Raw genomic sequence first — 72,089 nt, 5'->3', positions numbered from 1 at the left:
ATGGAGTCTGGTAATGAGTTCTACGCTTCGACAACTCGGTTACTGAAGTCATATTTTGTACAGTCAAGTTTGGAGCGCTTAATATTAAGTTTAAATATGTTGTGTTCTCTTGTGTTGTTGTGGTTGAAGCTGAAGTACTCGCCAATAGGCAGGACGTTGCAGCATATGATCTTGTGAGCAATACTTAGATCTTGTTTAAGGCGTCTTAGTTCTAAGCTTTCTAGGCCCATGATTGAAAGTCTAGTCTCGTAGGGTATTCTATTTCAAGGGGAGGAGTGAAGGGCTCTTCTGGTGAAGTATCTTTGGACATTTTCAAGGGTGTTAATGTCTGAGATGCGATATGGGTTCCAAACAGATGAGCTGTCAGGAAAAAAAAACTATCCTGCAACCTGCAGCACCTCCACTGCAAAAATATATGGACAACTCATCTAGATCAAAGGAAATCCATAGATGCAATTTATATCGACTTCTGCAAAGCCTTTGATTCAGTGGTCCACGACAAACTACTCCTAAAACTCAAATCCTATGGCATCTCAGGATCCCTCCATAGCTGGATTACAGCATTCCTGTCAAACAGACAACGTGGTCAAAATTGGAAGCACCATATCCACCCCCGTCCCAGTTAAAAGCGGTGTTCCCCAAGGTAGGGTACTGGGTGTGTGTGATTTTTGCATAGGTTTACTAAAAGTGTATTTATTTATTTATTTATTCAATTTTTATGCCGCCCCCCTCCTTACACTCAGGGCGGCTTACAACATGTCAGCAATAGCACTTTTGGACAGAGCCAGCCTATTGCCCCCCACAATCCGGGTCCTCATTTTACCCACCTCGAAAGGATGGAAGGCTGAGTCAACCTTGAGCCGGTGGTGAGATTTGAACCGCTGACTTGCAGATTTATCAGTCAGCTTTAGTGGCCTGCAGTATTGCACTCTACTCACTGCTCCATCTTGGCTCATGGTTTAAATTGAATAGGGGACAAAAATGCTTTTCAAGTGAGTATTTTAAAAGCACGTTTTCACAGCAGGTTTCATCCTTGGCAAGCGATGCGCCAATACACATTCCCACTGCTCCCCCCCCGCCTCGCTTTCTTTTCTACCAGTGCTCCAGATTTAATTTAATCGGGATGAGTCACCCGTCAATCTCTGCGGAAATTAATCATTAAGAGTTATTACGGGTAGGTTTACAAAGCTTCGAGCTCGTAGACTTTATTGGTTCAACTCTGCCAGGGTCTACGAAGAGAGCATTCCTCTTAAATTGGAAGAGCCATCCGAGGTAACGCAGGATTTCAGATGCGCTGGGGCGGCCCGCTGCGTTTGGTGTTTTGAAACGTCCGATCCGTGTTTCTGAAAGCGCTGAGATAGAAGCAAAGCTTGGATTCACAGCCACAAAGTGATCGGAGAGGGGTGGCATACAAATCCAATAAGGCCAGAATATCTCCGGGACCGCCTTCTGCCGCACGAATCCCAGCGGCCGATTAGGTCTCACAGAGTTGGCCTTCTCCGGGTCCCGTCAACTAAACAATGCCGTTTGACGGGGACCAGGGGAAGAGCCTTCTCTGTGGCGGCCCCGACCCTCTGGAACCAGCTCCCCCCAGAGATTAGAACTGCCCCCACCCTCCTCGCCTTTCGTAAACTCCTTAAAACCCACCTATGCCATCAAGCATGAGGGAACTGAAACATCTCCCCCGGGCCTATACAGTTATGTATGGTATGCTTGTATGTATGTTTGCTTTTAATAATGGGGTTTTTAGTGTTTTTTAAATTATTAGATTTGTTATATATTGTTTATTATTGCTGTGAGCCGCCCCGAGTCTACGGAGAGGGGCGGCATACAAATCTAATAAATACAAATAGTACATGAAAAAATTGATAAAGTGTATACAGTGTTCCCTTGACTTTCGCGGGTCCGACATTTGCGAAAAATTCGTGCTGGTCCGTGTGGGCGCCATCTTTTTTTAAAAAAATTGTTTGCTAACTTTTTTATTTGGGTGGCTTTTCTTCTTCTGTTGCTTAAAAAAGGGTCCTCCCACCCACCCCTGTTTATTATTATTATTATTATTATCATCATCATCATTATTATTATTTAATAGGAAAGTGAACCCAAGAACAAACATTAATTAAAAAAATACTTCGCTGGTTTTTTTATATGCCACGTTTTTCCCCGCCTGATGATGTCATAAGTCATTGCCAAACTTTCATCCGCCTTTAATTTTTTTTTTAATAAACCTTAATAAATAAATAGGGTGAGTAATAATCTAAATGGCTGCTAAGGGAGTGGGAAATTGTAATTTAGGTGTTTCAAGTATTAAGGGAAGGCTTATGATGCTGTTCATAGCCCAAAATAGTGTATTTACTTCTGTATCTCTACTTCGCGGAAATTTGACTTTCGCGGGCGGTCTTGGAACGCATCCCCCGCGAAAATCAAGGGAACATTATACCATATTTTTCGGAGTATAAGACGCACCAGAGTATAAGACACACCTTAGTTTTTGGCGGAGGAAAATAGGGAAAAGAATCTGCTTACCAGATATTCCTCTGGCTAGTGTCCTTAGCCAGATGTTATTCGGAGAGAATAACAATGAAAGAGCTTGCAAGCCAGTAAGAGCTGGGAACATCACTAGCACCTGGAAAGAAACATTCGGCGCAAGTAAAGCAATGGAAAAAACCCTGCAAAGACTTAGGGCTTGGAAAATATTCTTTGCAGAGAGTAACAATGAAGGAGCTTGCAAGCTGGGAAGAGCTGGGAACATAGTACCTGGTTAGGGCTGGAAAGAAACTTATTCAAAGCAAGTTAGAGCAATGAAAAAAACCCTGCAAAGACTTAGGGCTTAGAAAATATTCTTCGAAGAGAGAAAGGAAGAAAAAAGGTGCATCTTATACTCCGAAAAAAACAGTCTTTCATATTGCTTGTATTGACAGCAGCGAGGATTTTACCGTGTTTCCCCAAAAGTAAGACCCTGTCTTATATTTTTTGAACCCTGAAATAAGCGCTTGGACTTATTGCCATGCACTCAAAAGTCGATTGGGCTTATTATCAGGGAATGTCTAGTTTTGGGGAAAACGGTATGTGCGCAGCATTGGAAAAATGAAGAAATACCACTAGATGAAGAGATAATGAAGAAGATATTGGACTGGGCAGACATGGACAGACTTAATGTTGTAGATGAAACAGAAAGAAGATACAGAATACTATCAAACATGGAATTTATTTTATCAAATTTATTTATTTATTCATTCATTCATTCATTTATTTAGTCCAATACATAATACATATTGAAGAGAATAGACATAAAGTATTATATATAAAGAAAAGATATAAAAAGATATATGAAAGGAAGAAAAGATATATGATGTATGAGATAAGGAGAGACAATTGGACAGGGGACGAAAGGCAGGCTAGTGCACTTATGTACGCCCCTTACTGACCTCTTATGAACCTGGAGAGGTCAATTGTGGAGAGTCTAAGGGAGAAATGTTGGGGGTTAGGGGTTGACACTACTGAGTCCAGTAATGAGTTCCACGCTTCGACAACTCGATTGCTAAAGTCATATTTTTTACAGTCAAGCTTGGAGCCATTAATATTAAGTTTGAATTTGTTGCGTGCTCTTGTGTTGTTGCGGTTGAAGCTGAAGTAGTCATTGACAGGCAGGACGTTGCAGCATATGATTTTGTGGGCAATACTTAGATAAAATTTATTTTATCGATAGCTGGGAGAAAAAAGGGGGTAAAGATTTAGGAATATAATTTGCATTGTTACGCAAACAAAATTATCCAAACACCACAATGTTTATGAACCACTAATTAAATGTAATAGTAGAAAAGCAAATGAAATTTTATTTTAAACTTTATTTTCTGGCCCAAGGAGATCCATCCGGATGAGTGATAAGTGAGAATTTCCATCCAACAATCCTGAGTCACAATGAAATCTTTGTTCCACTCAGCAGTTGAAGGCGTCCTGTGATCGTCTGCTTAAGGTCACGGCCACACGCACCGCAAAGTCCTTTTTCTGTGTGTGAGAGAGACGTTTGCCGTGCCCGATTCCTTCTGCAGGATTGGCAGCAGTAGTGGGTGGCTACCAGAACGGCAAAGGATGCCGCACCGATAGCAAAAGTCGTCCAGGCTGCCGTTCTTCGTTCTGTCTCCCAAGGTCCTTCCCACCTGCCTTTACAGAAGATAAAAGGACCCTCCTTCTATCCACTGGTGGGTTCACCTTGCCTTCACTACTGGTTCGCATCACGAGATTTCCTCATGCAATTTGGCTTCCACGCATGCTCAGTAACAGGAATTGGCCCGAAACACAGCTGAGGGGCTGATCAGCAGTGGTTCGGGCAAAGGAATAAAGGTCCTTATAAAAATTCAACGGAGCCTGGGGCCGTTCACCGCATGAGATACCATCTAGATCCAGCCATGAGAGATATGTATGGTTTTTACTGGGGTTTTGTAATTATTTTTTAAATTGCTGTTTTAAAATATTGCTTTTGTTTGTAGTAAGCCGCCCAGAGCCCTTGAAAAGTTGGGCGGCATATTTATAATAATAATAATAATAATAATAATAATAATAATAATAATAATAATAGCAATAATAGCAATAATAATAATAGCAATAATAATCATAATAGCAATAATAATCATAATAGCAATAATAATCATAATAGCAATAATAATCATAATAACAACAATAACAATTAATAACAACAATAATAACAACAATAACAATTAAGAATAACAATAACAACAATAATAACAATAATAACAACAAATAATAATAATAATAGAAACATTGTTGTTGTTGTTATTATTGTTATTATTATTATTTAGTAGACTTGTATGCCGCCCCTCTCCGTAGACTCGGGGCGGCTCACAACAACAATAAAACAATGTATAACAAATCTAATAATTAAAAGTCACTTAAAACCCCTTATTAAAAAGCAGAATATACAAACAAACATAGAAGATTGACGGCAGAAAAAAACCTCACGGTCCATCTAGTCTGCCCTTATACTATTTCCTGTATTTTATCTTAGGATGGATATATGTTTATCCCAGGCATGTTTAAATTCAGTTCCTGTGGATTTACCAACCATGTCTGCTGGAAGTTTGTTCCAAGCATCTACTACTCTTTCGGTCAAATAATATTTTCTCACGTTGCTTCTGATTGTTCCCCCAGCTAACCTCGGATTGTTCCCCCTTGTTGTTGGGTTCACTTTCCTATTTAATAATAATAATAATAATAATAATAATAATAATAATAATAAAACCAGGGGTGGGTGGGAGGACCCTTTTTCAAGCAACAGAAGAAGAAAAGCCACCCAAATGAAAAAATTAGCAAACAATTTTTTTAAAAAAATGACCGACCGAATCGCATCTGTGGTGCCATCATGAGATCATTAGCTGGTCACTACCGTTTGGGTGATCCGGTCCGAACTGGGAGGAACCCACCCCTGCTTCTATCTCATATTCAGGGAGATGATTATTATTTGCAAAAAGCCCATCATTCTGGACAAGTTCATCTTTTGAAAGCAGCCCCCATAAAGCTCTTTTTTCCTTCCCAACTCCCCCCCTTTCAAATGGGGCCTTTTATGTCCAGCTGTTCGGCTTTTGCGGCGTAAACCATGACGATTCCAATTTGGGAATAAGTGATGCCTTAGCTCAACAGTTGGGAAGGAAATGAATCATTCTTCTGTTTCCCATGTAAAAGCCGGTGAGCCAACCTCTGATGGGGCTGGATGGCTCCTCCACCCCCTGCCCCAGGCGTGGGCTACTGCCTGGATGGGGTGGGAATGCAGTGGGGTAGCGAAAATGGAGCTCCACCCCAGAGCACCCAATTTGCACCTAAAGATGTTGAAAGAAAACGCAGGGTGTCCTGCATGAGCCATGGCCACAGAGTGGTAGTAAAAGGTTTGGTAGCCCTTCACTGCTTCCTCCATCCCACTTCTCTTTTTTTTTTCCAGCAAAAAATTAAAAATCTTTCTTTCAACATTCTGCAGAGCACAAGTCACCAAACAGTGGTCGGTGGACCACAGGTGGTCTGTGAGAAAATTGTGGTGGTCCTTGGGAGGGAGGGAGAGAGAAAGGAAAGAAGGAAGGAAGGAAGCAAGGAAGGGAAGGAAGCAAGGAAGGAAGGAACAGAAGGAAAGGAAGGAAGCAAGGAAGGAAAGGAAGGAAAGGAAGGAAAGGAAGGAAGCAAAGAAGGAAGGGAAGGAAGCAAGGAAGGAAGGAGGGAAGGAAGGAAGGAAGCAAAGAAGGAAGGAAGGAAGGAAGGGAAGGAAGCAAGGAAAGGAAGGAAGGAAGGAAAGAAGGAAGGAAGGAAAGGAAGGAAGCAAAGAAGGAAGGAAGGAAGCAAAGAAGGAAGGAAGGAAGGAAAGGAAGGAAGCAAGGAAGGAAAGCAAGGAAGCAAGGAAGGAAGGGAAGGAAGGAAGGAATGCACAGAAGCCAAATCTTGCCCCAACATGCATATGCGCCCGCCAGTCACCTACCAATGTGCTGTCCACCCCCACCCCCCGGTCCAGGTAAGAACCCAATACTGAGCTGTATGCTTTTTTCTAAGCCAGGTGAGCCAACAGGATACATAGAATAGGGAGACAGCTGCCTCCCCCAACAGCCATACTGGAGGGGTTTTGTACAGCAATCTGACAGATGGTCTTGCAATTCACACTCCTGTCAATGAGCCAACTTTGCATATTAATCATTCCAACTTTCCCACAGGGATGAAAACGTGGGAGGCCGCCTTCCCCCAACTGAGCAGGCGAGGCCAATTTCCATCTCTACGAGAGAAGAGCTTCAAAAGTCTGTGTGCAATTTTCTTCTTCTTCTTCTTCTTCTTCTTCTTCTTCTTCTTCTTCTTCTTCTTCTTCTTCTTCTTCTTCTCCTCCTCCTCCTCCTCCTCCTCCTCCCCCTTTCTTCTTCTTCTTCTTCTCCTCCTCCTCCTCCTTTCTTCTTCTTCTTCTTCTTCTTCTTCTTCTGTCTTCTTCTTCTCCTTCTCCTCCTCCTGTCTTCTTCTTCTTCTTCTTCTTCTTCTTCTCCTGTCTTCTTCTTCTTCTTCCTCTTCCTCTTCTCCTCCTGTCTTCTTCTTCTTCTTCTTCTTCTTCTTCTTCTTCTTCTTCTTCTTCTTCTTCTTCTTCTTTTTATGTTTTGGATCAAACCAATAGCAATAGCACTTGGATGTATCTAACCGCTTTGTAGTGCCTTTACTCAGTTGGCTTTCACAGAGCCAGCATTTTCCACTCAAGAATTTGGGTCCTTGTTTGACCAACCTTGGAAGGATGGAAGGCTAAGTCAATGGCAATAGCACTTATATACCTCTTCACAGGGCTTTACAGGGCTTAAGCTGAGTCAGCCTCTTGCCCGCAAGAATCTGGCTTCTCATTTTACCAACCTCAGAAGGATAGGCTGAGTTAATGCCAATAGTAAGAGCACTTACACTTGTATATTGCTTCTCAGTGCTTGACAGCCCTCTGTTTTACAGAGTCAGCCTCTTGCCCCCAACAATCTGGGTCCTCATTTGAACCATCTCGGAAGGATAGAAGGCTGAGTCAACCTTGAAGCTGGTGAGAATTGAACTGCTGGCAGTGGGCAGAGTTGGCCTGCAATGATGCAATGTAACCACTGGGAGGGAGGGAAGGAAGGAAAGAAAGAAGGAAGGAAGGAAGGAATGAGAGGGAGAGAAAGAAGGGGAGGGAGGGAGGTTAGGAAGGAAGGAAAGAAGGAAGGAAGGAAGGAAGGAATGAGAGGGAGAGAAAGAAGGGGAGGGAGGGAGGTTAGCAAGGGAGGGAGGAAGGGAGGGAGGAAGGAAGGAATAGCACTTAGACTTATATACCACTTTATAGTGCTTCAGCCCTCTCTGAGCAGTTTTACAGAGTCAGCCTCTTGCCCCCAACAATCTGGGTCCTCATTTGAACCATCTCGGAAGGATAGAAGGCTGAGTCAACCTTGAAGCTGGTGAGAATTGAACTGGTGGCAGTGGGCAGAGTTGGCCTGCAATGATGCAATGTAACCACTGGGAGGGAAGGAAGGAAGGAAAGAAAGAAGGAAGGAAGGAAGGAATGAGAGGGAGAGAAAGAAGGGGAGGGAGGGAGGTTAGGAAGGAAGGAAAGAAGGAAGGAAGGAAGGAAGGAAGGAATGAGAGGGAGAGAAAGAAGGGGAGGGAGGGAGGTTAGGAAGGAAGGAAAGAAGGAAGGAAGGAATGAGAGGGAGAGAAAGAAGGGGAGGGAGGTTAGGAAGGAAGGAAGGAAGGAGAGGGAGAGAAAGAAGGGGAGGGAGGGAGGTTAGGAAGGAAGGAAAGAAGGAAGGAAGGAATGAGAGGGAGAGAAAGAAGGGGAGGGAGGTTAGGAAGGAAGGAAGGAAGGAGAGGGAGAGAAAGAAGGGGAGAGAGGGAGGTTAGGGAGGGAGGGAGGGAGGGAGGAAGGAATAGCACTTAGACTTATATACCACTTTATAGTGCTTCAGCCCTCTCTGAGCAGTTTTACAGAGTCAGCCTCTTGCCCCCAATAATCTGGGTCCTCATTTTACCAGCCTCAGGACAGAAAGCTGAGTCAACCTTGAATCTGGTGAGAATTGAACTGCTGGCAGTGAGCAGAGTTAGCCTGCAATACTGCATTGTAACCACTGCAAGGGAGGGGGGAGGAAGGAAGGAAGGAATGGCACTTAGACTTATATACCACTTTATAGTGCTTGACAGCCCTCTCCAAGCAGTTTATAGAGTCAGTCTCTTGCCCAACAATCTGGGTCCTCATTTTACCAGCCTTGGAAGGACGGAAGGCTGAGTTAACCTTGATCCGCTCAGAATCGAACTCCTGGAGTAAGCAGTGGGATAGCCTGCATTCTAATCATTGTGCTACTACTGTTCTTCCAGGGAGAGCCGGGGGTTGGACTAGAAGACCTCCAAGGTCCCTTCCAAGTCTGTTCTCCTGTTACTGTGGCTTTTGTTCGTCTGGTCTCTCCATGTGATTTTTTTTTCCCTGATGGGATTTTGAATACCTGGAGACCTCCAACTTCAAGAGCTCCTTGTGTTTTAATTTTAGCAGCCCATGCTCGCTCTCCTGTGTGAATCATCAAACGATTGATCAGATCCTGACATATACTACTCTTGTTAAGAAAAAAGGCAGCTGAATCCGGTGGTTTATACTGGGAATGCGGGAAAATTAGCTCCAGAGAGTTCAAAACCCAAATAGATTTTGTTCTCTCGTTCTACTTGCATTGATGAAGTATTGTATTGGCAGTTCTGTGTTAGCAAAAGCTTCAGAAGAAAAGGATTTAGGGGTCGTGATTTCTGACAGTCTCAAAATGGGTGAACAGTGCAGTCAGGCGGTAGGAAAAGCAAGTAGGATGCTTGGCTGCATAGCTAGAGGTATAACAAGCAGGAAGAGGGAGATTGTGATCCCCTTATATAGAGCGCTGGTGAGACCACATTTGGAGTACTGTGTTCAGTTCTGGAGACCTCACCTCCAAAAAGATATGGACAAAATTGAACGGGTCCAAAAACGGGCTACAAGAATGGTGGAAGGTCTTAAGTATAAAACGTATCAGGAAAGACTTCATGAACTCAATCTGTATAGTCTGGAGGACAGAAGGAAAAGGGGGGACATGATCGAAACATTTAAATATGTTAAAGGGTTAAATAGGGTTCAGGAGGGAAGTGTTTTTAATAGGAAAATGTTTTTAATAGGAACAAGAACAAGGGGACACAATCTGAAGTTAGTTGGGGGAAAGATCAAAGGCAACATGAGAAAATATTATTTTACTGAAAGAGTAGTAGATCCTTGGAACAAACTTCCAGCAGACGTGGTTGGTAAATCCACAGTAACCGAATTTAAACATGCCTGGGATAAACATATATCCATTGTAAGATAAAATACAGGAAATAGTATAAAGGCAGACTAGATGGACCATGAGGTCTTTTTCTGCCATCAGTCTTCTATGTTTCTATGTTTCTTTTCTATTCTTTCTTAGATATATTTTACTATGAGTATCTCCTCTATAACCTTTATCATGTATTTTACTATGTGTATATAGATATATAGGCACTAAAACCCTCATTGTGTGTATTGGACAAAATGAATGAATGAATGAATGAATGAATGAATGAATGAATGAATGAATGAATGAATGAATGTTCTCCCTCCCTATCCCATTTTTGTATTGTGGTAACCCTGAAGCCTCCAAAATGGCTCCAGCCTGGTTTGCTTCAGAGTTGACATTTAGCTTTTCAAGCATCCCAGCCTAACCGGAACTGGCTTCTACAGAGGGGAAATGCTTAGCAGAAGTCACTTTGCTTGGGCGCCTTCAAAGGAGAGGACCTGACTTCAACTGCATCTAGAAGTTCCTGCATTTTCTCCACCAGATGTCCATCTTCTACTGTTTAGATCCAAATGTCTCATACTTGTTTCCTGGAGATCGCCTCTTTTATCCAGAGACGCATTCTCACCTAGCAGTTCCAAACACAACATTGCCTCTCTTCAATTCTCAAATAGATGGCAGTATCTCACTGGTCTTTGCTTAATCTTAGGAAGCTGAGAGTTGGTCTTGGTTAGACAGGGACCACCTGGAAATAGGAAAATGATAATAGGCTTGACCTGGTAGTCCCTAAACATCTCTCAGAAGGTGGCCTTAGCAAACCTTCTTATGACACTGCAAGAAAAATGAATTCTGGTGACAAAAGATGAGTTTGAAAAAACAATTGCTGCCAACCTGCCTTCCACAGAGGACCTGTATACTGCACGAGTCAAAAAGAGGGCAGAGAAAATATTTACTGACCCTTCACATCCTGGACATAAACTATTTCAACTCCTACCCTCAAAATATCGCTACAGAGCACTGCACACCAAGACAATGACTCACAAGAACAGTTTCCCCCCCGAACGCCATCACTCTACTAAACAAATAATAATAATAATAATAATAATAATAATAATAATAATAATAATTTATTAGATTTGTATGCCATCACTCTCCGAAGACTCCGAAGACTTAAATAATTCCGTCAACACTGTCAAACTTTTTACTAAATCTGCACTACTATATCTACTAGTTTTTTCTCATCATTCCTATCATCCTTTTCCTCCCACTTAGGACTGTATGACATAGAAACATAGAAGACTGATGGCAGAAAAAGATTTCACGATCCATCTAGTCTGCTCTTATACTATTTTCTGTATTTTATCTCAGGATGGATATATGTTTATCCCAGGCATTTTTAAATTCAGTTACTGTGGATTTACCAACAATGTCTGCTGGAGGTTTGTTCCAAGGATCTACTACTCTTTCAGTAAAATAATATTTTCTCACGTTGCTTTTGATCTTTCCCCCAACTAACTTCAGATTGGGTCCCCTTGTTCTTATGTTCACTTTCCTATTAAAAACACTTCCCTCCTGGACCTTATTTAACCCTTTAACATATTTAAATGTTTCGATCATGTCCCCCCTTTTCCTTCTGTCCTCCAGACTATACAGATTGAGTTCATTAAGTCTTTCCTGATACGTTTTATGCTGAAGACCTTCCACCATTCTTGTAGCCCGTCTTTGGACCGGTTCAATTTTGTCAATATCTTTTTGTAGGTGAGGTCTCCAGAACTGAACACAGTATTCCAAATGGGGTCTCACCAGCGCTCTATATAGTGGGATCACAATCTCCCTCTTCCTGCTTGTTATACCTCTAGCTATGCAGCCAAGCATCCTACTTGCTTTCCCTACCGCCTGACTGCACTGTTCACCCATTTTGAGACTGTCAGAAATCACTACCCATAAATCCTTTTCTTCTGAAATTTTTGCTACGGTAACACAGAACTGCCAATACAAAACTTCTTGCTTGTATCCTAAGATTTTTATTAATATTAATTGTTTCTTCATTGCTTATTTGACCCCTATGAGAATCATTAAGTGTTGTACCACATGATTCTTGACAAATCTATAGTTTCTTTTATGTACACTGAGAGCAGATGCACCAATACAAATTGCTTGTGTGACCAATCACACTTGGCCAATAAAGAATTCTATTCTATTTTTTACCTGGGAGTTATTTTATATTATTATTTTATTTTAATTTTTCAGGCTGTAACAGAGACAGGGGAGAATGGTACTTTCAGATTTGCAATGCTGTTTTTATTTCATTTATTTTTATTTGTCAAGTACGTATTGGTAGTATACATAGATATAACACTGCTTATATATGTGACATGGGTTCTAATAAAAGGAAAACATTAGGATAGGGGACGGAAGGCACGCTGGCGCACTTATGCACACCCCTTACTGACCCCTTAGGAATCGGGTAAGGTCAACAGTGGATAGTGTAAGGGTAAAGTTTTTAGGGTTAGGTGATGATACTACAGAGTCCAGTAGTCAGTTCCCGCATTAACTCCTCAGTTGCTAAAGTTGTATTTTCTACAGTCAAATTTGGAGCAGTTTACTTTGAGTTTGTATCGGTTGTGTGCTTGTGTATTGTTGTGGTTGAAGCTGAAGTAGTCAGGCTGTTGTTGGCTTTGCTGGGCTAACCAAATCGGAATCTGATAAGAGGAGAGCCAGTTTGGTTCAGTGGTTGAAGCCCCAGTCTAGAAAACAGGAGATTGCCCCATCTTAAATATGAAAGCCAGCTGGGTGACTTTTGGCCAATCGCCAGGAGACAGTGAGTTCTAGTCCCGCCTTAGCCATGAAAGCCAGTTGGGTGACCAATCACTGAGAGACTGTGAGTTCTAGTTCCACCTTAGCCATGAAGTCAACTGGGTGACCAATCCCTGAGAGACTGTGAGTTCTAGTCCCACCTTAGCCAGGAAGCCAGCTGGGTGACCAATCACTGAGAGACTGTGAGTTCTAGTCCCACCTTAGCCAGGAAGCCAGCTGGGTGACCAATCACTGAGAGACTGAGTTCTAGTCCCACCTTAGCCATGAAGTCAGCTGGGTGACCAATCACTGAGAGACTGAGTTCTAGTCCCGCCTTAGCCATGAAAGTCAGCTGGGTGCTTTGAGCCAATCCCTTTGAGCCAATCCCAATCTGGGTGCTTTGAGCCAATCCCAATCTCAGCCCAATTCACCTCACAGAATTGTTATGAGGAAAATTGGAGGAGGAAAGTGTGATAGATAAACAACAACAACAGAGTTGGAAGGGATCTTGGAGGTCTTCTAGTCCAACCCCCTGTTAGGCAGGAAACCTTACACCACTTCAGACAGATGGATATCCAATAACTTCTTAAAAACCTCCAGTGATGGAGCATTCACAACTTCTGGAGGCCAGCTGTTCCACTGATTAATTGTTCTGACTGTCAGGAAATTTCTCCTTAGTTCTGAGTTGCTTCTCTCCTTGTTTGTTTCCACCCATTGCTTCTTGTTCTACCCTCAGGTGCTTTGGAGAATAGCTTGACTCCCTCTTCTTTGTGGCAACCCCTGAGATATTGGAAGACTGCTCTCATGTCTCCCCTGGTCCTTCTTTTCATTAAACTAGCCATGGCCAGTTCCTGCAACCGTTCTTCATATGTTTTAGCCTCTAGTCCCCAAATCATCTTGGTTTAGTTTAGTTTAGTTTAGTTTATTTAGATTTGTATGCCGCCCCTCTCCGAAGACTCGGGGCGGCTAACAACAATAAAAAACAATGTAAGAAATCTAATATTAAAAAGTAATCTTAAAAAACCCAATTTAAGAGACCAATCATACCAACAAACATACCATGTGTAAATTCTATAAGCCTAGGGGGAAGGGAGAAAAATTTTTCAATTCCCCCATGCCTGACAACAGAGGTGGGTTTTAAGGAGCTTGCGAAAGGCAAGGAGGGTGGGGGCAACTCTGATATCTGGGGGGAGCTGGTTCCAGAGGGTCGGGGCCGCCACAGAGAAGGCTCTACTCTGCACTCTTTCTAGAGTCTCAACATCTTTTTTGTGTCGTGGCGACCAAAACTGAATGCTGGATTCCAAGTGTGGCCTTACCAAGGCCTTATAAAGTGGTATTAAAGTGGTATTAAGTTTGCCATTTTGAGTTATTTGTAAAAAGAGAAAAATAAAAAAGAGGGATATATATATATATGTGTGTGTTTGTGTGCGCGTGTGTGACTTGACAGCTAGATGAGCTAATTCTATTTTAATTAATTAAATTAATTCTAATTTACTTTAAAGTTACATTGAGTGCGCCTTGCAGGTCTAAAATATAATCCCCCCCTTCCAACACTTTCCAGTCTCCTTTACAGCCTAAGAAACGAGGGAGGATCTCTTCTAAGCCTTTGCCCTGTCCTTTATCCAGCTGAGGGCTGTGCTGTCTCTTATTGACCATACCCTTGGCAGTATCTTTTCATCCAGGTTTAGAAAGTCTTCTCCACATGCCATTATCACAATTCAAAGTGTTGGTCATGACCTTTAAAGCCCTACATGGCATTGGACCAGAGTACCTCCGGAACCGCCTGCTACCGCACGAATCCCAGCAACCGATAAGGTCCCACAGAGTTGGCCTTCTCCGGGTCCCGTCGACTAAACAATGTCGTTTGGTGGGCCCCAGGGGAAGAGCCTTCTCTGTGGCGGCCCCGCCCCTCTGGAACCAACTCCCCCTGGAGATTAGAACTGCCCCCACACTTCCTGTCTTTCGTAAACTACTGAAGACTCACTTATACCGCCAGATATGGGGGAGTTGAGACACCTTTCCCCCAGGCTTTTTTATATTTTGTTTTATGTTTGGTATGAATGTGCTGTTTGGTTTTTTAAATAATGATAGGATTTTATATGTTTTTAATATTAGATTTGTTCCACTGCTATATCGTTTTTATTGCTGTTGTGAGCCGCCCCGAGTCTTCGGAGAGGGGCGACATACAAATCTAATAAATAAATAAAATAATAAATAAATTATAGCTGGCCCTGAGATGGACTATCACATATCAGTAGATTTTTTTTTTCAAACCTCTGCAAGTCTTCTGTTACAACAGTGTTTCCCAACCTTGGCAACTTGAAGATATTTGGACTTCAACTCCCAGAATTCCCCAGCCAGCGAATGAAGTCCAGATGTCTTCAAGTTGCCACGGTTGGGAAACACTGTGTTACAAATCCATTACTTTACGGTGTGCAGCTAAACAAGTTGCTCGACAAACACCGCTTCCCTCTGCAACAGATTCCAGCTCTGAGTCCCCTCAGCCTGCTTTGATGTGTCGTAATTGAACACCGAGCGAATCCTCTCCCAATTTCTCTTGCTTGTTGCGTTGACCTTCCTACAGATTGCTCTTTAGCAACTGCTCCATCTGCCAATCGACAGATTGATGCTTCCGCTTCAGGAGATGCTTCCTCCAGATACCATCCCGGGAGATTAAACTAATTTACAAAAAATTAAAAGTAGAAGAAGGAAAAAGAAAGAAAGATGCATTACACCAAGAGGAAAAAAAATAGTTTTTAAAAAAGGGAACGGATTTCATTTGGTAGTGTAAAAATAGGCTAACCAAAAAAGGTTGAGCAGAAAAGAACGGGAATGCAATAAAATGACTTATTAAAGGAAATTGATCTAGTTTCCAGCAAGGGATGCAGGAAAAGAGCGTGAAGTCAAATCCATAGTCAAAAGAAGCCCCCCTGATTCGTATGATGCCGTCTTAATCTTAATTTTGGAGGACGATGCGTGAGAACAAGCCAGCAAGAGAAGACGTGACTAAACTTCTTTCTTGAACAAACCAACCACGTTTGCAATGAGGGCTGGAAATAAAAAGGGAGAGGAAACGATGATGAGGCCATGATGGGGACCAAAAGAAACTCAGGCGGAGCTGGTGAATACGCCCAGGTAAGTTTTAAATGTCTCTGGGGGAACAAAAGATGCTCCAAGCATCAAAGGATACAGGTAGAAGTCATGAGACTTCTACTATAGTACCAGAAGAAACAATTGTAAATTGTTATTGTGCATAAACTATAGAAGACTCCTGGAATATTTAAAACATACTTGATCTTGTTGTTGTTTAGTGCAGTAGAATAGTAACAACTCTGAGAAATAACATTTGCAGAAATTATGAAGTTTACGAATGTCAGGTTGGTTAAAGAATCTGTCAATTACCGTAAGTGGTGGGAAGGAGACACAAGAATGGAGCACTGACATTTTAGCCCTGGTTTGGGTTGGAAATGATAGGCAGGAGGGCTTGAAGGGGCTTAGGGAAACATCAATCATTAGATTCTGTCATCTGTCCGTCAAGCCTACAACGGGAGGGACTGTTCCTTTTGAGACAGCTGGAATTTTCTCAGCGGCTCGACAGATTGAACGCCTGGCTTGTCAATCTCAGGGGGCTAGCCAAGTATATGTATTTCCATGCTGGTAAAGAGGGGGAATCTGGTGTAAATCTGCAGGGATCCGGGAGTAGATTGGCAGCTGCTGAAGCCAACTAGCAGGGTGGCCAGTCCCCTGGCCTCGGGTTTACACCCCAAGGAGTGTGATTGTCCAGCAACTGTTCCCTCCTTGCAAAAAAGAATAGGAACAGCCCAATAACTAAAGTTTTTTTCTTTGGGGAAAAAAAATCAACACTCCTTTCCTCTTATAACTGTCTTTTAATGCAAAGATTGGAAAGACCCTAGCACAACAGGCCCAGAAATATTTTTTACTTTTCCGTAGCAGTGACTTGAATGGAGAGTCCTCTTTTTTTTTTGTTCCCCCTGTGGGGGGATTGCGAGGAGGCACCCCAGAAATATTGTTGATGGGTGCCATTGCTTCTGAGCGCATGGGAGAGGATGCAAAGGCAGAGGAATGAGCATGCTCATTCCTGCAAGCAGCACTTGGCCAAGCCAGAACTGTGTGTCTTATCCCTCCACAATTTCTCTCGTTCCTCCTCTTCCTCCTCCTCCTCTTCCTCCTCCTCTTTGGGCTCCTCTCTCTCTAGATGTCTGCTGCATTTGAAGGTGCCGGAATTGTGAGTACTGACTTGGCAATGCAAATGTAGAGCTTCAAATGTATTCATTTATTTTTGGCAATCCTGGGGAATGCCTTTTTAGTTTCACTTTCTCATTGGCTATATGTTTAAAATTCATGTCCTTTTCTCTCCTGTCTTTAACTCTCTTTCTCTCTGTTTATGCTCAGAGGTCCCTGGGTAACAGCCTATAAAGCAATTTTGGATGCTCCGTATTGGAGAATCTAGTTAACGCCTTTTCTTTTAGCAGCCCAGAATTGAAAAACCCGATGCTATTTTCCACTAAGGAAAAAGCTGACAGGCGCGATATTTGCATACAGATGGTTCGGCATCCTGCTAGCTAAATCCTTGGGTTCGCACGTTGCTTTACACCAGGGTTCACAGATTTTGGTTTAATGGGTTGTGTGAACCCACCGATTGGTGGATTTATTAAGCAAGGTGCAGGGAACTCAGCCGTCTTTTATATATTTGGTCGAATGGGTCATCGGGGAAAGCACGTGTCCGCTAAATCCAAAAGTCCGCTAAATCTCAAATTATAGTAGTTCTCGACGTACGACCACGGCTGAGCCCAAAATTTCTGCTGCTAAAAATAAGGTGTTTGTTAAGTGTCTCATTTTGCAAACTTTTGCCACGGTTGTTAAGTGAATCTGGCTTCCCACATGGACTTTGCTAATCAGAATCCAGTTGGGTAGATTGCAAAGGGTGGCTCTGGAATACTGGAACTATCTTAAATACATTTTATTTATTTATTATGTTTATATGGCACCCAATTCCCGAAGGACTCCAGTTGCTAGGCGCCCAAATTTTGATCACATGAGGATGCCTGGACGGTCTTAACTGTAAGGAATTTTTTCAGGGCAAATGTAACTTCAAACAATTGTTAAATGAATCGCTGTAAGGCAAGGACTACCCCTAGGTCTGTATTTCACTTATTAAATTTATATGCCACCTTACCAATTCCTATTGATTTTTTTTTAGCATAAAATCCTTTATGTAAAGGTGGGGAGAGGAAAGCACATCTTTCAATGCAAAATCGCAGAATTGTGATTGACAATAAATGACACTGTGGGTGCCACAACATAGAGAAGGAAAAATAACTAAATTTCTACCACAAGGTTAAAAAAATAAAAACCCACTCGTAATTTCTCCTACCTGGTTTAATGAACCAAACCACCCTAACACATTAGAGCATTGTTTCTTTACCTTAGCATCTTTAAGATGCAGTTAGTTGGGGGAAAGATCAAAAGCAACATGAGAAAATATTATTTTACTGAAAGAGTAGTAGATCCTTGGAACAAACTTCCAGCAGACGTGGTTGATAAATCCACAGTAACTGAATTTAAACATGCCTGGGATAAACATATATCCATCCTAAGATAAAATACAGAAAATAGTATAAGGGCAGACTAGATGGATCATGAGGTCTTTTTCTGCCGTCAGTCTTCTTTGTTTCTATGTTTCTATGCATGGAATTCAACTCCCAGAATTCCTCAGTCAGCATTAGTGGATTTCAACTCCCAGAATGCCCCAGTCAGTATTTGGAGATTGAAACTCCCAGACTTCCCCAGCCAGCATTTGTGGACTTCAACTCCCAGAATTCCCCAGTCAATATTTGTGGATTGAAAATCCCAGACTTCCCCAGCTAGCATTTGTGGACTTCAACTCCCAGAATTCCCCAGTCAATACTTGGGGATTTAAATTCCCAGAATTCCCCTGCCAGCATGTTGAAGTCCACACATCTTAAAGATGCCAAGATTGAGCAACACCGCATTAGAGCATAAGCCATGGTTTATATCTAGATTTATACCAGCCACCAAACCAAGAATCCTGGTTTAGGTGCTGTGCAAACTAAGTTAGCAACTGACAACATTCGGATTCCATCTTCTCAAGCAGATCCAACCAGCTGGTGAACGGATGGATTCCAATACATCTGAAAGGCAGCAGATTGGAGAAGGTGGCTCTTAATTTGTCAAGGATATCCATGTCCCACGTCTTCCTGCCGATTCTTGCTCATAATTAAACCACCTTTGCTCTGCTTTGTGGAAAAATATGTTACGGTATATTTTCTAAGAATATTGTCAGCGCCCTGCATTGTGCAACAGGAAAAGTGATTATTTTTTAAAAATATACATATACAGTGGTACCTCGACCTACAAACGCCTCTACTTACAAACTTTTCTAGATAAGAACAGGATGTTCAAGATATTTTTTGCCTTTTCTCAAGAACCAGTTTCCACTTACAAACCCAAGCGTCTGAAACTGTAACTGGAAAAGGCAGGGAGAAGCCTCTGTGGGGCCTCTCTGGGAATCTCCTGGGAGGAAACAGGGCTGGAAAAGGCAGGGAGAAGCCTCCGTGGGGCCTCTCTAGGAATCTCCTGAGAGGAAACAGGGCTGGAAAAGGTGGGGAGAAGCCTCCGTGGGGCCTCTCTAGGAATCTCCTGGGAGGAAACAGGGCCTCCACCCTCCCTGTGGTTTCCCCAATCGCACACATTATTAGCTTTTACATTGATTACTATGGGAAAAATTGCTTCTTCTTACAAACTTTTCTACTTAAGAACCTGATCACCGAACGAATTAAGTTCGTAAGTAGAGGCACCACTGTACTTATATTATGCTGAAGCAATGCAAGAGAGCAAAGTCCAACTTAGAGCAGGAAGAATTGTGTTGATTCAACTAGTGCAAGACTGTGCAGATTCGGTCGGTGCAGGGGTAGGCAAAGTTGGCTCTTCTATGACATGAGGACTTCAACTCCCAGAATTCCTGAGCTAGCATGATTGCTCAGGAATTCTGGGAGTTGGAGTCCACAAGTCATAGAAGAGCCAACTTTGCTTACCCCCGGGTTAGTGTAAAACCTGAGAAAGATACAGGAGGCTCACATTGCAAATCCCTTAAAAGAAACATGTCAAATCAGGATGGGACATAACACCTGCCCAACTAATTCATGTCTTCCAATCCCTAGTTTATCTTCAGCATAAGCAACCTGCCCTGAGGTTTCTTATCTCTCTTTTGTCAAACTATTCAGTAAGGCTGCACTACTGTTACTAATTAGTCTTCTCAACATTCCTATCACCCATTTCGTCCCACTTATGAATATGACTATAACTTTGTTGCTTGTATCCTTATGGTTTATATTAATATTATTATTTTTTTCCGTACGCCATCACTCTACTAAACAAATAATTCCCTCAACACTGTCAGACTTTCTACTAAATCTGCACTTCTATTCTACTAGTTGTTCTCATCATTCCTATCACCCATTTCCTCCCATGTTGACTGTATGACTGTAATGTGTTGCTTATATCGTAAGATTTTTATTAATATTGCTTCTTCTTTGCTTATTTGACCCCTATGACAATCATTAAGTGTCATACCACATGATTCTTGACAAATGTATATTTTATTTTATGATCGCTGAGAGCATATGCACCAAGACAAATTCCTTGTGTGTCCAATCACACGACCAATAAAATTCTATTCTATTCTATTCTATTCTATTCTATTGATTGTTTCTTGATTGCTTGTTTGTACCCTCTTCTATTCTATTCTCTCTTATGACTATAACCATGTTGCTTGTATCCTTAGGATTTATATTAATATTGTTTCCTGATTGCTTATATGCACCCTATGACAAACATTAAGTTTTTTACCTCACGATTCTTGACAAACGTATCTTGTCTTTTTATGTACACTGAGAGCATCTGCACCAAAGACAAACTCCTTGCGTGTCCAATCACACTTGGCTGATAAAAGATTTCTATTCTGTTGTATTGATATTTTAGTGGTTTCTCAACCTTGGCAGCTGGAAGAGGGATGGACTTCAACTCCCAGAATTCCCCAGCTAGGGGAGTTATTCTTAATATAAATATTTATTTATTTATTCATCCAATCATCCATTATTCATTCTATCTATCTATCTATCTATCTATCTATCTATCTATCTATCTATCCATCTCTCTCTCTCTCTTGTCTGTCTATCCATATCTATCTATCTATCTATCTATCTATCTACCAACCTCTCTACCTCTCTACCTACCTACCTATCTATCTCTACCTACCTACCTACCTACCTGTCCGTCCGTCTATCCGTCCATCCATCCATCATTATATGTATGTACGTACGTACGTACGTACGTATGTATGTATGTATGTATTATCTGTCCATTCATTTATTTTATTTGTTTGTTTATCCATCCAACTATCCATCCATTAGTTTGTTTGTTTGTTTGTTTGTTTGTTTGTTTGTTTGTTTGTTTGATTGATTGATTGGTTTTTATGCAGCCCTATTCCTCAGACTCAAAGCTTTGCCTTGCTGGCTGAGGAATTCTGGGAGTCGAAAGTCCACAAAGTCTTCAAAAGTTGCCAAGGTTGCAGAGACCCCTGCTCTAAGGTTCTTCCGAGCGCCCCCTGCAGGCCGGTTCGCAGACAGTGGCGCCCGCGGGCGGCTCGCGGCCGCCCCCCCGGAGGCCAAAGGTGGAACAACCACCCTCTTAAAAAGCCCAGCCCCTGACTTGCTTAGGCGGGCGGGTCCTTTCCCCGTGGTAGCTGATTTAAAACTCTCGGAGGCTGGGAAGAAGACACCCCTCCCTGCGGCATTTCCCCGCGGCCAGTGGCTTTGCTCTTGGCCAACCGTGATCCCCCCCCGACCTGAGCTGGTCAAGAGGGGAGGGGCGAATGACCCAAAGGGTCGGAGGAGTGGAGGGGCAGCTGTGATGCAAAGAGAGGCCAGCGAGCCCGGACCAGGCTGGTCCTCCTTTTCCAAGCAGCCCAGCCTGCCGGCTCTTCCCTTCCCTTTCCCTGTTGACCAGCTGAGCCCGCGGAGCCGCCCCTCCCGCCAGTTCAACGGGCTGGTCATGCCGTCAGTCCTCATTGAGCAAGCCGAGCACGTCGGACGGAGTCCTATTGTCGAGGGCAGCAGCAGACGCCATGCTTAGCCTGCCAAGGGGGCTCAAGTGAAGCGCCCGAGGAAGATGGCGTATATACAGGTAGGGCTGAGAAGCCGGTGGGGGGGGGGGAGAGAAGGAAAGGAGAGGAGTGGGGGGTTCCAGAGATTTCACACACACCCCGGGCTGCCTTTGCTGGAAAGAGAAGAAAGAAAGGAGGGAAGGAAGGAAGGTGACTTGGGGTTGTTTCTCCCCACCCCCCGGCGGCATCCCCCAGCTTTGCAAAGAAAGAGAATCCCCCTCCCCCCGCAGGAAACTTGAGAGTGAGCAGGCTGGAGTTTCGGAGCTGCTCCGGAGTTTCTTCCGACTGGGAGGAAAATGCAACCTGTAGCATGAATAGATGGAGTTTCTCACACCTCGCACCTCTTGGCTCGGGGTGGGGGACGTGGGGTGGGGGTAGGTCTCTTTCCTTCCTTTCTTTTTTCCCTCCCTTCCTCCTGCTAAAATCCTTCCTTCCTTCCTCCTGCTAAATTCCTTCCCTCCCTCCTCTCCTCTCCCCCTCTCCTCCCCTCCTTCCTCTTGCTAAATTCCTCCCTTCCTCCCTTCTTTCCTACTGCTAAATTCCCTCCTTCCCTCCCTCCCTCTCTCCTTCCCTCCTCTCGTCCTCTCCTCCCTTCCTCCCTCTTGCTAAATTCCTTCCTTCTTTCTTTCCTTCCTTCCTCCTTTCCTTCCTTCCTTCCCTTTCAGCTGGCTTTTCGCTTTCTTCTCGCCTCTTTAGGCAGGATTCCCACGACCTTCGCAGTTTCGGAGCACCAGAGCGCGGCGGGCAAAGCGGGCGCTTGTTGGGCAGGCAGCTGTCTGTCTGGGAAGGGGCTTGCCCTGAAACGAGGCTAGCATAAAAAACAGGCATGAAGGAAGGAAGAAGGGGGGGGGCTTGGGGGGGGGAAGTCTCGCCCATCTGGCATCAGATGGCATGTAAAATGCCCGGCAGTGGCTGCTGACCTTTCCTAAGCAGATGGGAGTGGGCTTGCGGATGTGATATTGTGGGAAAGGGTTGGCACGCACGTTGGGTGAAGCCGGCAAATGGAGGGAGGGAGAGGAAGGAAGAGAGAGAGGGGGGGGGACTAGGGCGATGGAAAATGCAAAGAGCGAATTTTGTACCCAGAGGCCAGCCGCTTAGCTGGGTTAATACCTTTCTTTCCCTAAAACTGTTGTTGTTGTTGTTTTGTTGTTATTATTATTATTATTATTATTATTATTATTATTATTATTATTATTATCATTATTATCATTATTATTATTATTATTATTTTCCCTTCCTGGGTAGACCTGATCTGGTTTCATTTAGATCCCTCTGGCTCCCTTCCTCTCTTTGCTTGAATGTAGCTTTTGGTTAAAAGACCCTGAAGGTGGTTGATTAAAAATCATATTAAAGAGTCTACAGAGAGGGGCGGCATACAAATCTAAATAATAATAATAATAATAATAATAATAATAATAATAATAATAATAATAATATAAGGTGGCCAGCAATCATTCTAAAGCTTGAAGGAGCTGGAATAATAGAAAGAGAATGCAGAGGTTAATAGATAGATAGATAGATAGATAGATAGATAGATAGATAGATAGATAGATAGATAGATAGATAGATAGATAGGACTTTTATGCCGCCCTTCTCTGAGGATTCGGGCCGGCTCACAGCATATAATAAAAACAATGCATAACATTTCAGGTCCAATTAATTAAATATGAAATCTAAAACTGAAAAAGCATAAAAAAACAAGTCATTCCCATTCAACCAGCTTTTTCTCAGGCCATTCTTTGGCCAGGGGGCAAAGATCTAAGGGCTCCAAGCCTGGGGTCGTGAGTCTTGAGACTCTTGCAGAAGGCGAGGAGGGTGGGGGCAGTGCGAATCTCCTGGGGGAGCTGATTCCAGAGGGCCGGGGCCTCCACAGAGAAGGCTTTTCCCCTAGGCCTCGCCAAGCGACATTGTCTAGTTGACAGGACCTGGAGATGGCCGATTCTGTGGGACCTAACCGGTCGCTGGGAGGCGTTTCCAAATCTGAAGAAGAAAAAAAGAAAGTCCAACCTGCTTCATGTCCCATGCTTGTTGCTCTTGAGAAAACTTTTAAGACGTGATGGATTCCAGTTCCCATTATCCCCGTCTAAGACAGTGGGGGAGAGGGCTACCAACTTGCCTCCTCGGCACCTTCACGGGTCCTTAAAGGCATTGTCTGTTTTATATGCTTCCCCCTGCATCGTAAAGCATGGGTTCCTCTTTTTTTAAAGTTGTCCTCACAACAATCCTGCAAGGTAAACCAGGCTGAGAGAAGAGAGACATAAAGGCAGAAACCATGTGCAAAAATAGATGATGAGGCTGGTTGTCTTTGTTGGGTAGAGGGAGTTTTGCGCACATGGAAGTTAACCCACCAATTAGCCACAATTAACCACTATACTTAATTGAAGTCTTCACAGCAGTAGGCTTTCTCGTAAAAAATATATTTGGCTTCTCTTTTATCAAACTGCTTCTCTAAATAAACTATCATACAATACTTTCATATAACTCTTATAGAATAGGATAGAATAGAATAGAATAGAATTTTTATTGGCCAAGTGTGATTGAACACACAAGGAATTTGTCTTGGTGCATATGCTCTCAGCGTACATAAAATAAAATATACATTTGTCAAGAATCATGTGGTACGACACTTAATGATTGTCATAGGGGTCAAATAAGCAATGAAGAAGCAATATTAATAAAAACCTTAGGATATAAGCAACAGTTACAGTCATACAGTAATATAACTCTTATAATATCCACCACTGCAACCACTAAGCACTAACCACTAAACTACAAACCACTCTATACCAGTGTTTTTCAACCAGTGTGCCGGGGCACACTAGTGTGCCGCGAGACATGGTCAGGTGTGCCATGAAGCTCAGCAAGAGAGAGAGAGAAAGAAAGCAAGAGAGAGAGAGAGAGAGAGAGAAAGAAAGGCAGGAAAGGAGGGAGAGATAGAAAGAGCAAAAAAGAGAGGAAGGAAGGGAGAAAGAAAGAGGGATGGAGAGAGGAAGGAAGAGAGAGAAAGAGGGAGATAAATAGAGCGAAAGAGAGGAAGAGAGAGAGAGAATTTTTTTGTCCAAACTTTTTTTAGCCCCCCCACTCCCGCCCCGCTCAATGTGCCCCATGATTTTGCAAATGTAAAAAATGTGCCGCAGCTCAAAAAAGGTTGAAAATCACTGCTCTATACTATAACAAAGCACTCTCCATAACAAACCACACCCATGCATGGGTGTTCCTCCTTATATAAGTTACAGCCAATCAGGTTGCAGCAGAATTAGCAAACCCATGATTATATGGTGATTATGGCTTACATCAGCCTCTCCCATGGTTACAAACCATTTACTTGCGTTGTGATATTACCTTCAGAAGTGAACTTATTTCTGACAGTCCCTTTCTAGGGGTTCAGGCAAGATTTCTGAACTCTTGTGTAAGTGTGGTAAAGGACGGTATAAGGGCGCACAATATATGAACCATAAACTATTTGCAGTCTTGCCTTGGTATAGTACAATTAGCCCCCAATAGGAGTCAACCTCTTCTCAAAAGCACCTGAGGGTAGAACAAGAAACAATGTGTGGAAACTAAAGAAGGAGAGAAGCAACTTAGAACTAAGGAGAAATTTCCTGACTGTCAGAAGGGTTGAGCAGTGAAACAACTTGCCACCAGAAGTTGTGAATGCTCGAACACTGGAAGTTTTTAAGAAGATGTTAGATAACCATCTGTCTGAAGTAGTGTAGGGTTTCCTGCTTAAGCAGGGGGTTGGACTAGAAGACCTCCAAGGTCCCTTCCAACTCTGTTGTTGTTGTTGTTGTTGTTGTTGTTTTGTTGTTGTTTTGTTGTTGTTGTTGTTATTGTTATTATTATTACAACCATTCCTTTTTTGCAGTGGTTCTCAACATTTCTAATGCTGCAACCCCTTAATAAAAGTTCCTTGTGTTGTGGTGACCCCCAACCATAAGTCTAGCGCCCATTCTCCCAACAGAGCTTTAAGCTGATTGGCAGGAAGGTCAGAGGGACTCCCCCACTGTAAACGCCTGATTGGTCGGATTGTAAAAATGTTTTTCCAAGGTGCTAGAATAGAAGCTTTAGTTCCTAACACCATGGGAAATTTGTCTTTTTCCATGGTCTTAGGCAACCCCTGTGAAATGGTCGTTCGACCCCCCAAAGGGGTCCCGACCCCCAGGTTGAGAACCACTGCTTTAGTGACTGAAGTTATAAAAAATAACTTAGGATGGGTTTTTCACATTTATAATGGATGCAGCCATCCCCATGGCCACTTGACCCAAATTTCAAAATTCAGATACTTGGCAACTGACTTGTACTTGTGACAGTTGCGTTGTCCCAGGGTCAACTTCTGACAATCAAAGTCAGTGGGGAAGCCAGATTGACTTAACAACTCCTGTGACTGGCTTACCTCCCTCTACATGGGGCTACCTTTGAAGAGCGTTTGGAAACTTCAAATCATGCAAAATGCAGCTGCGTGAGCCGTCGTGGACCTCCCCAGATATACCCATGTCTCTCCAACACTCCGCAGATTGCATTAGTTGCCGATTGGTTTCCGGACACAATTGAAAGTGTTGATAATGACCTATAAAGCCCTACATGGCATTGGACCAGATTACTTATGGGACCGTCATCTGCCGTATTTATTTATTTTATTTATTGGATTTGTATGCCGCCCCTCTCCACAGAGTCGGAGCGGCTAACAGCAATAATAAAACAGCATATAATAATAATCCAATACTAAAAGCAGTTGAAAACCCATTATTTATAAAAAACCAAATCCCAGCGGCTGGTTAGGTCTCACAGAGTTGGCCTTCTCCAGGTCCCATCAACCAGACAGTGTCGCTTGGCAGGGCCTAGGGGAAGAGGCTCCTCTGTGGGGGCCCCAGCCCTCAGGAATCAGCTCCCCCTGGAGATTCACACTGCCCCCACCCTCCTCGCCTTCTGTAAGAGTCTTAAGACTCACTTATGTCGCCAGGCTTGGGAGGATTAGATCTAGACCCCCTGGCCAATAATTATGATGTATGGCTGCCATTGATTGATTTTACTATACAGTGGTACCTCTACCTAAGAACGCCTCTACTTAAGAACTTTTCTAGATAAGAACTGAGTGTTCAAGATTTTTTTGCCTCTTCTCAAGAACCATTTTCCACTTACAAACCCCAGCTTCCAAAGCTGCAACAAGAAAAAGCAGGGAGAAGCCTCCGTGGGGGCCCTCTAGGAATCTTCTGGTAGGAAAAAGGGCCGGAAAAGGTGAGGAGAAGCCTCTGTGGGGCCTCTCTAAGAATCTTATGGGAGAAAACAGGGCCAGAAAAGGCGTGGAGAAGCCTCCGTGGGACCTCTAGGAATCTCCTGAGAGGAAACATGGCCGCCACCCTCCCTGTGGTTTCCCCAATCCGCACACATTATTTGCTTTTACATTGATTCCTATGGGAAAAATTGCTTCTACTTACAAACTTTTCTACTTAAGAACCTGGTCACGGAATGAATTAAGTTCGTAAGTAGAGGTACCACTGTATTTTGGGGTTTTAGGTTACGTAGTTTTTAAAATTAATTAGATTTGTTTTGTATTCACTGTTTTGTATTGTATCCTCCGAGTCTTCGGAGAGCGGCGGCATACAAATCTAATAAATAAATAAACTGCCACAGTTTTCTTAGCGACTGTGGCAAGAAAAAAGAATGTAAAAGGATGGCCAAACTCACTTAATGATCATCGCGCTTAGCGACAGAAATGGAGGGCCGAAACTGTGGCCGTCAGCCCAAAGGCTATCTGTAGTCAAACTTCTCAAGGCTCGTTCTCGGGGGAAGCTCCCCAAGTGACTCATGCAAAAACCTTTCAAAAAAACCCTTCCAGACTGACATTTGAGTCTTGTTTTGAATGCGGTGCGATCTCGGAACGTGGCAACATGAATTTCATGGCATTTTTCAGAGCATAGAACTATAGAAACGTAGAAGATTGAAGGCAGAAAAAGACCTCGTGGTCCATCTAGTCTGCCTTCATACTATTTCCTGTATTTTATCTTAGGATGGATATATGTTTATCCCAGGCATGTTTAAATTCAGTGACTGTGGATTTACTAACCGCCTCTGCTGGAAGTTTGTTCCAAGCATCTACTTTCAGTAAAATAATATTTTCTGACGTTGCTTCTAACCCTTTAACATATTTAAACGTTTCGATCATGCCATGAATATTAACACCTGACACACCCGAATGATGCTCAACTGGTATGTATGTTATTGTTAGATTGGATTTAGGGTTTTATAAGGGGGCATTTTAGTTTGGGTTTATAATGGGGTTTTATAACTATTATTAATATTTGACTTCTTTTTTATTATTGTAGTATTGTATTGTTTGTATTGTTGTAAGCCGCCCTGAGTCCTTGAGGATGGGGCGGTATAGAAGTCGAATAAATTAAATTAAATTTTTACCCCAAGGAGACTGCAAATTTAAATTGAAGGCCGACGAAGCAATAAAAGTATCAATGGAGGAATACTAACATTTATTATTATTATTATTGTTGTTATTATTGTTATTATTGTTATTATTATTTATTAGATTTGTATGCCGCCCCTCTCCGTAGACTCGGGGCGGCTCACAACAATAACAAGAACAATGTAAAAAACAAATCTAATAATTTAAAAAACACTAAAAAACCCATTATTAAAAGTAAACACACACACAAACATTCCATGTATAAACTGTATAGGCCCGGGGGAGATGTGTCAGTTTCCCCATGCCTGACGACAGACATGGGTCTTAAGAACTTTACGAAAGGCAAGGAGGATGGGGGCAACTCTGATATCTGGGGGGAGTTGGTTCCAAAGGGTCGGGGCCGCCACAGAGAAGGCTCTTCCCCTGGGTCCCACCAAACGACATTGTTTAGTTGACGGGACCCGGAGAAGGCCAACTCTGTGGGACCTAACTGGTCGCTGGGAGATATATATAAATTAAGGGAGACTAGGATGGTACCATTTCGGCCTTGTTCTGGCCTCATCAGCTAGCCACACCCTTACTGGGATTTGATCTGGCAGCCTCTGCCTTGTAAGGCAGAGAATTAACAGTTGAGCCACCAGACCTTGATCCCTTCAGCTCTGTACCAGGGAGGGGCTATATATGTTTTTTATGTCGGATCACCCTGGTATATTGAAGGAACGTCACAGCTCCTTTTTGCCTCTAGGCCCAACCCAGGACCATTTCAAGGCAGTTAATTTATTCATAGCCGACAACTATATTCTGTGTGTATCAAATAAAGATATATATATTTATTTTTGTTTTTGTTTTTATATATATTTTTTAATTTTTTTAATTTTTTTGAATCTTTTATGCCGCCCTTCTCCTTAGACTCAGGGCGGCTTACAACAAGTTAGCAATAGCACTTTTTAACAGAGCCAGCCTATTGCCCCCACAATCCGGGTCCTCATTTGACCCACCTCGGAAGGATGGAAGGCTGAGTCAACCTTGACTTAGGATACGGTGGGCAAAACCTCCCTTCAAACAGCTGATGTGAAATCCTGGTTTATACAGTCCTGGAGAATTGTCCGCAGTGGCTTGTCAACCCTGTTTGCAAATGTCCGTGGTTGGGTCAATACGTGCTGCAAGTGCACAACAAGAGTGTTATCAAAACACACTCCAGGCTCGGTCTTTTGTTTGTGCAAGCTTGAGCAGCTCAAAGAGTTTTGCCCGCGGGGACCTTTATGATGCCACCAAGTTTGAGAACAGCTGCGGTGTTTTTCTGAAAATGTAATGATCAAAAGGAAATGATGTCTTTAGGCCTTGCCCCCTCTTAACCTCAACGGAATCGTTGACTTTGTTTATGGAAGAGGCAAAAGGTGTGTCCTCCTCAAAGGAGAATGTTTGTAGCTCCGTGTTGAAATGGTGCTGTCGGAGCTTGGTGGTTTCTTGTAGATGTTTCATTACCCTACTAAGTAGCATAATCAGGGCTAGAAGGGAAATGGGGAAAGAGGTTGATTGTGGGGTCCACTTTTGGTGACTGTCTGACAAGAGAAGCACGGGTGGGTTGCTGCCGATTCGGATCAGTTCTTTAGAAGCGATAGTGGAAATTTGCTGCCGCTTGTCCTCCAGTTGCCGCAAATTGCTAAAAAACCAGCCCTCTGCGCATGCACAAAGGCTTCTGCACATACACAGAGGGTCGTGAAGGGATGGAGGCATGCACCTGAGCGAAGTAAGCGAACATGCGCACCCAAAACATGCAGTTCTGTTGCGATGCAAACCAGTAGAGAAGGTACCACGTTTTTCGGAGTATGAGACGCACCAGAGTATAAGACGCATGTTAGTTTTGGGGAGAGGAAAATAGAGGGGGAAAAAATCTGTCTATCAAGTATTCATCTGGCTAGCGTCCTTAGTCTGGTCAGCTTCAGCACATTGTTTTATCTCCTGGGTTAGGGCTGAAAAAAACATTCTTCAGAGGGAGTGGCCATGAAAACAAGCCTGCAAAGACTTAGGGTTGGAAAAAAACATTCTTCAGAGGGAGTAGCAATGAAAACAAGCCTGCAAAGACTTAGGGTTGGAAAAAACATTCTTCGGAGGGAATAGCATTGAAAACAAGCCTGCAAAGAATTAGGTTTGGAGAAAAACATTATTCAGAGGGAGTAGCAATGAAAAACAGCCTGCAAAGACTTGGGGTTGGAAAAAAACATTATTCAGAGGGAGTAGCAATGAAAACAAGCCTGCAAAGACTTAGGGTTGGAAAAAAACATTCTTTGGGGGGAGTAGCAATGAAAACAAGCCTGCAAAGACTTAGGGTTGGAAAAAACATTCTTTGGAGGGAGTAGCAATGAAAACAAGCCTGCAAAGACTTAGGGTTGGAAAATAACATTCTTTGGAGGGAGTAGCAATGAAAACAAGCCTGCAAAGACTTAGGGTTGGAAAAAAACATTCTTCGGAGGGAGTAGCAATGAAAACAAGCCTGCAAAGACTTAGGGTTGGGAAAAAAATTCATCGGAGGGAGTAGCAATGAAAACAAGCCTGCAAAGACTTAGGGTTGGAAAATAACATTCTTTGGAGGGAGTAGCAATGAAAAAAGCCGGCAAATACTTAAGGTTGGAAAAAACATTCTTCAGAGGGAGTAGCAATGAAAAAAAAGCCTGCAAGCAGGGAAGAGCAGGGAAAATTGTTAGTGTCTTGTTAGGGTTGGGGAAAAAAAGCTTTAAAAAAGCTACATTCAGAGTGTAAGACACACCCAAATTTCCAGCCTCTTTTAGGGGAAAAAGGTGTGTCTTATAGTCTCCAAAATATGGTAAATGGAACCCATCCCTGAAGCGAAATCAATGGGGAAGCCAGATTTGCTGAACTAGGAAAACGTATGCAAAATACCAGCAAAACTCACTTAAGAACTGTCTTCATTTTAGCATCGTAAACGTGGGACTCAATTATGATTGTACGGTGAGCACCTCTTCTACAATAGCCCAAATTACAGAGAGATTTTTAAAAGCGTTCTTTTTTTTTTCCTTTCTGTTTTCTTTTTTGCAAAGGGACAAAAATAGCAAGCCCGTTGAGGAAAATTCATATTAGCAATAGAATATCCCTCCTGGAGATCCCTTTCTTTCTTTCTTTTTTTAAACCTGCCCTAAAATAGAGAGATCTCAAAATAGCTGTATTTTCCTCCCTCTGCTAGAAAGCAAAGCGAAGGCCCACAATTGCGTATTTTGTTTAACAAATGGTGGTGGGGCAGTAATGGGCTGTGGCTCCCACAGGGTGGACACAGTGGGGGTAGTAAGCTATTTATTGAATACAGTAATCCCTCGCTACTTCACGGTTCATCTTTCACGGATTTGCTATTTCACGGGTTTTCAAAGGGGGCTTAAATCCATTAAAAAATTTAAATCCATTAAAAATCCATAAAATTCTTCTACAGTACTACTGTACTCTATTAAAGAAACTGGTAGGATATCACATGTAGTTCCAGCTGAGAAACATTATAGAATGATGCAAAGGGTGGGTTTTAAAAGTGCAAATACTTGTTAAATACATTAAAAAAAATATTTCCTCTACTTCACGGAAATTCATTTTTTCACGGATGGTCTTGAAACGCATCCCCTGCGAAAAACGAGGGATCACTGTACTTAAATAGGTTTTTTTTTAAATTAATCCTTCATTCTCTAGTACATTAGTATGATCCTTAATTACTTTTAAAATAGAAAATAATTAAATAGTATGTTTTTACCCATAATCATTTTAATCATTATCTAGAACTGAACTTTGATAGCAATGAAAGAAAATTGAGCTACTTGCCTAATCTGTTATCATACTGAACCTTGCCGTTTCAGTACAAAACCTTAAAATGTGACTGTGCTCCTCAACCAATAATGCTGTCTATCGTTTGTCCTTTCTGTGGCTATTCAAATAATGGGACTTAATCAACTGAAAAAAAGTCCAAGCCCCTATTTGAAAACTTATCTTGGTTGGTAAGCCACTCCCACCCAGCCACATGACCTTTAAGCCACCCTGGTCACATGATTGTCAAGCTACTCCCACTTGGTCACATGGCCATTAAGCCACTCCTATCCGACCACATGACCATCAAGCCACACCTACAAAAAAGACACCGCCACAGTGTGGCAGTAAAAATTTTGGCAGCCCATCCCTGGGGTGGGGGGATAGTAGTGACTTCTAAAATTTACTACTGGTTCGCAGGCGTGATGAGCAAGTTTTGTGTAAGTGGGCAGAGCTTCCCGCCATCGGCGCTACAGGTTCTAAAAACCGGGTCGAACTGGGAACAACGCACCACTGTGGCTGCGGGGAGGGAGGACATTATTATATTATTATTATACTAAAGCAATCTCATCTTTTTCCCCCTTTTCTCTCTGTTTGCTCCATCATGGGTATCGAAAAGGACAGTTGGAACCGATAAATGAGGTGAGTTAATATGATGACTCATCCTTTCTCTCACACTCCGAACGAGACAGTCGTGTGGAGTTGTGGATTTTTTTGGTGGTGGGGGGGCTCTGTTTCTCTCTTTCTCTCTCTCTCCACTTTCTGGTGTAAAATTGTGTAGGTAAAAACACACACACACCTTGGTTTCTTGTGGCTAAGCAGTGAGGGGTATTTTCTTTAACGTCAAGGAAAACTCTGGCGGGCTGGTTTTAATTGATTTAACTGCATATCATTCCACCTGCTACTGTCTGTCCACTGGCAAACAGAAATTTCTAGTCCTCATGTTATGGGAGAAAATTGGGGAGCCGGTGTTGCTCAGCTCGGACAGCCTCTTTGAGGGATGGGTAGTCCATAGAACTGACCATTTGCACTTACAACAGAACCCGAAAAAACACCAATCCTCACACTTACGACCGTCATAGCATTCCCCACAATCACATGCTCAAAATGGGGCCCTTAGGCCACTGTCGTGTATTGATAATTTTTGCAGTGTCCCAGAGTTATATGATTATTGTCTGAAATCTTCCCAGCTGGCTTCCGACAGGCAAAGCCAGATTCACTTAGCGACTGCATGATTCACTTAAATACAGTGGTTTGCTTAACAACCGTGGGGGAAAATACAAATCTAATAAATAAAATCTAATAAATAAAAGGCCATGAAACAGGACGCGACTCACTTTAACTGCCTTGTTTTAGCAATGGAAATTCCTGGTCATAAGTCAAGGACTTAGAATTACAAGTGGCCAGTGGGAGATGTAAAATATAAACTGGGAATTATTCTGAAGACGAAGGTTCATCTTTATATTTGCCGGTTATTTTACCTGCTACGGTAACACACTTTCCTCCTTCACCACTATGCTATACGCTGGAGTAGGCAACTATGTCAATTTTACACCCTGTGGACTTCAACTCCCAGAATTCCTGAGTCAGCATAGTCCAGACCCAGAATTCCTCAGCATGGCTGGCTCAGGAATTCTGGGAATTGAAGTCCACAGGCTGTAAAATTGACATAGTTGTCTACCCCAATGTATAGTATAACGGGGAAGGAGTAAAGTTGACATAGTTGCACATTCCAAGTCTACACATTTACATCTATTGCTCTTCTCTGACTTCAAACTTGGGAAGTCCTAGAGAGGTGTCATGGTTTTGGTCTTGTGGAATGCCAAACGTTTTGGATTGAGTAACATTCTTTTAATTGATGAGGTTTCTTCTCGAAACCCCTATTGGAGCTCTAATGCAAATAGATTTAGCATCTTAGTTTGTGGCTGAGGCAACATTTCAATGGTGGTTTAGGATCCCCATCTAGGAGCTGTCCAGGGTCCTGATTCATTACCAACTGCTTTCCTAGCTTTGGTATTTGGCCAATTGTTCTCATTCAATTTCTTTTTATTTTATTGAAAAGATTAAAATCCAAAATTCAAAATTGGACAGGACATTGAAAATAAACAAAAGCATTGAAAAAACCACATTTCCCCCCACTAGTTTGGCCAATGGTGATTTACTTCTCCCTGAAACCTGGACTTTCTTTTTACTTTAGCAATCCTTGACGCACGATGCTCTCACCCTACTTTCCTCTGATGTGGTCTTTGCTTTGAAAAGTTCAGAAGTGGTTGACCTTTTCTCCATGATTGGATCAACTCGCATGGCTTTCAAAGCATGAAAGCTTTCCTCTTTTAAAAAAACGCTTTAAACTCCGATCCCCGAAGGCTACGGATTATAAAAATGTACAGCAAGGTTTAAATTCCCTCCATTCTGCTCGCAGCAACGCATGGAGATTCTTCCAGCTTGGCATATATTTTATTGGATTGGTTAGTGTAGTGGAAACAATAGGCTTTTCTTTCAGCAAACCTAGGAATCTTCTCATTTAATGTTCTGTCGGGCTCTCTGGTAGACTCCTCCCAAAATTTCACAGGTACAAATTTCAGACACACACACGTTTGAAAATTCAAAACAATGTTCTTTATAATGAAAATTCACTTAAACCAAGCCCTCTTTTGGTATAGCAAAGAGCACTCGTCTCCAACCAAACTGGTAATTTATACAAGTCCCTTATCAGTTCTGTGATACTTAGCTTGCAGCTGTGAGGCAATTCACAGTCCTTCTTCTTTCACAAAGTGAAACACACTTTGCTCTGGTTTACTTTCAAAGCGGGGAAAAATCAGCACACAAAAAGTCAAAGTCAGTAAAGCAGTCACGAAACACAATGATCAGATAATCCTCCACAATGGCCAAAACCACAGGCTGCTATTTATAGCAGCCTCACTAATCACCACAGCCCCACCCAACCACAGGTGGCCTTATTTTCTTTGATAATAATCTCTCAGTTGTTGTTGCCTATGCATCGCTCTCCCCATGCGTGGCTGTATCATTAACTCTTGTTCTGAATCCAAGGAGGACCAAGATAGTTGATCTCCTTCTGAGCTGTCTGCTACACTCTCCTCCTCCCTGTCACTCATGTCTTCTTGGTCAGAGAAGCCTTCATCAGCAGATTCCACCGGGGGCAAAACAGGCCTGCAGCATGTTGATGTCTCCCCCACATCCACAGTCCTTGGGGCAGGAGCTGGGCCAGAGCTAACCACAACATTTAATTAGAATTCTTTTATTTATTAGCCTTTATTCCTTTTCTGCCTCTTCCATTTTTAAGCGGAGGGTTTGGAAAACATTTTGACTTGTGCATTTATTACAGTTTTACAAGAGTTTAAGTTTGCAAGAAAATTTGAGGTCTGGTATGGCTGGCTGGGAATTCTGGGAGGTGAAGTCCACAGGCCTTAAAATGGCCAATGGTGGACGTCTCTAGTTTAGCATGTTGTTTGAACTTGGATTACAGTTATGCTTGAACAAACATGCTAAACCAGGGGTGTCAAACTCTGTTTTATTAAGGGCTGCATTGGGGTAGTTTTTCACCTCGGGGGCTGGGGGAGCATGGTGGGGGTTGGGGTGGCTTGATGTAACTGATTGAGGTTCCATTTTCGGCCACAACACCTTTCTGCAACCCCCTCTGCCAGTGAAAACAGAGTTTGGAAGCCACACAAGCTCTGCTTTTGTTGGCACAGGCATCATGGGCCAGTCCTTCGCTGTTTTGAGGGTTGCCTTATGAGACAGATTTAAGCACCCCACAGGCCGCATCCAGACCCTGGGCGTTGAATTTGACACCCCTGTGTAAACCATGGATTTTTTGCCAAGGTTTGGATGAACCACAGGGGCTGGGGTCATGCTAACCCTAAGCCTGTGATGGTGAACCTATGGCACATGGGCCACAGGTGGCACGTGGAGTCATATCTGCCAGCACATGAGCCGCTGCCCTGGCTCAGCTCCAGTGCGCATGTGTGTGCCCACCAGCTGATTTTTGGCTCATGCGGAGGCTCTGGGAGGGCGATTTTGGCCCCCCGAGGGCCTCCAGGGTGGCAGGGGAGGAGCATTTTTGCCTTTTCCAAGTGCCACAAAAGCCTCTGGAGGCTGGGGAAGGCGAAAAATGGGCCTACTGGGCCCACTGGAAATTGTGAAATGAAAGAGTGGAGGGGTCGTGAGTGGGAGGCTTTGAATTATGGGTGTGGGCATATATGCACACACGATAGCCCGCACATGTACTATTTTGGCACCCGAGGAAAAAAAGGTTCGCCATCACTGCCCTAAGCCGTGGTTTAGGAATCGGGGGGAAAAAATATCAAAAGGGGTTTTTATATCCATTTCCCTCTCCTTGGTTCTTGCTGGAAATTTTACACATCGGCTCACATAATTCCCAGTTTTCATGGATGATAGGTTTTATGTCCAGCAATCCAGAAGTGGTGAAGAAAAACTTATCTCTGTGGTCAGGAGGGATCAAAACAGACTTGCTAGCCATCCATCAATACCCAGGAAGGCCTAAGTGAACCAACGCAGAAAAAGCGAAAATGTAGACTGCACAACAACCCACAGAGCTGAATCCTCCTGGGATCTGCTTGTTCAATTACTGTACAATTGTTTATCCTTGTTTGTCATCCGCTGGTTGTAATTTTGCTTTCTGGTTTCCAACGGCCTCAGGGCCTGTTGTCTAGAATCTCGGATCTCTTGCTGTGCAGATGGACCTGCCACAATTGTTGTCAGAAGTGCTACGAGTGCAGCTGTTGCCAGTCCAACGAAGACGAAGTGGAAATCCTGGGGCCATTTCCAGCCCAAACCCCTCCCTGGTTGTAAGTTTTGAAGGCGCCGTTTATTTGAAGGCTGATTCTGATGGTGTTACATAGTTTGGTAATGAAATGTCTGCAAGAAAACCATCAAACTCGGCACCAATCCTCCTCCCCCTCCTTAAATATATATTTGTGTCCTCTACAAGCAGGGTATCCTTCCTTTATAAATATATACAGTATAGTTGTTCCATTATCAGGAAAGATTTAATGAACTCAATCTGTATAGTCTGGACTGGAGGACAGAAGGAAAAGGGGGGACATGATCGAAACATTTAAATATGTTAAAGGGTTAAATAAGGTCCAGGAGGAAAGTGTTTTTAATAGGAAAGTGAACACAAGAACAAGGGGGCACAATCTGAAGTTAGTTGGGGGGAAGATCAAAAGCAATATGAGAAAATATTATTTTACTGAAAGAGTAGTAGATCCTTGGAACAAACTTCCAGAAGACATGGTGGATAAATCCACAGTAACTGAATTTAAACATGCCTGGGATAAACATATATCCATTGTAAGATAAAATACAGAAAATAGTATAAGGGCAGACTAGATGGACCATGAGGTCTTTTTCTGCCGTCAGACTTCTATGTTTCTATTATGAGCAGGGTATCATTTCTTTATAAATATATACAGTGCTCAAAAAAAATAAAGGGAACACTCAAATAACACATCCTAGATATGGATGAATGAAATATTCTCATTGAATACTTTGTTCTGTACAAAGTGGAATGTGCACAACAGCAGGTGAAATTGATTGTCAATCAGTGTTGTTTCCTAAATGGACAGTTTGATTTCACAGAAGTTTGATTTATTTGCAGTTATATTGTGTTAAGTGTTCCCTTTATTTATTTTGAGCAGTATACCTACATACATATAAAGCCCTTCATGGCACCGGGCCAGATTATCTCCGGGACCGCCTTCTGCCGCACGAATCCCAGCGACCAGTTAGGTCCCACAGAGTAGGCCTTCTCCGGGTCCCGTCAACTAAACAATGTCGTTTGGCGGGACCCAGGGGAAGAGCCTTCTCTGTGGTGGCCCCGGCCCTCTGGAACCAGCTCCCCCCAGAGATTAGAATAGCCCCCACCCTCCTTGCCTTTCGTAAACTCCTCAAAACCCACCTCTGCCGTCAGGCATGGGGAAACTGAGATATTCTCTCCCCGTAGGCTTCTACAATTTATGCATGGCATGTTTGTATGTATGATTGGTTTTATAACAAGGGTTTTTAGCTGTTTTAGTATTGGATTTTTACGTGCTGTTTTTATCACTGTTGTTAGCCGCCCCGAGTCCATGGAAAGGGGTGGCATACAAATCCAATAAGTAAGTAAGTAAGTAAGTAAGTAAGTAAGTAAGTAAGTAAGTAAGTAAGTAAGTAAGTAAGTAAGTAAGTAAGTAAGTAAATAAATAAGTAAATAAGTAAATAAGTAAATAAGTAAATAAGTAAATAAGTAAATAAGTAAATAAGTAAATAAGTAAATAAGTAAATAAGTAAATGGATGGATGGATGGATGGATGGATAAATAAATAAATATATACACTACATACATACATACATACATACATACATACATACATACATACATACATACATATTTGTGTCAACTACAAGCAGGGTAACCTTCCTTTATAAACATATATTTGGAGCCAGAGTCAGAAAAGAGGTTTTAAGCATAATTTCCTGACAAAGAAGAAAAGCCCTGTGCTTTTTAAAAATTATTGTTACCTTCTGCGGGCTGACCAACCTGTCTGTCTCACAGTAGCAGACCTAATTATGCTGATTTAACAAGAATGGTGGGGGACCCCTTCCTTTATCCCCTCTCCAATAAATAATGTGCTTTCTTATCATTCCCGCCCCCACCTTGTTGCTTTGAGGCGAGACCCGCAGGGGAGGGGAGGGCTCATAAGATTAAACGACATGCCTGTTTCATTTTATAGGGGGGGGGTTTTATAAGAAAGAAATGCCTTGTATTCTGTGAAACGAAACTGGAAGCCTAGCCCCATTCTTCTTCCCAGCAGTCGCCCTTGTTAAGCAAAATCAGGGGCTTTTCAAAGGGAAGCAGAGAGGTTGAAAAGAACCGTAGATTAGCATCAGCAGTGGCTTGCTGGATGGGTTATTTGCCATTTGCCTTTGCTTTTTGTTTGCATTAGTTTCTTTTTTTTAAAATGAATTTATTTATTTTGATTTAAAAATAATAATAATTCAAGGCGATATACATTTTAAGTACCCCTTCCTCCTCCTTTTTTTTCCACCACAATAAAAAACCTGTTGGGCAGAAAGAGAGAGATTGGCCCAAAGTCACTCAGCTGGCTTTAATACCTAAGCAGGGACTAGAACTCACTGTCACCTGGTGATTGGCCCAAGGTGACCTATGTGGCTTTTGTGCTTAAGGCGGGACTAGAACTCCCTATCTTCAGGTGATTGGCCCAAAGTCACTGAAGTTTGCTTTCATGCCTAAAGTGCGACTAGAACTCACTGTCACCTGGTGATTGGCCCAAGGTCACCTATGTGGCTTTTGTGCTTAAGGCGGGACTAGAACTCCCGATCTTCAGGTGATTGGCCCAAAGTCACTCAAGTTGGCTTTCATGCCTAAAGTGCGACTAGAACTCACTGTCACCTGGTGATTGGCCCAAGGTCACCTATGTGGCTTTTGTGCTTAAGGCGGGACTAGAACTCCCGATCTTCAGGTGGTTGGCCCAAAGTCACTCAAGTTGGCTTTCATGCCTAAAGTGCGACTAGAACTCACTGTCACCTGGTGATTGGCCCAAGGTGACCTATGTGGCTTTTGTGCTTATGGCGGGACTAGAACTCCCAATCTTCAGGTGATTGTAACTGGCCCAAAGTCAGCTGCCAGCACGTCATTTATTGAGTTTTTCAACCCATCCCAATGCTTTTTGTTACATGCAGAAATAAAAATGTATTTTCTCTGTAGTGGGTTATTGATTTAATAAATGCAACATGCTATAATTTTTATATATATATATAGCATAAAGTGTTTTTTTAAAAAAAAAACACCAATGTATACAATGTTATCTTCATTTAAAGGGTTTTGTGACTCCCGGTATTTTCTTTTTTGTGGGAGATGGCTCCAAATGGCTCATGTTTAAGATTGCCGATCTCTGGTATAGGGTCCCTTGTATATACTGCTCAAAAAAATAAAGGGAATACTTAAACAACACAATATAATTCCAAGTAAATCAGACTTCTATGAAATCAAACTGTCCAGTTAGGAAGCAACACTGATTGACAATCAATTTCACAGGCTGTTGTGCAAATGGAATAGTTGTGCAAACGAAACATTCAATGAGAATATTTCATTCATTCAGATCTAGGATGTGCTATTTGAGTGTTCCCTTTATTATTTTTTTTGAGCAGTATATTTTTTACTCTCCATCTACGATCTATCGTCAATGCACTCATGAAAGTAAAAAAAAAAGGCTACCTTTTCCTCAAAAGTCTTGGATGCTCAACATATGTACTGGGGAAGAAAATGAGAATTTGAAAGTATTGCCTGGATGATTCCAAGATTTGATTTTTCCAACAGGCTAAGCAATCAAAGCGAAGACAAAAATGGCAGCTCGGATAACCCAACGAGTGAACCCTCACCAACCCCTCAGAATGTTTCGCTGGACAGGCGACGGTCGTCCACGGAAACCTCCCATTTCGCTTACAGCCTTACCAGACGAATTTCTAGTAAGTTGGATAAATCCAAGATGGCGCCAACAGAGGCGGCCTCAGTGAAATGCTCTCTAGATTTTTATTAATACAGTGTTCCCTTGATTTCCGCGGGGATGCGTTCCGAGACCGCCCGCGAAAGTTGAATTTCCGCGAAGTAGAGATGCGGAAGTAAATACACCATTTTTGGCTATGGACAGTATCACAAGCCTTCCCTTAACACTTTAAACCCCTAAATTACCATTTCCCATTCCCTTAAAAACCATTTACTCATCATTATTACTGGTACTCACCATTGAATAAGGCACTTAGTGATCCTGATATTTATAAACATAATTATTTATTAACAATAATTATTTATTTTGTTATTTATTTGCAAAAATTATTAGTTTGGCGATGACATATGACGTCATCGGGTGGGAAAAACCGTGGTATAGGAAAAAAACCGTGAAGTATTTTTTAATTAATATTTTTTGAAAAAACGTGGTATAAGGCTATTCGCGAAGTTCGAACCCGCGAAAATCGAGGGGACACTGTATTGATTGTTTCTTCATTGCTTATTTGACCCCTATGACAGTCATTGTGTTGTATCTCATGATTCTTGACAAATGTATCTTTTCTTTTATGTACACTGAGAGCATCTGCACCAGAGACAAATTCTTTGTATGTCCAATCACACTTGGCCAATAAAGAATTCTGTTCTATTCTATTCTATTCCCACTTATTATAATCATTTATTTATTTATTGGATTTGTATGCCGCCCCTCTCCGCAGTTGCTTGCATCCTTAGTATTTATATATTAATATTGTTTCCTGATTGCTTATTTGACCCTTATGACAATCATTAAGTGTTGTACCTCATGATTCTTGACAAATGTATCTTTTCTTTTATGTACACTGAGAGCAAATGCATCAAAGACAAATTTTTGTGTGTCTAGTCACATTTGGTCAATAAAAAATTCTATTCCATTCCATTCTTCTTCTTATTATTATTATTGTTTCCTGATTGCTTATTTTGACCCCTATGGCAATCATTAAGAGTTGTACCTCATGATTCTTGACAAATGTATATTTTCTTTTAGGTACACTGAGAGCAGATGCACCAAGACAAATTTCTTGTGCGTCCAACCACACTTGGCCAATAAAGAATTCTATTCTATTCTAAGTTGACTGGGGCTCAAAGTAGTTGGGCAATCCCTGAACGCCATGTTGGCTGACAGGCTGGGTGAAGCTTGGTTACCCTGATAATAAAATAGGTTGGGTGATGTTTTAAAAATGAAAAAAATGAATAAATAAAGCATTAAAATAAAATAAAATCCTGTTTTTTTCCCCCCTCCCTCCCTCGCCTCCAGATTTAGAGCTAAGGAGGCCAAGTTCCCCGCTTGTCGATATTAAACCCATCGAGTTTGGAATCCTAGGCTCCAAAAAGGAGATAGTCCAGCCGGGCATCTTGAAGAAAACCTACACGTCAGATGACTATTTTAGGAAATTTGAGCCAAGACTCTATTCCCTCGACTCAAATAGCGATGACGTGGATTCTTTGACCGACGAAGAGATCGTAGCCAAGTACCAGCTGGGGATGCTCCATTTTAGCACTCAATACGACCTCTTGCACAACTACCTGATCGTTCGGGTCATCGAAGCCAAGGACCTGCCTCTGCCCATCTCCTACGATGGCGCCAGGCAAGACATGGCCCACTCCAACCCCTACGTGAAGATTTGTCTCCTTCCCGACCAGAAGAACTCCAAGCAGACCGGGGTCAAGCGCAAAACCCAGAACCCCATCTTCGAGGAGAGGTACATGTTCGACATCCCCTTTTTGGAAGCCCAGAGGAGGACTCTGCTCTTGACCGTGGTGGATTTTGACAAATTTTCGCGCCATTGCGTCATTGGGAAGGTGTCCATGCCGTTGAGTGAGGTGGACCTGGTGAAGGGCGGCCATTGGTGGAAAGCTCTGGTGCCAAGTTCCCAGGTAATTTGAGGGGGTTTCCATTCAAGGTGTGCAATTGAAATGGTTGAATTGTTCTTTGAAGTTGCTGTGTTTGGGTTTTAAGGCCTCGGTTGCAGTGATGTTTCTTGGCTCATTTTAGCCTGCTTGCGGTCTTTCCTCCTGGCTATAGTGGGTTTTATTTTTCCTTTTGTTTCCCTTTCCCCTTTCTCCTTCCCTCCCTCCAACTTTCCTTTCCTTCCCCTCCCTCCTTCCTTCCTTCCTTCCTTCCATCACCCTTCTCTTTCTTTCTCATTTCTCTTCTTCCTTCCTTCTCCTTTCTTCTGTCCATCTATCCATCAACTATCCTTCTTCCCTTCCCTTCCCTTCCTTTTTTCCTTTCCTTTCCTTCCCCTCCCTCTCCTTTCTTCCTCCCTTCCTTTCTTCTATACATTCATCCATCCATCCATCACCCCTCTCTTTCTTTCTCATTTCTCTTCTTCCTTCCTTCTCCTTTCTTCTGTCCATCTATCCATCAACTATCCTTCTTCCCTTCCCTTCCCTTCCTTTTTTCCTTTCCTTTCCTTCCCCTCCCTCTCCTTTCTTCCTCCCTTCCTTCCTTCTATACATCCATCCATCCATCCCCCTTCTCTTTCTTTCTCATTTCTCTTCTTCCTTCCTTCTCCTTTCTTCTGTCCATCTATCCATCAACTATCCTTCTTCCCTTCTGTTCCCTTCCTTTTTTCCTTTCCTTTCCTTCCCCTCCCTCTCCTTTCTTCCTCCCTTCCTTCCTTCTATCCATCCATCCATCACCCTTCTCTTTCTTTCTCATTTCTCTTCTTCCTTCTTTCTCCTTTCTTCTGTCCATCTATCCATCAGCTACCCTTCTTCTCTTCCCTTCCTATTTTTCTTTCCTCCCCTCCCCTCTCCTCCCCCTTCCTTCACAATTTCAAAACTGAATTTAGTTTGTGATGCATTGCGTTAAAAAAAAAGACACATCAAGAATCATTTTTGCAGTGTTTGATTCTGCTTGCCCTTTTCTGTTGCAGAACGAAGTTGAGCTGGGGGAGCTTTTGCTCTCATTAAATTACCTTCCCAGCGCCGGACGACTCAATGTGGACATAATTAGAGCGAAGCAGTTACTGCAGACTGATATGAGCCAAGGTTCAGGTAGGGTTTGTACGTATGCGTGTGTGTATTTTGTTATCAGCATACGGAGGTCAACAGGGAAGTATTTTCCCTGATGGATTAATATAACACTGGCTATAGTCTTATTTTTATTTATTATTATCAATATCAATATCCAGTTTGGTGTAAGGGTTAAGGCACCTGGCTGGAAAGCTGAAGGCTACCACTCCTGGTCCTGCCTAGGGCATAAAACCATCTGACTGACTTCGGGCCAGCCCCTCTCTATCTGCCCTAGGAAGGAGCCAATGGCAAACCACTCAGAAATCCTGCGTAGAAAACTGTAGGAACTTGTCCAAGCAGATGCCAGGAGTCAAGAGAGACATACAAACTTCTCTCCCTTCCCTCTCCTCTCCTCCCCCTCCCCCTAACTTCTTTGATCTGTCTATCTACACTATTCTTTACTCTCTCGCTCTCCTTCTCTCCCTCCATATCATGTATTTTTTATCAGCCATCTATCAGTTCTTTGACCTATTATCTATCAGCTATTTGATATCTATCTATCTATCTATCTATCTATCTGTCTATCTATCTATCTATCTATCCTGTTTCCCCCTATCTATGATGTCTGTCTGTCTGTCTACCTACCTACCTACCTACCTACCTACCTACCTACCTATCTATCTATCTATCTATCTATCTATCTATCTATCTAACATCTGTCTGTCTGTCTGTCTGTCTATCTATCTATCTACAGTATATCCATCTATCTACAGTATCTATCTATCATCTATCTATCTAGCAATCTATCTATCTATCTATCTATCTATCTATCTATCTATCTATCTATCTAACATCTGTCTGTCTGTCTGTCTGTCTATCTATCTACAGTATCTATCTATCATCTATCTATCTATCTATCTATCTATCTATCTATCTATCTATCTATCTATCTATCTATCTAACATCTGTCTGTCTGTCTGTCTATATCTATCTATCTATCTATCTATCTATCTATCTATCTATCTATCTATCTATCTATCCACATCTCTGTCTGTCTTACTATCTATCTTGTCTATCCTGTCTATCATCTACCTACTTACTTACCTACATACCTAGCATCTATCTCATTAACCTATTATCTATCTATCCATCCATGTCTGCCTGTCTGTTTGTCTGTCTGTCTTACTATCTGTCTATTCTGTCTATCATCTACCTGCTTGCCTACCTACCTTAACAACATCTTTACAAACTGGATTGAGAAATGGGAGAACAAAAGACTTAGTCATTGATTCTTCCAGCTCTCTCCGTTCTCCAGGACTTCACCCAGAGTGGGTATGTATACTGCCAGGCACAGAGCCTTCTGTCCCTTTCCAGGCTTCAATGTCCCCCTGTGCTGTCTAGGTGCCTTGTTCTCCAGGCAGAGATGGTACAGGGGATGTCTCCGCTGAAGAGGGTCTCCGTGACTTCAACCTTCAGCCCCCATCTCATTTCCTGGGCAATTGTTTTCCCTTCCCAAGAGAGCAAGGGCTTCATTTCTCTCTTCCCAAGGTCTGATTGAAAGCAAACAGCACATTTTGACCTCCAGTGCGCCACAATAGCTGCCTCTCCTTTGTCCTTTGGAAAATTGAAGTAGCCGGACTTCTTCTTTACCATGGCCGATTGTTTTCCCTGGAATGGAAAATGTGACCAATAATCATGAAAAAATAATAATAATAAGCCCGAATATTTTCAGAGGAAAGACGTAAGAGATTTTTCTGCCTCTGAGGATGAGTGGCTGTGGCCTTGGAAAAGGCCTGTGCTTTCTGTTCCTTAAAAAGTTGAAATGCTAAGTTGGCAGAAGCTAGACAAATAACTGGAGCTCGCCCCGTTACGCGGTACTAGGGATTCGAACCGCCAAACTGCCAACCTTTCTGATCGACAAGTTTTAGCTGCAGAGCCACCACATCCCCAAGAAAAATCATAAATGGGGCAAATAGACTGCTCAAAAAAATAAAGGGAACACTCAAAGAACACATCCTAGATTTGAATGAATGAAATATTCTCATTGAATATTTTGTTCTGTACAATGCACAACAGCGTGTGAAATTGATTGTCAATCAGTGTTGCTTCCTAAGTGGACAGTTTGATTTCACACAAGTTTGATTTAATTGGAGTTATATTGTGTTGATTAAGTGCACTGTAATGCAAGTAGAAAGATGGGAACCACTTTGGGTGGGAAGATAACAGCGTTCCATGCACTTTCGGCATTTACTCATGTCGGCCATGTGACCATGGAGACACCTTTGGACAGCGCTGGCTCCTCGTCTTAGAAAAGGAGATGAGCAGCGCCTGCTAGAGTCGGGAATGACTAACGTGCATGCGCAAAAGGAACCTTTTTACCTTATGGCTACACTGTATATATTTGTTAAGCGAATCAGTGCAGCCCTTAAGTTAACAACACAGTTGTTAAATCTGGCTTCTCCATTGACTTTGCTTGTCAAAAGATCGCAAAAGATGAGCCTGGGACATTGGAACCACCATAAATAAGAGTCAGTTGCTGGGCATCTGTAAGTTGAGGACTATCATGTTTCCCTGAAAATAAAGACCCTGTGTTATAATTTTTTGAACCCTGAAATAAGCACTTGGACTTATTTCCATGGACTCAAAAGCCAGATTGGGTTTATTATCATGGGATGTCTTATTTGGGGGGGAAACAGGATAGATAGATAGAGAGAGAGAGAGAGAGAGAGAGAGAGAGAGAGAGAGAGAGAGAGAGAGAGAAAGAGATTATCTGTCTGTCTATCTGTCTGTCTGTCTGTCTGTCTGTCTGTCTATCTATCTATGACAGATAAAGATAGATAGATAGATAAATAGAAAGAAAGAAAAATAGATAGATAGATAGATAGATAGTCTGTCTATCTGTCTGTCTGTCTGTCTGTCTATCTATCTATGTCTTATTTAGGGGGAAACAGTGTATCTGTATTATGCTAAATTGATAGATAAAGATAGATAGATAGATAGATAGATAGATAGATAGATAGATAGATAGATAGATAGTCTGTCCGTCTGTCTGTCTGTCTGTCTGTCTATCATAGATAGATAGATAGATAGATAGATAGATAGATAGATAGATAGATAGATAGATAGATACCATGTTTCCCTGAAAATAAGACCCTGTCTTATATTTTTTTGAACCCTGAAATAAGCGCTTGGCCTTATTGCCATGCACTCAAAAGCCCTATTTGGCTTATTCTTAGGGGATGTCTTATTTAGGGGGAAACAGTGTATCTGTATTATGCTAAATTTTTACTGTAGTATATCTTTAACAAAAATAAAAATTGAACAATAATAAGGAAAAAATATGCATGATGGTTAAAATCAGGTAGAAAGAGAATGAGAAAGAAAAAAAAAGTTTCATACAGCATTAATATAGCTTAACCTTTTAACATATAATTAAATGTAGATGACAGGCCTAGGAATATTGTGCTCTATTTTCTCATTTGTACAAATGCAAAACATTTTAAAGATGCATGGAGAATATAAATCTTTTATCTACTCTTTAACATCTGGTGTGTTGATTTTCTTTCCTCCTACACAGGACAATTCTCTAGAGAGAGCTTGAGATTTTCATAAAATGTCAAGTTCCATATTTTAGGAATATAACTGCCTCAGATTTAATGGCGATGTGTTTCCCCAGAGTTATATAATGTATGTTTATGGCTTGGAACCTAAAAAAAATTAGTGTAAAGGAGCATGAACAATCATGTGAGTCAGACAGCCCTTAGATTTCTCATGGTGGGCGCCAACACACAAAAAATTGATATACATCCTTTTTTGAAAACACCAATAACAATGGAATTAAATGTCTGGGAAAACAGCTTCATCTCTAGGTGATAAGAAATAAGTTTCACTTTTCTTAACATTTGAAGCCATAGTCTTGAACAGTGATGGTGAACCGAGTGCCGAAGAGGTTGCATGGAAATGCTATGTTTGCGCACATGCGCTCATCAGGGCCATGCTCTGGAAAAGCCAAATTTTCAGATTCTAGCAAGGATACATGCCCAACAATCAGGTGGCCGGTGTACATGCGCGCACCAGTTTTCAGCACTGCTGCTCGCCTGAAGGTCAGCTGATCCTTGTGCACGCATGCGCGTCAGAAACCCAGGAGAAAAACAAGCAAGGGCGCATGTGCCAGGCGACATGGCTTCATGTGCCATTTTGGGCATGCGTGCCATAGGTTCACCATCACGTCTCTTGAGAAACAGATGGATGTTGCTGTCTTTCCCTGAAGAAGACTCTAGAAAAAGTGCAGAAAAGAGCGATAAAGAGGATTAGGGGACTAGAGGCTAATACGTATGAAGAACGGTTGCAGGAACTGGGCATGGCTAGTTTAATGAAAAGAAGGACCAGGGGTGACATGATAGCAGTGTTCCAATATCTCAGGGGTTGCCACAAGGAAGAAGGAGTCAACTTATTCTCCAAAGGGTAGAACAGGAAGCAATGGGTGGAAACTAAACTCCTCCACTCGAAATAGAATGCCCTACGAGACTAGACTTTCAATCCTGGGCCTAGAAAGTTTAGAACTAAGACGCCTTAAACAAGATCTAAGTATTGCCCACAAGAACATATGCTGCAACATTCTGCCTGTCGGCGACTACTTCAGCTTCAACCACAGCAACACAAGAGCACACAACAGATTTAAACTTAATATTAACCGCTCCAAACTTGACTGTAAAAAATATGACTTCAGCAACCGAGTTGTCGAAGCGTGAAACTCATTACCGGACTCCATAGTGTCATCCCCAAACCCCCAACACTTTACCCTTAGATTATCTACAGTTGACCTATCCAGATTCCTAAGAGGTCAGTAAGGGGCGAGTACAAGTGCACTAGAGTGCCTTCCGTCCCCTGTCCTATTGCTCTCCTATATCTCCTATACCTTTCTTCTATTCCTATATCTCTTCTTCTATTCTTTCATTGATATATTCTATTACTATACCTTCTTTTCTATTATTCCTTAGATATATTTTACTATGAGTATCTCCTCTATAACCTTCATCATGTATTTTACTATGTGTATATAGATATATACCCACTAAAACCCTCATTGTGTATTGGACAAAATAAATAAAATAAAATAAACAAGGAGAGAAGCAACTTAGAACTAAGAGGACACTTCCTGACAGTTAGAACAATTAATCAGTAGAACAGCTTGCCTCCAGAAGTTGTGAATGCTCCAGATGTTTTAAGCAGATGTTGGATAACCATCTGTCTGAAGTAGTTTAGAGTTTCCTGCCTAAGCAGGGAGGTGGATTAGAAGACCTCCAAGGTCCCTTCCAACTCTGTTGTTATTATTATTTAGAACTGTCTCAAAAGTCCACTTTCTTCAATTTTTTTTTAGTCATGAAGACTAATTCCAAGCAGCATAGACAGGGGTCAAGAATGATGGGGGATACAATCCAGAACAATATCCAATTAATGTTGTCTAGATCAGTGTTTCCCAACCTTGGCAACTTGGAGATATCTGGACTTCAACTCCCAGAATTCCACAGCCAGCGAATGCTGGCTGGGGAATTCTGGGAGTTGAAGTCCAGATACCTCCAAGTTGCCAAGGTTGGGAAACACTGGTCTAGATTCATTGTGCTGCAGCCTAATGTGGGCTCTATCTATGTCACTTTAGTGCAGCCTATGAATAGAAGATAACGGGTCAACCGTGATTGATTCTAGAATGATAATGCACCTCTTGAAACATATGATTTCTTCTTGGATTTGCGATTGGGATTTAGTGTGATGTGTGAATAGGGCATATATTTTACAGTTTCTCGGTTTGATCTTGGTTTAATTTTTGTGCATGTATGCCTCTCTGCAAACTATTTTATATGATGTAAGCAACCCAGAGTCCTCAGAAAGTGGCGGCATATAAATAATAATAATAATAATAATAATAATAACAACAACAACAACAAAACCAGTGTGCCTTCCGTCCCCTGTCCAATTGTCTCTCCTTATCTCATTTATCTTTCCTTCCTTTCAAATATGTTCACCTATACTTTTATATCCTATCTTCTATTCTTCTCTTTACTTATATTATTACATATCTATTCTCTTTAATATGTATTATGTATTGGACAAAATAAATAAATAAATTAAATAAATAAATAAATAAAATAACAACAACAATAAACATTGAAAACAATAAACGTTGACAAAATCACAATTTGTCGATTGCAAAAGGCCACCGTACTTGGATCTGCGTGCATCATACGAAAATATATCACACAGTCCTGGATGCTTGGGAAGTGTTCGACTTGTGATATTGTGATGCAAAATCCAGCATATTGTTCGGTAAACTACGGTTTAAATAACTCAGAGCTTAATCTGATGCGCGAACGGAACTGTTTGTTTGCGAACCTGAAGGGTTTTCTTTAATGTGTATTTTCTATTCAGATCCTTTTGTGAAAGTCCAGCTTGTTCACGGGTTAAAACTGGCAAAGACGAAGAAGACCTCTTGCATGAGGGCCACCATCGATCCCTTCTACAACGAGTCCTTTAGCTTCAAGGTTGCCCAAGAAGAACTGGAAAACACCAGCCTAGTTTTCACAGGTACGGTGGTACCTCTACTTATGGACTTAATTCGTTCGGTGACCAGGTTCTTAAGTAGAAAAGTTTGTAAGAAGAAGCAATTTTTCCCATAGGAATCAAGGTAAAAGCAAATAATGTGTGCGATTGGGGAAACCACAGGGAGGATGGAGGCTCTGTTTCCTCCCAAGAGATTTCTAGAGAGGCCCCACGGAGGCTACTCCCTGCATTTTCTGGCCCTGTTTCCTCCCAGGAGATTCCTAAAGAGGCCCCACAGAGGCTTCTCCCTGCCTTTTCTGGTCCTGTTTCCTCCAAGGAGATTTCTAGAGAGGCTCCATAGAGGCTTCTCCCTGCCTTTTCTGGACCTGTTTTCTCCCAGGACATTCCTAAAGAGGCCCCACAGAGGCTTCTCCCTGCCTTTTCTGGACCTGTTTTCTCCCAGGAGATTCCTAAAGAGGCCCCACAGAGGCTTCTCCCTGCCTTTTCTGGTCCTGTTTCCTCCCAGGAGATTCCTAAAGAGGCCCCACGGAGGCTTCTCCCTGCCTTTTCTGGCCCTGTTTCCTCCAAGGAGATTTCTAGAGAGGCTCCATGGAGGCTTCTCCCTGCCTTTTCTGGCCCTGTTTCCTCCCAGGAGATTCCTAAAGAGGCCCCACAGAGGCTTCTCCCTGCCTTTTCTGGCCCTGTTTCCTCCCAGGAGATTCCTAAAGAGGCCCCACAGAGGCTTCTCCCTGCCTTTTCTGGACCTGTTTTCTCCCAGGAGATTTCTAGAGAGACTCCATGGAGGCTTCTCCCTGCCTTTTCTGGCCCTGTTTCCTCCCAGGAGATTTCTAGAGAGGCCCCACGGAGGCTTCTCCCTGCCTTTTCTAGCCCTGTTTCCTCCCAGGAGATTTCTAGAGAGGCCCCACAGAGACTTCTCTCCGCCTTTTCCAGCCCTGTTTCCTCTCAGGAGATTTCTAGAGAGGCCCCACGGAGGCTTCTCCCTGCCTTTTCTGGCCCTGTTTCCTCCCAGGAGATTTCTAGAGAGGCCCCACGGAGGCTTCTCCCTGCCTTTTCTGGCCCTGTTTCCTCCCAGGAGATTCCTAGAGAGGCCCCACGTAGGCTTCTCCCTGCCTTTTCCGGTTACAGCTTCAGAGGCTCAGGTTTGTAAGTGGAAAATGGTTCTTGAGAAGAAGCAAAAACATCTTGAACACCCGGTTCTTATCTAGAAAAGTTCGTAAGTAGAGGCGTTCGTAGGTAGAGGTACCGCTGTGTGTGACTCGTGCCTTTCCAGCGTGTTTTCTCTTGCGATGCAATTGCAGAGATCGTGGCGGAGATCGAATTTCCACCGACATATAAATAGGGCCAAATGAAGAAGGCTGCCTTGTAACTGTAGCGTGCAGCCTGCAACTGCGCCTGGTTCCTTGATGATCAGAAGCCCTGATAATTATTGCAGGAGTGAGTCATCCCTTGCCAGCATTTGGGAAAGGAATGATGGTCAAAATAACAGTCGCTGTTTTTTGTTTTTTGTTTAAAGCACAGATAAAACAGCGATGCAGTTCCAGATCTTCTCCACCCATGGTTTTTTTTTATTTTTTGCGTCTGCCGCAGGACGGCTGTCACTTTTATTTTGTGCCGCATCTGTGTGGTTTTGGCCTGGGTGTGGCTTCTCTGAATAGCCACCCAATGATGGCAAACCTTTTCCCCCCTGGGTGCCGAAAGAGCATGTATGTGCACTATTGTGCAGGCGTGAGTGCCCACACCTATAATTCAATGCCTGGGAAGGTTGAAACAGCTTTCCCCGCCCCCTGGAGGCCAGAAACGGCCTGTTTTCCAACTTCTGGTGGGCCCAGTAGGCTCGTGTTTTGCCCTCCCCAGGCTCCAAAGGCTTCCCTGGATCCAGGGGAAGGTAAAAATGCCCTCCCCCATCCCCCTGGAAGCTCTCTGGAAGCCAAAAACGCCCTTCCAGAGCCTCTGTGCGAGCCAAATTCAGCTGGCTGGCACATACATATACGTTGGAGCTGAGCTAGGGCAACGGCTCGCGTGCCAGCAGATATGGCTCCGCGTGCCACCTGTGCTGCTTGCTTGCTACCAGAATATATTCCATGTATATTTGAACTGTCAAATAGCGAATAAAGAGTTGCTTGTTTGAAGATTGGGTGTTTGGAGAATTTGTGGGAAAAGTAGTCATGCCCAGAACAAGACTTGATACCTTCTTGTTTTAAAAAATGATTTCTCTTTTGCACATAAGTTCTATTGTACAACTCTGTGGTTAGTTGGCCTTCTCTGGGTCCCGTCGACTAAACAATGTCGTTTGGCGGGACCCAGGGGAAGAGCCTTCTCTGTGGCAGCCCCGACCCTCTGGAATCAACTGCCCCCAGATATCAGGGTTGCCCCCACCCTCCTTGCCTTTCGTAAGCTCCTTAAAACCCACCTCTGTCATCAGGCATGGGGGAATTGAGATATTCCCTTCCCCCTAGGCTTATAAAATTTATGCATGGTATGTCTGTTTGTATGATTGGTCTCTTAAATTGGGGTTTTTAAAATTACTTTTTATATTAGATTTGTTATATTTGTCTTTCTTACTGCTGTTAGCCACCCCGAGTCTGCGGAGAGGGGCGGCATACAAATCTAATAGATAGATAGATAGATAGATAGATAGATAGATAGATAGATAGATAGATAGATAGATAGATAGATAGATAGATAAATAATATTCTATAATTTTTGCAGATCACTTCTTTAGAGCTACCAGGGAAACTCTCCTGTTGAGTTTGGACTGCTCTGTGTTGTCAACTTTAAAGCATCTCCCTTTCCCTCCCTCCTTCTCTTTCTCTCCTCCCCATTCCAGTCTACGGCCACAACGTGAAAAGCAGCAACGACTTCATTGGGAGGATTGTCATCGGCCAGTATTCCACCGGTTCCTCGGAGTCCAAGCACTGGCGGCGGATGCTGACGTGCCACCGTACCGCCGCCGAGCAGTGGCACAGCCTCCGTTCGCGGGCGGAGTGCGACCGCGTCTCGTCAGCTTCCCTGGAGGTGACGTGAGCCGCCCCGCTGCTCCCGGTTCCCGTCAGACCAGTTTCCCCACACGCACACCGTTACAAGCTCATTGCTGTTTGGATTGGCCATCCACAACCGTTGGCAGCCCAATGTTTGCCATCGATCCACTGAGTTTTGATCATCTTCAAGTCTCACCTCCAGTTTTAGTTGTCTCAGGTTCACGGATGATTTTGTAACTGTTGAGGAAGGTGTGGGCTTTTGGAAAGATGTCCATGGTTTGAAGGTCTCCTTTAGTTGCCACCTGACATTACCATCTAGGACAGATCATTAGCCATTTTAAAAAAATGCTGGGCTACCTGGATATTTTTTCCCGTCCTTATTGCTCCATGGTAACTCTCCATTCCTACGATTCATGGTCAATTCCCCCATGTGCTGTCTTTGGTGAATGTCTGGTGAACCAGCTTAGAAGCTCCGACAGTATTTTAGCAGTAGAGCGTAGGGCGAAAAATGTGCTGTTCTAAATCCTGTCTTTTGTTCTTGTGGTGGCTTAACAAAATATCATGTGCGCTTCTGTGTCTCGGGCGGTCCATGTGGGTGAGGGATGGTGGAGGCCAAAGGATCTTCCCCACACACTCTTCTTGTTGGTCCCACATTTTATCTGCTGGATCCCACGCTCTACTTTGGAAAGCCAAAGTGGACCTCCTCAGGGGTTGAGAATGGGTGAGCCACATGGATTTTCTGGAGGAATCTTCATAGGTTGGAAAGAAAGGAGAGAAGAGTGTGTTCGATGAAGCATTGGAAGGCTTCGGTCAGGAAATGTATACAGTGTTCCCTCGATTTCCGCGGGGGATGTGTTCCGAGACCACCCGCAAAAGTCGAATTTCCGCGAAGTAGAGATGCGGAAGTAAATACACCATTTTTGGCTATGGACAGTATCACGAGCCTTCCCTTAACACTTTAAACCCCTAAATTACCATTTCCCATTCCCTTAACCATTTACTCACCATTATTACTGGTACTCACCATTGAATAAGACACTTAGTGATCCTGATATTTATAAACATAATTATTTATTAAGAATAATTATGTTTTTTGTTATTTATTTGCAAAAATTATTAGTTTGGTGATGTTACATGACATCATTGGGTGGGAAAAACCATGGTATAGGAAAAAAACCGCGAAATATTTAATATTTTTTCAAAAACCGTGGTATAGGCTATTCGCGAAGTTCGAACATGCGAAAATCGAGGGAACACTGTACTGCTCAAAAAAATAAAGGGAACACTTGAACAACACAATGGGGTGGTGTAAGATCTCCTGCTGGAGCAGGGGGTTGGACTTGATGACCTGCAAGGTCCCTTTTAACTCTAATAATAAATAAATAAATACAACTCCAAGTAAATCAAACTTCTGTGAAATCAAACTGTCCACTGAGGAAGCAACACTGATCGACCATCAATTTCACCTGATGTTGTGCACATTTAACTTTGTACAGAACGAAGTATGCAAAGAGAATATTTCATTCATTCAGATCTAGGAATGTGTGATTTGAATGTTCCCTTTATTTTTTTTTGAGCAGTGTATATATCCTTCTTGTTTCTTGACTACCCATGTATGGCCTTGAGTGAACTGGAATGAAAAGCTTGTGAAAAATTCTGGACAAATGTTTTTTATTGTTTTAAACCATCTGTTGTTTTGAACCTCTGGGCCTATTCGACTTGAGTGAAGATGTTTTTTTGAGATGCAAAAGCCTCTGTGAATTGATCTTTACTCTCTCCTCTTTGAATTACAGGGCTTCAGTTTATGATGAGCCTTTGACTATCCACCTGCTGGAATTTTTAAAAAGTGGCTTAAATTTGGGGAAATGATGTTTAGTTAGGTGCTAGCTGGTCAAAAAATTACAGGTAATTCAAACTTACGATTGAGACTAGAATTTATGCTGCTAAGTGTTGTGTTTAGCTCTGGCCCAGCTCTTGCCCCAAGGACTGTGGATGTGGGGGAGACATCCACATGCTGCAGGCCTGTTTTGCCCCTGGTGGAATCTGCTGATGAAGGATCCTCTGACCAAGAAGACATGAGTGATAGGAAGGAGGAGAGTGTGGCAGACAGCTCAGAAGGAGATCAATTATATAGCTCCTCCTTGGATTCAGAACAAGAGTTAATGATACAACCATGCATGCAGAAAGCAATGCATAGGCAACAACAACTGAGAGATTATTATCACAGAAAACGAGGCCACCTGTGGTTGGGTGGGGCGGTGGTGATTAGTGAGGCTGCTATAAAGAGCAGCCTGTGGGTTTGGCCATTGAGGAGGATTATCTGATCGTTGTGTTTCGTGACTGCTTTGCTGCGTTTGAACTTTTGTGTGCTGATTTTTCCCCGCTTTGAAACTAAACCAGAGCAAAGTGTGTTTCACTTTGTAAAAGAAGAAGGACTGTGAATTGCCTCACATGATCCCTGGGATTTTGCAAACATCATAATGAGCCGAGGTGGCGCAGTGGGTAGAGTGCAGTACTGCAGGCCACTAAAGCTGACTGTTAGATCTGCAGGTCAGCGGTTCAAATCTCATCACCTGCTCAAGGTTGACTCAGCCTTCCATCCTTCCGGGGTGGGTCAAATGAGGACCCGGATTGTGGGGGCATTAAGCTGGCTCTGTTCAAAAGTGCTATTGCTAACATGTTGTAAGCAGCCCTGAGTCTAAGGGAGAAGGGCAGCATTAAAAAATTGAATGAATGAATGAATAAATAAATAAATAAATAAACACAAGCCAGTTGCTGAGCTCCCAAATTTTGATCACACGATCCTAAGGATGCTTGCAACAGTTATAAGTGTGAGGACCAGTCATAAGTCTAAATTTTTCAGCGCCGTTTTAACTTTGCTCACTATATGAATGGTGGTAAGTCGAGGAATTGCCTGCGTAGATTTGTGAATGGAAGGGAAAACATTAGGCGGATACCAAAGTTGCTTTACTTCTTATTTCTTGAAATCATCTTACAGTGGTTCCAATCGTTTTTGCCTCGTTGTATTAAAGAGGTAGTTAGATTATGCGGTCCCTTTACTTGTGCAAACAGTTATTTCTTTCCCTTGAAACACAGGGATTCCACTGTGAAATGGTTTCACGGTGTTTAAACGTGGTTTTAATAACAGGCAAGATGTCCTCAGTTGTAAGTACTTTTGTGTTGGGATAACACAGGATAATATCGCTCTTCTGAGAATGCTAAGAATGTTTGACCTTGGGAACATTTAAGATTGTGGCAGTGATGGGTTTTGGATTCTTTTGCTGCCTGTTTGTTCAGGGACATGGTGCATTGGTGCTTCGTATGGGTGTGCGCGCATGCTATATGACGCTATAGGCGCTATAGGCGCTGCCGAGAAAATCAGCTTGGGGGCGTGGCAGGCCTGGGTTGATTCCTGTTCCAGCAACCCAGGCCAACAAGTTACTACCAGTTCTACTTAACCGGTCCTAACCAGTAGGAACACACCTCTGATATGTGGTCAGAAGTACCCTGGGGCAGAAGTAGGCAAAGATGGCTCTTCTATGACTTGTGGACTTCAACTCCTAGCATTCCTGAGCCAATCATGCTAGCTCAGGAATTCTGGGAGTTGAAGTCCACATGTCATAGAAGAGCCAACTTTGCCTACCCCCTGCCCTAGGGAATTCTGGGAGTTGAAGTCTTCAACGTTCCCAAGGTTGAGAAACACTGCAATAGAATGGACCCAGATTGAGAGTTTTAATATGACTAATATGTTTTTTTAATGTGATGCAATTTATTGGTATGTATTGGGTCGCCCAGAAAGCAGTGCACCACATTTTTTTTCTCAGCCTATAGTAATGGTACAGATGCGAAACTTTAGATATACAGTGATACCTCGTCTTACAAACGCCTCGTCATACAAACTTTTCAAGATACAAACCTGGGGTTTAAGATTTTTTTGCCTCTTCTTACAAACTATTTTCACCTTACAAACCCACCGCCGCTGCTGGGATGCCCCGCCTCCGGACTTCCGTTGCCAGCGAAGCACCCATTTTTATGCTGCTGGGATTCCCCTGAGGCTCCCCTCCATGGGAACCCCCACCTCTGGACTTTCATGTTTTTGTGATGCTGCAGGGAATCCCAGCAGGGGAATCCCAGCAGCGCAAAAACGGGCACTTCGCTGGCAATGGAAGTCCAGAGGTGGGGTTTCCCAGCGAGGGGAGCCTCAGTGAAATTGCAGCATCGCAAAAACACAGAGGTCTGGAGGTAGGGTTTTGAGGACTTTGGTGTTTTTGCGATGCTACGATTTCACTGATGCTCTCTTCACTCGGAAACCCCACCTCCGGACTTCCGTTGCCAGCGAAGCACCCGTTTTTGCACTGCTGGGATTCCCCTGCAGCATCGCAAAAACGCAGAAGTTTGGAGGTGGGGTTAAAAAACAGGCACTTCAGCTGGCAAAAGGGGTGAATTTTGGGCTTGCACGCATTAATCGCTTTTCCATTGATTCCTATGGGAAACATTGTTTCGTCTTACAAACTTTTCATCTTAAGAACCTCCTCCCGGAACCAATTAAGTTTGTAAGACAAGGTATCACTGTACATTATTTGAATTGTCAGGAGTGCGTGTGTAAATCTTGCATTTTTTCAGACAGATAGTGTAGCTGCAGCAATGTTTTGAAATAGCATCTATAAGTGATGTACGTTACAAGCAGCGTGTCGTTGTTGAGTTTCTCACTGCAGAGAAAGAAAATGTTGGGAACATTCACAAACGTTTGTGTACAGTTTATGGAGAATCCACAGTCGACAGAAGTACGGTTAGTTGCTGGGCACAGAGGGTGAGGCCATTAGGAAGAACAGAATAGAAGAACAGAGGGTGAGGCCATTAGAACAAGGAGTGGTACCGACAGGGCATACACGCCCTTGTGTCTTGCTGGAGGAAGGCCATAGAACGGGACGGAGGTTACGTGGAAAAATAGGGAGTGTAGAAGAAACACCATTCTTTCTTGTCTGTAAGTTTCATTGTGTTCAATAAATAATTGTTGAAGAAAAAAAATGTGGTGCCTTACTTTCTGGGCAACCCTCGTACATGTAGCATGTTGGTATCACCAGTAAAATCTTCGTCAATTGTGTTGAACTAAACGGAAGACAAAACCTGAACATTTGCTGGGGGGAAAGAATTCCATATGATTTCTTGTTCAGCCATCTGATTTTTGCTGTATGTGGACTGTGGAAATTGTAACTGGATTAGTTCAGTGGAAGAATCTTGCTCCTTTTTGCAACTCTTGAGGAGACCGCTGTGTTTTTAGTATGTTTCCAACCGTACTATTCCCTCCCTCCCTCAAAACGGCTCAACGATTGAACAATCCTCAGATTCTGCCACCTCCATCGAACGCTTCTGTACCCTTTGCACCAAATGCCCCGTATTCTCTTCAGAGTTCTATTTATGGGCAAATAAAGATCTGTTTATTTGTGTCAACTGAGAGCTGTGTGCCCATTTTTAATTTTTTAAATTTATGTAAAAAGTTATTTCTTTCATTTTTCAGAATATAAAACATTCCATCTTTTCTTAAACAGTGGTCTGGATACAAATATACCTGTGCAACAACCTTCAACATTTACAACAGGGTTCGTTTTGCAGTAAATGAGGTTGAATGTGTATAATTTTAGAAGAGCTGTGCGTGCGTGTGTGTGTGTGTGTGTGTGTACATACACTTTATATAGTGGATAATGTATATTTTTGTGTTCCTGTGTGTAATATGTATGTTGACAAAATTGAACGAGTCCAAAGACGGGCTACAAGAATGGTGGAAGGTCTTAAGCATAAAACGTATCAGAAAAGACTTAATGAACTCAATCTGTATAGTCTGGAGGACAGAAGGAAAAGGGGGGACATGATTGAAACATTTAAATATGTTAAAGGGTTAAATAAGGTCCAGGAGGGAAGTGTTTTTAATAGGAAAGTGAACACAAGAACAAGGGGACACAATCTGAAGTTAGTTGGGGGAAAGATCAAAAGCAACGTGAGAAAATATTTCACTGAAAGAGTAGTAGATCCTTGGAACAAACTTCCAGCAGACGTGGTTGGTAAATCCACAGTAACAGAATTTAAACATGCCTGGGATAAACATATATCCATTGTAAGATAAAATACAGGAAATAGTATAAGGGCAGACTAGATGGACCATGAGGTCTTTTTCTGCCGTCAGTCTTCTATGTTTCTATGTTTCATCTTATCTTAGGCAGGAAAGCTGGCTGGGTGACTTGGGGCCAATCACCTGAAGATTGAGAGTTCTCGTCCCGCCTTAAGCACAAAAGCCACATAGGTGACCTTGGGCCAATCACCAGGTGACAGTGAGTTCTAGTCCTCTACAAGCAGGGTATCCTTCCTTTATCAATATATACAGTATATTTGTTCCATTATCAGGAAAGATTTAATGAACTCAATCTGTATAGTCTGGAGGACAGAAGGAAAAGGGGGGACATGATCAAAACATTTAAATATGTTAAAGGGTTAAATAAGGTCCAGGATGGAAGTGTTTTTAATAGGAAAGTGAACACAAGAACAAGGGGACACAATCTGAAGTTAGTTGGGGGAAAGATCAAAAGCAACATGAGAAAATATTATTTTACTGAAAGAGTAGTAGATCCTTGGAACAAACTTCCAGCAGACGTGGTAGATAAATCCACAGGAACTGAATTTAAACATGCCTGGGATAAACATAGATCCATCCTAAGATAAAATACAAAGAATAGTATAAGGGCAGACTAGATGGATCATGAGGTCTTTTTCTGCCATCAGACTTCTATGTTTCTGTGTATGTACTCATATGGCATATATACATAAAATTAAATAGTATATTTTGGATGTTCAGTAACAGTAAGGAAAATTGTATCTCTTTAAGGCAAGGAGAGGCCAGGCACCATAACCCAAACCCTTAATGTGAGTGACGTCAAGTTGGCCCCCTTTAAGACAGTCACTTGACCTTTAAGCCATCCCCCTGGTCACATGATCATCAAGCCACTCCCACTTGGTCACACAGCTGGCAAGCCACACCCACAAAATAAGCCACGCCTGCAGTATGGTAGGAAAAAGTTTTTGCAGCCCTTCACTGGACATATCATATTGACACAGGTTGGTGAAAACCAACCCCTAATTAAAGGTAAAAGTGTCAGTTACATGGTCCAATCAAAGTGCTTTCCAGTTGCCTGGTAACTCTCCTCCTTCTCCATCCAGTTATCTGTGGAAATGTCCTTGGTTCCTAGGAGAAAATATTTTGTTTGGGCTTCCAAACCCCAGCTATCTCATTTCCGTCTTCCCTATCCCTCAACTCCAGTGTGGCAACTCTGAAGTTTCAAAATTAATAACTACAGTTATTAAGTGAATTGTACGGTCATTAAGTGAATCCAATATTGACTTTGCTTCACGGAAAGTTGTTGTGGGTGAGTTTTGCACACACGGAAGGTAACCACCAGCTAGCCACAGTTCACCACTATACCTAATTGAAGTCTTCAATGAAACACACTGCTGCAGGCTTTCTTGTAAAAATATATTTTACTTTTCTTCTTAGCAAAACTGTTTCTCTAACTAAGCTATCACCTTTACATTTAACCACTATACTAAACTATCCACAATACTAGTATATAACTCTTATTAGATCAACCACTAAGCACTAACTACAAACCACCCAGCACAAAACGCTCTATAACAAACCTACTACAGTACTATACCAAACCACACCCATGCAAGGGTGTTATCCCTATTATATAGGTTACAGCCAATCAGGTTGCAGCACATTTAGCAAACCAGTGATTACATACTGATTATGGCTTTCACTAGCCTTTCCCATGGTTACAAACCATTTACTTGCATTGTGATATTACCTCCAGAAATAAACCTATTTCTGACAAAAGTTACTTTGATCTCGAGATGCTGCAATCCCTGGAAATATATTCCAATGCACACAAATTCTCCCCTGACTACAAGGATGCTGCATTGGTCATAGTTCCGAGGACCAGTTGTAAGTCACTTCTTCCAAACCTTTTTTCACTTCGAACAATCACTAAAAGAATGGTTGTAAATCAAGAACTACCTGTATTGCATCTTAATCCCCCCCTGCAAGCTTTTGGTATAAAGTGTATGCTCTTATGGCTGCAAAGAACACAGTGGAGATAACAGGGGTTAACTAAAAATAAAACCAGGGAACTATCAGGAGACTGTTACAGAAAGACATCTGTTGCTTTAGCACTGTCGTTTGAAAAAAGTTTAAATAAACACAGCTCCAACCTCATCTCTCGGATGATTCATCTGGAACCATGTTTTGGGCTAATCAATTTAAACGTCCCTATTTATACGGGTAATACATTTGTTTGTCGTTACCCAAAGAAAATATGCTTTTACACACTTGGGGGTCATTTAATTGGATTTGGGAATAAAAAATAAGTCCGTGACTACAATTGATGCAAATTTGTGAGGGTTCAGGTAGGTTTGGATGCTGGCTTTGTTGCCAGAATGTCAGCTAAATAAAGAAATAAAATAAATATAAATCCAACTGTTTTTAAAATCCGGTTCTGTAAGTCGTTAACTTTGCATCTTCCAGCATGAACTACTAAATGTCTGGTGGACTTTTGTAAAGAAAGAAAGAAAGAAAAAATCCAGAAAATTTTGGATTCAGATACAGACCCTGCTACCAAGAATGTTAAAGATTAAGTGTCAGTTGAAACCAGAACTTTTCTTAGGGAGATTAATGGGAAGACAACTCTAAACAATCATGGAAGGCTATTTTTACCTATGATGACTGCTGATAGACTACTAGAGGGACATAATGGATTTGTGATTTATGGGCTCGATTATTAGAAAGGGGAACGTACGGAAGACGGAAATTGTGATGTCACAGAGAAGGTAAAATGCAAAGCATAAAATGCATTTATAATCAATTTCAAAAAGATTGGAAGCTCTTCTGTATATATTTTCTTCTTTTCTCTCTTTTTCTTCCTTCCTCCCCTCCCTCGATTCTTTCTTTCTTTTTCTTTCTCTCTCCCTGTCTCTCTTTCACACACTCTCTTTTCTTTCCCATCTCTTTTTCAGTTTACTTTCTTATACATTATATAGTGTTCCCTTGATTTTCGCGGGGGATGCGTTCCGAGACCGCCCGCGAAAGTCGAATTTCCACGAAGTAGAGATGCGGAAGTAAATACACCATTTTTGGCTATGGACAGTATCACAAGCCTTCCCTTAACACTTTAAAACCCTAAATTACCATTTCCCATTCCCTTAATAACCATTTACTCACCATTATTACTGGTATTCACCATTGAATAAGACACTTAGTGATCCTAATATTTATAAACATAATTATTTATTAACAATAATAATTTTTTTTGTTATTTATTTGCAAAAAATATTAGTTTGGCGATGACGCATGACGTCATCGGGCGGGAAAGACCGTGGTACAGAAAAAAACCCGCGAAGTATTTTTTAATTAATATTTTTTGAAAAACCGTGGTATAGGCTATTCGCGAAGTTCTAACCTGCGAAAATCGAGGGAACACTGTACTTTAATTTGTTTGTTTTTCCCTATTTATATTGCTCTACCTTGTTAAAAACGTATGTATGCATGAATGTAGTAAATCATTATAGCTTTGGGTGAGTTCTTTAGCTTAGTTCCAACATATTTGGAACAGTCTGAATGTGTATCATTAGGGGTTTGTGTGTGTGTGTGTGCGTGTGTGTGAGAGAGAGACAGACAGAGACAGGGAGGGAGGGAGGAAGAGAGAGAGAGAGGTAGAGACAGAAAGGGATGGAGGGAGGGAGGAGGGGAAGCTGTGAGTAATTTTATGGAGTGAAGATGTTGGCTGATGTATCTTGTTAAGTAATTTTGCTCTTGCAGACTGGACAGCTGGACTTCAAAACCTCTTTGCAGCTCCTCCAGGAGATTCAGTGGCAATTGGAAATTCCTGGGGCGGTGAAAGAAGGGATAGGACAGTTAGCCTTCTGTGGCTCTGGAGAGAGAGGGAAGGAGAGAGAGAAGGAGAGATGTCCTTCAGCTCAGCGATGGTCCACCGGTGGAATTTCTGGGCAGCTCTCTCCTCCGTCTTCCTTGCAGCCCATATGTTCCCGCACACCAATATTAAAATAAGCCAAGGTAAGTTGACATGTTTTAAATTCAACCGATTCGAACTAATCTAAACTCTTGGAAGGGGAGGTTAATGTAAGATGACAATTTCAGAATTGGCCGCAAAACAGTTCAAAGCATTGGTTAAAGGGTGTTTTCTTTGCCTTTGGTTTCCAGTTTTTACTTATAGGTTAACAGTGACTTAGCTAATCAATTTCCTCTGTCTGCAGAAATGTCTATTTTCAAAGTTTGAAATATTTACATCCCTCCTTAAGTGCACGGATTTGATCAGACTAATTGTGGTAGCTCCCCTGGCTGAGTTAAATGATTTTCTAGGCTTGCAAAGTAAATTGAATCACAACTGAACCAAACAGAGAGCTATGATGTATAACAGTACGTTGTAGAAAAACTTAACCAGTGGCAAAACTGATCAGGTTTGGGTGAATGCGGCAGACAGCTATTTAACCAACCTGATTAAATCTATTTTGGGAAGACTTTTTTCTCTGTGTGATTATTTTTCATATTTTCTTTTCCTTGCATAGTTGCTTGAATTCATTCTCCTTTTGTTTATTTTGTTTATTTTATTTATTATTTTGGGAATTGTTTTATTTGTTTCAAGAACACAGCTTTGACAATGCTGAGATTTATTAAGAAATTCGTGGATGGGTTTGGAGGCTTGGAGTCAATCAATTTAACTTGATTTGATTTAGTTTATTTGACTTATTTGGACTCAATCAACACAAAGAGTTGATATAGCCAAGGGAAAACCATGATTCAACAGTAGACAAATTTGACATCTTCCAAATCTTGTCCAGATTTTGTAGGCTTGAGAAGTTATATGCCCATTTTTTTTCATGGCAATGTAATCAATTCTAGAATTATATGGCATGGGGAAATTGATATATGCATAGCTGTTCCGGTTTATGTATGGTTTGTTTGGGCTGTATGATTGTTTTTTATAAGGTTTTTAAAATTGTTTTTAATATTGGATTTGTATACTATGTATTGTTTGTTGTGAGCCGCTCCGAGTCCTCAGAGAGGGGCGGCATACAAATCTAATATATTATTATTATTATTATTATTATTATTATTATTATTATTATTATTATCTAACTTTGTCCCCTTTAAAACCCGTGGACATCTACTCCCAGAATTCCACAAGCAGCACGTAGAAGAGTAGAAAACCACAAGTCTTAAAGGGGACAAGGTTGTACATCCCTGTTCTACCCTAATCTATGAAACAGTATCTTCACATAAAACCTTTAAATTGCATTTCCTAACACTGGGTGGGATGCAAGATGTCAAACTTGATTCAAAAAGAAATGGTTTTTTAAAAAATTGCTATGATGTTGTGGTTGGAAAGTTTCTGCACTGGAAGAATACAAAACCTGTTGTTGGGAAGCTATTGGTAGAAGGGGTGGGTTGCTACTGGTTTGACCCGATTTGGGCGATCCGGTAGTGACGACGGGAGGCTCCGCCCACGGACATCATCACGATCTGTGCATTCGCAGAAGTAGCACGCGGGCACATCTCCGAACCAGTAGCAAAGCTAAGTGATTGGTAGACATCTGTTATCTTACACTTTTTAACCTAGCTGATATCTCTGGATAAAGTCCCACAGAGTTGGCCTTCTCTGGGTCCCGTCGACCAAACAATGTCGTTTGGCGGGCTCCAGGGGAAGAGCCTTCTCTGTGGCAGCCCCGGCCCTCTGGAACCAACTCCCCCCAGAGATTAGAACGGCCCCCACCCTCCTTGTCTTTCGCAAATTACTTAAGACCCACCTTTGTCGCCAGGCATGGGGGAGTTAAGTTATCCTTTCCCCCTAGGCTATTACAAGTTATGCATGGTATGTTTGTGTGTATGTTTGATTTTTTATAATAAGGGGTTTTTAGTTGTTTTTATTAATTGGATTGTTTTACCACTGTTGTTAGCCGCCCCGAGTCTGCGAAGAGGGGCGGCATACAAATCCAATTAATAATAATAATAATAATAATAATAATAATAATAATAATTATTATTATTATTAAAGCAGTGTTGTTCAAGTAGTGGGGTGGGCCCCCCTGGGGGGAGGCACGAAGCAATGCTTGGGAACATGGGTTTTTTTTGCTGCCAGGGTTTTTTTTGCATTGAACAATAATACAACACACAGCAGGAGATAGGAAGTGCAGATAACAAAGATTTAACAGGGACGAAACGAAAGGAGGAGAGAAATGGAGATAATGTGACAAACGTAAGTCTCCCGAAAACTGAGACGAGGAAATATAACAAAGCGTATGTAGCATTTGGTTTCACTGTGACTACGGTGGAAGACGAGGAAAGACCGGTATGTTTGCTGTATCTAAAAATCGGACAGCATGAAGCCAAATAAACTAAGGCATCACTTAAACACATTACACCCCAATCACGCTGATAAACCACTTGAGTTTTTTCAGCGAAAGCATGCCAAAATTGCAAACAGTTGTCCCGGTGGAGAGTTGGGGTGTGTGTGCGTGAAATGTTTACTTCTTCCGGGGTGGGGTGGGGCGCGTAAGAGAAAATAATTGAGAGACACTGAATTAAAGGTGTGTGTGTGTGAATGGTTGTGCACTCAATGGAGTAGCACCTTGACTGAACCTTCACCTGTCCGGCAAGACATAAATGGGATTTTGGTGCAGCCAATTGTGTGAACTCGGCCAACTGGAGTTGATTGAATGAAGAATGCGTTATTGTGATGTGTGCACTCAGCCTCTGAAGATGCTGGGCTGAGGATTAGCAGACCGAGGGTGAATCCGGATGCCAAACAGGAGAAGACTGAAGCAGATGCAATGAAGAACAGATGAGAGGTCAGGGATTGCCAGCTAGTGAACGTCTTCATTGATCTTAGAACTAAGATGCCTTAAACAAGATCTAAGTATTGCCCACAAGATCATATGCTGCAACGTCCTGCCTGTGGGCGACTACTTCAGCTTCAACCACAACAACACAAGAGCACACAACAGATTTAAACTTAATATTAACCGCTCCAAACTTGACTGAAAAAAATATGACTTCAGTAACCGAGTTGTCAAAGCGTGGAACTCATTACCGGACTCCATAGTGTCATCCCCAAACCCCCCACACTTTACCCTTAGATTATCTACGGTTGACCTATCCAGATTCCTAAGAGGTCAGTAAGGGGCAAGTACAAGTGCACTAGAGTGCCTTCTGTCCCCTGTCCTATTGCTCTCCTATATCTCCTATACCTTTCTTCTATTCCTATATCTCTTCTTCCATTCTTTCACTGATATGTTCTATTCCTATATCTTCTTTTCTATTATCTCTTAAATATATTTTACTATGAGTATCTGCTCTACAACCTTCATCATGTATTTTACTATGTGCATATAGATATATACCCACTAAATCCCTCATTGTGTATTGGACAAAATAAATAAATAAATAAATAAATCTATTTGTTGTTGGCAGACAGCAGAACTGGTTTTTCCATTGATTTTTTTTCCTCCCTAAGGCAGAAAAATGCACCCTTTCTGCAACGCTTACCATTTTAATGATGTGCTATGCGTTTACAGGATCTCTATTTTTGCACCTTTGGTGGAGCAATTTGTGGGCTTAACTTGAGAAGTATGTTGGGATGTTTGAATAATTTCCCAATGCATCTCTGTTGAAGGTGCTGCTGTTGCTGATACTGTATCTCCATTTTAAGCACACATCCTTTATTATCTTTTCCTTTCTCTTCCCTCTGTCCTTTCCCTTCTCTTTGTCTGTCCCCTTCTCCCTTCCCTCTGCCTCTCCTCTCCTTTTCTTTCCTTTCATCTCCCTTTCCTTTCTCTACTTTCTCTTCTCTTCCCTTCTCTTTCCTTCCTTTCCTCTCTCTCCTCTCCTCTCTTCTCCTCTCCCCTCCATCCCTCTCCCCTACTCCTTCCCCTTCCAGGGTGGCAAAGTGGTTAGAGTTCAGCACTGCGGGCAACTTCTGCTAAGTGCTAGCTGTAGTTCCACAGTTCAGATCTCACCACCGGCTCAAGGTTGACTCAGCCTTCCATCCTTCCGAGGTGGGTCAAATGAGGACCCAGATGGTTGGGGACAAGAGGCTGACTCTGAAAACCGCTTAGAGAGGGCTATAAATGCACTATGAAATGGTGTGTGTGTGTATGTGTGTGTGTATATATATGTAGATTGTTCTGAGTTCAGGTTTTGCCCCGTGTAATATTTTGAGTGTCTATGCGACGTTTCGGTGAAATCACATTCACCATCATCAGGCTGAAGTTGTAAGCTTCGGGCTGCTGTAAATATAGTATATTTACAACTATATTTACAGTAGCACGAAGCTTACAACTTCAGCCTGATGATGGTGAATGTGATTTCACCGAAACGTCGCATAGACACTCAAAATATTACACGGGGCAAAACCCGAACTCAGAACAATCTACATACATATACCTGTGAAAATCTACGAAAACACACACACACACACACATATATATATTGGGGTTTCTTGTTTTTTAGACTTTTTAAATGTATTATTGTCATTTTAGATTCTATCTATTAGATTTGTCATGATATATTGTTTTTATCATTGCTGTAAGCTGCCCCGAGTCTACGGAGAGGGGCGGCATACAAATCTAATTAATAATAATAATAATAATAATAATAATAATAATAATATAATATAAGTCTAAATGCTATTGCTATTCCCCTTCCTTCTCTCCTCTCTTCTTCCTTCCTTTCCCCTCCCCTCCCTTTCTCTCCCCTCCCCTCCCTTCCTCTCCCCCACAACTTTTTCAGGGTCTACCAGCAAATTGGTCCAAGGGCAAATACGTCCTTTTTGATTATCATCCTCTCTTGAGTTCAAAGCTTGATGGTTTCTTTTCTAAAGACCATTGACAATTTAAACAGACAGATGCTAATTAGAGGCCGCCCCTCTCGCTTCTTCACTTCTGGCCCTGAAATTCCTGGGGGCACCTTTTTGCACACCGGAGTTAATCGAATTAGCCTTACCTACTGGGGTAACTGGGGCTTGAAAATCAGAAAGCCCAGCCGTTCAGGTGACTCTCCCTTTGCATTCCAGCCTGGAGCCGGAGGAGGGTTTCCTGGAGAGGAATGCCGAGGGGTGGAAGAGATACGACAGCTTAGAAACCTCCGATTAGGATTTGAACTCAGTGCCATGCCGCCTTGAGGTTTTAAAAAAAACAGGGAAGCTATTGTAGCCTGAACGGAATCCTCTCGGCCCATTTAAGATTCATAGCGCTGCTCAGCAACAGAGGGGTTTCCCCAGCCTCACAAGAGGCTGAAGAACTTGAAAGTTCTGCTTTGCAAGTTGGTTTATAGCCGTGATGGTGAACCTATGGCACGGGTGCCACAGGTGGCACGTAGAGCCATATCTTTTGACACGCGAGCCGTTGCCCTAGCTTAGCTCCAACTGTGCATGTGTGTGCCAGCCAGCTGATTTTTGGCTCACACAGAGGCTCTGGGGAGGGCGTTTTTGGCCTCCAGGGAACTTCCAGGGGGATGGGGGAGGGCGCTTTTACCTTCCCCCAGTTCCAGGGAAGCCTTTGGAGCCTGGGGAGGGCAAAACATGAGAAACAGGCCGTTTCTGGCCTCCAGGGGGCCTCTGGGGGTGGGGGAAGCTGTTTCCCCCCCAGGATTGAATTATGGGTGTGGGCACTCGCGCATGCGCAATAGTGCGCATGCAAGCTCTTTCGGCACCCAAGGAAACAAAGGTTCACCATCACTGGTTTATAGCAGTAGCAATAGCACTTATATACCGCTTCGCAGTGCTTTACCACCCTCTCTAAGTGGTTTAGAGCAGGGGTCCCCAACCACCGGGCCGCGGACCAGTACCGGGCCGCGGGGCATGTTGCACCGGTCCGTGGAGTCAGCAGCTGCCGGCCCTCATGCTGCCACCCCCCTCCCTCCAGCGCTTTGCCTCCCGCCGGGCAAGAGGCCTCGGGAGGCAGGTTCTGGCGGCCACAGGACGATGGATGGGACAGAGGGGCGGGAAGGACCGAGAGGCTCAAGCCTCTTTTGGCTTCTGCCGCGGGGCGCTTTTGCGTTTTTGGCTGGGGGAGGCAGGAGGGCCAGCCTGACCCCCTCTCTCCAGCGCTTAGCTCCCGCTGGGCAAGAGGGCTTGGGAGGCAGGTTCTGCCGGCCACAGGACGATGGCGGGAAAGAGGGGCGGGGAGGACCAGCACCCCCATGCTTAATCCAGCCCCCAACCACGCCCCTTTCCGCCCCCACTGGGCCATAGAAAAATTGTCTTGCTGAAACTGGTCCCTGGTGGAAAAAACGTTGGTTTAGAGAGTCAGGATATTGCCCCCAACAATCTGGGTCCTCATTTTATCCACCTCAGAAGGATGGAAGGCTGAGTCAACCTTGAGCCTGGTGGGATTCAATCTGCCAAACTGCTGGCAGCTGGTGTTCAGCAGAAGTAGCCTGCCGTACTGCACTCTAACCACTGCACCACTATTTCCGCCACTAAACTTACATTAAACGTACATAAGTGCACCAGAGTGCCTACCGTCCCCTGTCCTATTGTCTCTCCTATATCTCATATATCTTCTCTTCTATACCTATATCTTTTTCTGCTATTCTCTCATAGTTATATTTCACTCCTTTATTTTCTCCTCTATTCCCCCTTTAATACATTCTATCTATCTATCTATCTATCTATCTATCTATCTATCTATCTATCTATCTATCTATCTATCTATCTATCTATCTAGTCCAATACACAATGAGGGTTTTAGTGGGTATATATCTATATACACATAGTAAAATACATGCTGAAGGTTATAGAGGAGATACTCATAGTAAAATATATCTAAGAAAGAATAGAAAAGAAGGTATAGTAATAGAACATATCAATGAAAGAATAGAAGAAGAGATATAGGAATAGAAGAAAGGTATAGGAGATATAGGAGAGCAATAGGACAGGGGACGGAAGGCACTCTAGTGCAGAGGTCCCCAACCTTTTTTGCACCAGGGACCGGCTTTAAGCTAGACCAGTTTTCCATGGCCCGGTGGGGGGGGGAGCTAGCTGTCAGCGGCGCCGTAAAAGGGGCGATCAAGAGAGGAATGGGTGAATGAATGGACGGAGGGTGGGAAGGAAGGAAGGAAAGAGGGAAGGGACAGGAACAAAAGAAGGGTGCAAAGGAAGCAAGGAAAGGTGTGAAAGGGGAGAGTAAGAGAGGAAGGAGTGAAAGAAGGGAATGAGGGAGGAAAGAAGGGAGGAAGGAAAAGGAAAGCAAGAAATGGAGGGAGGAAAGGAAGGAAAGAAAGAAAGAAAGAAAGTGGGAAGGGACAGGAACAGAGGAAGGAAGCAAGGAAACTTATGAAAGGGGAGAGTAAGGGAAGAAGGTAGGAAGGAGAAAGAAAAGAAGAAATAGAGGAAGGGAAGGTAAAAGAGAAAGAAAAAGAGCAAGAAAGAAAGCAAGAAAGAGAAAGAAAGAAAGAAAGGCAACTTCAAAGAAAGGCTCACTGAGCATCTCTCACTCTCTCTCTCTTTCTATCCCTCTTTCTTTCTCTTCCTTTCTCTCTCTCCTCTTCCTTTATCTCCTCTCTCTCTCCCTCTCTCTTTCTCTCCCCCCCTCTCTCCCCCTTTCCCTCTCTCCCTCTCTTGCTATCTCTCCCCCCTCTCCCTCTCTCTTTCTCCCTCTCCCTCTCTTTCTCTCTCTCCCCCTCTCTCTTTCTCTCTCTCTCCCCCTCTTTCTCTCTCTTCTTCTCACTTTCTCTCTCTTGTTTTCTTTCTGTCTCTTTTGCTTTCTCTCTCTCTCACTCTTTCTTGTTTTCTTTCTCACGCTCTTTCTCTCTTGTTCTCTCTCTTGCTATCTCTTTCTCTCCCCCCCTTTCTCACTCTCTCTTTCTCACTTTCTCTCTATCTTGCTGTCTGTTGCTCTCACTCACTCTCGTTCTCTCTCCGTTCTTCTCAGCGATGACGCGCGCACGCCCTGCCTGCCTCACCTTTGCGAGAGCACTTTCGCCCCGGGCTCTCAGCAAGGGGGTTTGCAGGAGAGGCGGGGCCGGCGAAGGTGATATTGAATGTCGGGGGAGAACGGGCGGTTGCACGCGCTCCCTATCCCCCTGCCTAGCCCACTCGGAATATTCAAAATAAGAAAAGCCTTCGCCGGCAAAGGTTTTTCTTATTTTGAATATTCCGAGTGGGCTAGCAGGGAGATAGGGAGCGCGTGCAACCGCCCGTTCTCCCCCGACATTCAATATCACCTTCGCCGGCCTCCGCTGAGGAAAGCCTTTGCCGGCATTTCCTCTCGGCGTCAAGGAGGCGCAGCGGCGGGCGGAGAGAGGGAAGGGGGGGCAGCGGCGTCCCTCCTGGCCTTGGCGGCCGCCCAACCCTCCCCCACCTCCTGCAAACGCGGCGGGGCGGCGGGGGGAGAGCGAGGAGCTGGTTCCGGCGGGTGCGGGGCTTGGCTGGCTGGCGGGGGGAGCGCCGCTGGTGGTGCGGAAAGGCCGAGGGGGCCCTGGCGCCGCGGACCGGCTGAAAAGCCCCAACGGCCCGGTCCCGGTCCGCGGGACCGGCGGTTGGGGACCTCTGCTCTAGTGCACTTGTACTCGCCCCTGATTATATCCTCTATAACCCTCATTGTGTATTATTGTGTATTGGACAAAACAAATAAGTAAAACAAATAAAAAATAAACTATGTCCATCATGAAACAAATGAGCTGGCCTTGAAACTGTTGGTGTGTTTATCTTGCAAGGGCCAGCTTTATCTAATCTGTAGAGTGGGTGAATTTTAAACTTTAGTATCCCCGTCCTGCAAATCCTTCCAGTGTCCCCTCTGTAATTGCTCATATATATTCGGATGTGTAGATTCAACAGCTGGGCCTTGTCCTAACTGACAACAGGGGATTTATGGTTCGAGAGAAAGAATGGCTTCTTGACCTCTCTAATCTCTATGCTGATACCAAGCGTATTTA

At 42.8% G+C, this 72,089-nt stretch overlaps 1 protein-coding gene across 2 annotated transcripts; it reads left to right on the top strand.

Annotated features, from left to right (window-relative positions):
- Positions 1–21,378: 21,378 nt before the first annotated feature.
- Positions 21,379–53,725, top strand: SYT17 (synaptotagmin 17). Of its 2 annotated transcripts, XM_070761882.1 has the most exons (8): positions 21,379–21,815; positions 32,636–32,653; positions 36,692–36,840; positions 40,374–40,522; positions 41,857–42,476; positions 43,481–43,601; positions 49,986–50,141; positions 52,945–53,725. In XM_070761882.1, the coding sequence occupies exons 1-8, from the start codon at positions 21,801–21,803 to the stop codon at positions 53,139–53,141; spliced, it is 1,425 nt and encodes a 474-aa protein (XP_070617983.1). In that variant the 5' UTR covers positions 21,379–21,800; the 3' UTR covers positions 53,142–53,725. The 2 variants fall into 2 exon arrangements, with proteins under 2 accessions (XP_070617983.1, XP_070617985.1); XM_070761884.1 differs by lacking the exon at positions 32,636–32,653.
- Positions 53,726–72,089: the final 18,364 nt, after the last annotated feature.

Source organism: Erythrolamprus reginae, chromosome 9 (assembly GCF_031021105.1).
Source record: "Erythrolamprus reginae isolate rEryReg1 chromosome 9, rEryReg1.hap1, whole genome shotgun sequence".
Lineage (NCBI taxonomy): Eukaryota > Metazoa > Chordata > Lepidosauria > Squamata > Dipsadidae > Erythrolamprus > Erythrolamprus reginae.
The sequence above is the reverse complement of the archived record's forward strand: the minus strand, read 5'-3'. Positions and strand labels throughout refer to the sequence as shown.

Bases quoted from the DNA above. Each gene is read 5' to 3' on its own strand.
- SYT17 (XM_070761882.1), top strand. The intron at 40,523-41,856 runs GTAAGTTGGATA...CCTCGCCTCCAG, and splicing joins CCTTACCAGACGAATTTCTA to ATTTAGAGCTAAGGAGGCCA. The intron at 43,602-49,985 runs GTAGGGTTTGTA...TTTTCTATTCAG, and splicing joins TGATATGAGCCAAGGTTCAG to ATCCTTTTGTGAAAGTCCAG.